The sequence below is a fragment of the Hevea brasiliensis genome, chromosome 5 (assembly GCF_030052815.1).
Source record: "Hevea brasiliensis isolate MT/VB/25A 57/8 chromosome 5, ASM3005281v1, whole genome shotgun sequence".
Classification (NCBI taxonomy): Eukaryota; Viridiplantae; Streptophyta; class Magnoliopsida; order Malpighiales; family Euphorbiaceae; genus Hevea; species Hevea brasiliensis.
Window position 1 is genome coordinate 108,111,436 of NC_079497.1, and position 68,353 is coordinate 108,179,788.

The window sequence follows — 68,353 nt, forward strand, 5'->3', positions numbered from 1 at the left end:
TGAAGTGATAGAACTAACACATTTAAATTATTTGGAATTTCTGTAAAAATTTTGGCAGAGTGCCATCTGTATTTTGGATAAAACAGTTCTTCAGAAAACCTGTAAAAAGCACTTCAATATGTTTTCTCAAATACAACTCCAATAACTTCATTTCAATTCACAATTCAATTCTTAATAAACAATCAATTCATTTTCAAACTAATCTCAACATAAAGAAATATTTCATTGATTACAAGACTCAAAATTTATAATACAAAACTATTCAAGTAAATGAAATCTCAAATTTATATTTACAATAATTTACATTTAATTACATACCAAAATGTTTTACAAGAGTTTTTATACAACTGCTCAAATAATTTACATACATATTATTACATGCTTACTTCAAAACCTATGTACATGGGTATACCTATGATATACCTGGAGCTGATCTGAAAGTGTCCTCAAAGAAACTTACTCACTGCTCTACGCTCTTCTTACCTGCGACAGCATGCAAAGCTATCGCTGAGAGGTGAACTCAGTGGTGCACAACTATAATTTAAAACATAATACAATATATATTGATAAGATTTACAGTAAATAATTTAGAAATCTGAATACTCATCAAATTCCACAACTCAAATTATTCATTGCCAATAATGTAAACCATTTGTATAAATGACTTTGATCACAAAATTCAATTTATCAAATCATGACTATCCATTTAAGTAATTCCAACAAAATCAATTATATATAAACCATAATTTAAATCACAATTCCTTACCATTCAAAAGCCATTCTGTATCTAAAAAATCATTATGTATCTCAAAAATCAATCTTTATCTCAAAACTCATTCTTTATCTCAAAAATCAATCTTTATCTCAAAACTCATTCTTTATCTCACTAACTATGCAAGACTAATCCGAAAGGGCCATATTCGATGTGATTCTAACTCCCTATGGTCGGGGAGGTCGAATCAGATTATAACTCCCTATGGTCGGGGAGGTCGAATCAGATTCTAACTCCCTATGGTCGGGGAGGTCGAATCAGATTCTAACTCCCTATGGTCGGGGAGGTCGAATCATCGTGCACAGTACCATCACAATAATGAATCTTCCGTAAGGGCCATAACGATAAAATAAACTTAGATCTAACCTCAAATCAGAGGAAAATCTAAGCCTGTGCACGTACCATGGTAATCAAAACACAACTCACTCCATTGTCTTCTCAACAAATGAGAGAAACGGGTAATAACCTAGTCAAGCATCTATAGTGAGATATAAAACAATATCACAATCCGTTTAGTGAGCATAAATCACAATATAATTCGATTCAAATTCAATTCCAATATCCAATAATTTTTATGCTCATCACAATTCAAATCATAAATTTGCATTTTTCCATGAAAATTACCATCACAATTCAAAACATGTTCTATCACAATTTTCCAAAACATAATTTATTCAATCCATAACAATGCTTAATAATTGTGGGAATACCATTTCACAAAGCTAAATTCATACATACTATAACAATTTTCAATAATCATTGAATTAAATCCAATGCTTGTTAAACATAATACATAAGAAAAATATGTCATTTAATCATATGAAATATTCAACAAAATCAATTAAAAACTAGTTGTGCACAAACCTCTGATAACTGTCTCTTGATCTGGACTCAGTGTTTCCTTCTCTTTTCCTGAGTCTTTGGTAACTGAGAAACACAATTTGAAGTGTTTCAGTACTAAATTAAATTGTCTCTAACGATAATGTTCGATAAACAATTCACTGAATACCTTTATTTGCTTAATCACCTAATATACCGACCCTCGATGCGTTCTAGGTAAATTAAGTTTTGGTATCATTAATATGTCACATTCGATAGGGTTTTAGGGTTGGTACGTTTTACCAGAGTCATTTCCTTGTTCAGTGCATTTTAATGCAACTTGCTGGATTCCGGGATATTAGTTTGACCTAGCCGGACGACCTAGTTCCCTCGGTTTTCGGGTTTCGGTCGAAACTACAAACTTGTAGATCTATGCCTTATGGACCGCGGTGCAAAATTTCAGGTCATTCCGAGTTAAGTAGACCAAGTTATGGTCATTATACTATTGCTGGTCAAATGGTATCAAATTAGGTCAATTTTAGGTCAATTTGGTCAACTCTGGTTCGTCCAGTTTTTGGACCCGAACTTGTGCAAGCTTTTTGACTTGCTTATGGTCATTTCTGGGCTTTGGTGTCCTCATAAGACTTGTAGGTATGGGTCTTAACTATTCATGGTTAAAATTTCAGGTCAATTGAACCTGTTTTGAGTGAGTTATGGCCTAAACACTCACTGCTGCCTAATTGGTCATTTTTCAGGTCCTAATTGCACCTAATCCGAATTGGTCATTTTCTTAGGTCACCTTGCAAGCAGAATTTTGGTATGTTTTCTCAATGAAAGTTGGCACATTTTGTGCCTAGTTTCACCTCCAATTGGTCTCATACCAATTGAGGTTACACATTTAAACTTATTGGCTAAAATGTACACTGCCCTTAGTTACTTTACTTAACACACATCAATTACACACATTTACCTTGTAATATGTTTACTTCCCTACCAAATCTGTTTTGGTACATTACCAAAAACACATTCCCCTTTACATTAACATCATTTTGGGCAGATTGCAATTATCCTCAACACACCAAATATAACTCACATTTACAAGTTCTAAGTACAATCACATACACACCTAACCATTACAAATCTTACATACACTTTACACAATCAATCTATATACATATCCATCAAACTTCTATGTCAATATTCTGCCAACACCTTCATGAACACACACATTTATTCAAGTGTCCCAAGGCTGCCGAAAATATTCTTCAACACCAAAGTGTCCTACAATTCATCAATTCCCATCCAAGTGCAAAAATCACCATATACATATGAATTATTTTACTAGGATATTAAATCACCATAACCAACATCATTTCTCATCAAATATATGCACAATTATTTCATCAAATACATGACTACATGGCTGCCCAAAAATGGATATCTCAATAACTCTTCAAACTTAAAAATTTCCTTCACAAAACCAACACCCATAACATGTACACAAAGTTTAACAAAGAAATCTTCAAAAATGTAAACTTACCTTATGGTTGGAACTTGCCAAACCTTGATTAAACTTCTTAAATTTGGTATCAAACTCTTCCTTGTGATGTGTAGACAATCTTTAATGAAGAAAGGTGTGGGAAAAGGAGGCTTGATCATGGGGTTGTGAAGGTTTGAAGGTGGGCGGCCATGGGAGCTTTTTTGGAGAATTTCTTCACTTTGGCAATGGTGAGACGTGAGGTTGAAGATGAAGCTTTTAAGTGCTGCCCACTTTGTCCACTTAATCCATTTTATAATTCTTAGTGGTCCACTCACATTAATTAAACCATTTTATAAGCTTAATTCTCATTTATCCCACATTAACCCATGATTTTAGCTATTTACTTTAGGTACCACTAAATTAATTTTTCATTTTATTTTCTAAGTGTAATATTATTTATTTTTAGTGGAAATTTAGGTCAAAAGACAATTCGGGATGTCAAATGACCATAATGCCCCTGTTCGGGTTGCATTCCCGATTTTTCGGTAACACCGGGTTTTGTCTGTTTTTCGATTTCTCACTTTTCTTTGTACTAATTATTTAATTTCTCCTTGATATTTCTAATGATATTTATACTTCAATAAATATTTATTGGAGTCCTAAAAATGTTTTCCAGGTTCCCCATGATCCGAGCTAGTCAACGGTCCACGCCGTGGCTTCCCGGTGCTGTCACCCATCGCTAGGGTTTTCGGCTCGCTTAACTTGGTTACATTTCTTTGCTATGATTTTTCCTTTTCTTTTCTTGTATTTCATTATTTTATGTCTCCTCACTCATATTAAAGTGTGGTTCTAGGCATCCTAGCTGTCCCTGACAAAGATCGTCACCGGAGCAGTAGAACACACTACCGAACTTAGGGGTGTTACAATTCTCCCCCCTTAAATAAATTTCGTCTCGAAATTTTACCTGGCATTAGTCTCTGAACAGCTGTGGGTGCTGTCTCCTCATATCCTCTTCACGTTCCTAAGTGGCTTCCTGGCCTGAATGATGGTTCCACAGCACTTTAACCAGGTGTATCTGTTTGTTCCTCAGCTGCTTCACCTCATAAGCCAGAATTTTTTTATGGGTTCTTCCTCATATGAGAGGTCTGGATTTACTTCAATCTCTTCAACTGGTAGTACATGAGATGGGTCAGATCTGTACCTCCTTAACATGGATACATGGAAGACACTGTGTATCTTTGCTAGCTCTGGAGGTAATGCCAACCGATATGCCAAAGGACCCACTCTTTCCAGAACCTCATATGGTCCAATGAAACGAGGACTCAGTTTCCCCTTTCTGCCAAATCTCATAATTCTCTTCCAAGGAGAAACTTTGAGGAATACCTTATCACCCACTGCATACTCAATATCTCTTCTTTTCAAACCAACATAGGACTTCTGACGGTCTGATGCAGCCTTGAGTCTATCTCTGATCAATCTAATCTTTTCCTCTGTCTGCTGAACGATTTTTGGCCCAATCATCTTTCTTTCACCTACTTCATCCCAACATAGGGGAGTTCTGCACTTTCTGCCATACAATGCTTCATATGGAGGCATTCCAATGCTTGATTGGTAGCTGTTGTTATAAGCAAACTCAATCAAAGGCAAGTGTGTATCCCAACTACCTTCAAATTCAATCACACAAGCCCGTAGCATATCCTCCAATGTCTGAATAACCCTCTCAAACTGGCCATCTGTTTGTGGGTGGAATGCTGTGCTGAAGTTCAATCTAGTTCCTAGGGCTCTCTGAAGACTACCCCAGAATCTAGAAGTGAATCTAGGATCTCTGTCAGACACAATTGATACTGGCACTCCATGCAATTTTACAATTTCATATATGTACAATCTGGCCAATCTTTTTAGGCTATAGTCCATCCGGACTGGCAAAAAGTGAGTAGACTTGGTTAGTCTGTCAATTATAACCTATAATGCATCATGACTATTCTGTGTCCTCAGAAATCTCATCACAAAATCCATAGTTATCTGTTCCCTTACAATGTTTCATAGGGTGCCACTTGTATGCTAGCTTGACACTTATTAATGTATACAAATTCTGTTAGTGGGATGTATCTGTCTCATCACCCCTCGAATTCAATGACACAAGTTCTCAGTATATTCTCGGGGGCTTATTACATTTTACAGGTTATTATTATCATTTCGTTTCATTATTTATAGAAACTCAATGAGTTTCAAAATTTACCTGAATCACTTGTTTCGACTGTCCATCCGTCTGAGGATGATAAGTAGTACTGATATCTCTAAGCTTATAGCAATTACTGTGGTACAGGTAATTCACATTAATGTAACCGAGTCACTGACTCTAGCTACCTTACAAGTGTAGTCGTTTGATAGGCTAGTTCTGAAGTCTTAAATTTCTAACTAAAATTTTCACATTTATTTCCAGTAATAGTACTCTATTTGGGTGCAACTGTATCAATTTATAGATTACTTACAATTATTATTTATTTATTTATTTTTTATACCACGAGGAAGCACGTAGCTCTACACAATAATCCCGTGTCGGTACTATAATCTGCAGCTTATAATACAAATATTGAGAACGTTATATAGTCACTACGTTATAACCTCATGGACTAGGTTTTCTAACATCTTATCTTTCTCGAATCCACTAATATCCTAAACCGATTCTGATTATAATATCTATTAATAATTACTAACAGTAACATCTTTGCCCTCATCTGGAGCAATTCTATTACTGCAACTTACTTTTAGGTCCTCTTGCCTTACATTAAGTAGGCTTGCCAATTAGCCTTATAATTTATGGTATGTTAGAAAATACTTTTAGCTAACAATTCTCCCAAAATTAATGTCAATCATACTTGTTATTATAGTTATTACCCTAAAGGACTAGTCACTAATACATCAAAATTCATTCCTATGTAAAGGAATAACAACAGAACATATAGTTCTGACACTAACACACAACTAAGTAGTGCTGGGATCAAATAATAACTAATTGTTTCTTTCAAAAATTAAGAACTTACCAGTAGCTACATCTGAAGTTTCTGTTCTTTCTCCTTGGCGCATAGTGGACGTTCTGACTGGTGCGCTACTATATTCGGGTTGATTCACTGTGTTATAGTGGTGAGGAGTACCAACTCTATTTCTATCTTGACTCTGACTGACGGTCTGTGAACTCCGGAGAGCAGATCGAGGTGGTCTAGTACAATCTTTAGCAAAGTGTCCAAGTTTTCCACAATTGTAACAGGCTCCAGAGGCCTTATAGCATATCCCACCATGATATCTTCCACAAGTTTCACATTGGCGGGAAGGGTAGGAACTTCTAGTTGTTCGACGACTGGACCTTGGTGGTCTCTGTCTTAATGATCCACCTCTATCGTATCCCTGAGCTCGGGATTCCTCAAATTCTTTTCTCTTTCTCAAATTACTGTTCGAGCTCTGACCCATAGGTTTCTCCCTCTTCTCTATTTCACACTGCCCTTGTGGGGGTTGGGTCTGTACTTGGGCTTGGGCTGACAGATTATCAGCCATTTGTTGGAAGAAAGTGGCCATTTGATGGGCCATTTGTGCAGTAATTTGTACCGGCAAAACTGGTACAGTCAGGCCTTTGACATTTTGTGGAGCTAGGGCCTCAACTTGTTCTTCTGCCATCACAGACTGTTCTATTGTCTCATTCTTCTCTTCCATTCTTTTCACAGAATTTTCTATTCCTGTACAACCAACATAAGGAGATTCCTCTCCATTAGTTCATATTTATGATGTAAGTGTACTATATGTATCAAACATTTGAGCAGTTATAGTTACCGACAAAAAGATTTCAAATTCACAGTTCGAAATTTACTTTAAAACCATTGCTCTGATACCACTAAACATGTCACACCCTACTCCCCTGTAAGATGTAACATGATCCCGTAGAATACCTAATGAACTACCGTACTTCTCCTACCGATAATCCATTAAATATACTACAAGGGATTTTAAAACTTTTCTTAATTCTTTTACAGTGGTGAGCACTATTTACAGGTGTTAAAAATCTTTTTGAACTGAAGTAATAGAACTAACACATTTAAATTATTTGGAATTTCTGTAAAAATTTTGGCAGAGTGCCATCTGTATTTTGGATAAAACAGTTCTTCAGAAAACCTGTAAAAAGCACTTCAATATGTTTTCTCAAATACAACTCCAATAACTTCATTTCAATTCACAATTCAATTCTCAATAAACAATCAATTCATTTTCAAACTAATCTCAACATAAAGAAACATTTCATTGATTATAAGACTCAAAATTTATAATACAAAACTATTCAAGTAAATGAAATCTCAAATTTATATTTACAATAATTTACATTTAATTACATACCAAAATGTTTTACAAGAGTTTTTATACAACTGCTCAAATAATTTACATACATATTATTACATGCTTACTTCAAAACCTATGTACATGGGTATACCTATGATATACCTGGAGCTGATCTGAAAGTGTCCTCAAAGAAACTTACTCACTGCTCTACGCTCTTCTTACCTGCGACAGCATGCAAAGCTATCGCTGAGAGGTGAACTCAGTGGTGCACAACTATAATTTAAAACATAATACAATATATATTGATAAGATTTACAGTAAATAATTTGGAAATCTGAATACTCATCAAATTCCACAACTCAAATTATTCATTGCCAATAATGTAAACCATTTGTATAAATGACTTTGATCACAAAATTCAATTTATCAAATCATGACTATCCATTTAAGTAATTCCAACAAAATCAATTATATATAAACCATAATTTAAATCACAATTCCTTACCATTCAAAAGCCATTTTGTATCTAAAAAATCATTATGTATCTCAAAAATCAATCTTTATCTCAAAACTCATTCTTTATCTCAAAAATCAATCTTTATCTCAAAACTCATTCTTTATCTCACTAACTATGCAAGACTAATCCGAAAGGGCCATATTCGATGTGATTCTAACTCCCTATGGTCGGGGAGGTCGAATCAGATTCTAACTCCCTATGGTCGGGGAGGTCGAATCATCGTGCACAGTACCATCACAATAATGAATCTTCCGCAAGGGCCATAACGATAAAATAAACTTAGATCTAACCTCAAATCAGAGGAAAATCTAAGCCTGTGCACGTACCATAGTAATCAAAACACAACTCACTCCATTGTCTTCTCAACAAATGAGAGAGATGGGTAATAACCTAGTCAAGCATCTATAGTGAGATATAAAACAATATCACAATCCGTTTAGTGAGCATAAATCACAATATAATTCGATTCAAATTCAATTCCAATATCCAATAATTTTTATGCTCATCACAATTCAAATCATAAATTTGCATTTTTCCATAAAAATTACCATCACAATTCAAAACATGTTCTATCACAATTTTCCAAAACATAATTTATTCAATCCATAACAATGCTTAATAATTGTGAGAATACCATTTCACAAAGCTAAATTCATACATACTATAACAATTTTCAATAATCATTGAATTAAATCCAATGCTTGTTAAACATAATACATAAGAAAAATATGTCATTTAATCATATGAAATATTCAAACAAAATCAATTAAAAACTAGTTGTGCACAAACCTCTGATAACTGTCTCTTGATCTGGACTCAGTGTTTCCTTCTCTTTTCCTGAGTCTTTGGTAACTGAGAAACACAATTTGAAGTGTTTCAGTACTAAATTAAATTGTCTCTAACGATAATGTTCGATAAACAATTCACTGAATACCTTTATTTGCTTAATCACCTAATATACCGACCCTCGATGCGTTCTAGGTAAATTAAGTTTTGGTATCATTAATATGTCACATTCGATAGGGTTTTAGGGTTGGTACGTTTTACCAGAGTCATTTCCTTGTTCAGTGCATTTTAATGCAACTTGCTGGATTCCGGGATACTAGTTTGACCTAGCCGGACGACCTAGTTCCCTCAGTTTTCGGGTTTCGGTCGAAACTACAAACTTGTAGAACTATGCCTTATGGACCGCGTTGCAAAATTTCAGGTCATTCCGAGTTAAGTAGACCAAGTTATGGTCATTATACTATTGCTGGTCAAATGGTATCAAATTAGGTCAATTTTAGGTCAATTTGGTCAACTCTGGTTCGGCCAGTTTTTGGACCCGAACTTGTGCAAGATTTTTGACTTGCTTATGGTCATTTCTGGGCTTTGGTGTCTTCATAAGACTTGTAGGTATGGGTCTTAACTATTCATGGTTAACATTTCAGGTCAATTGGACCTGTTTTGAGTGAGTTATGGCCTAAACACTCACTGCTGCCCAATTGGTCATTTTTCAGGTCCTAATTGCACCTAATCCGAATTGGTCATTTTCTTAGGTCACCTTGCAAGCAGAATTTTGGTATGTTTTCTCAATGAAAGTTGGCACATTTTGTGCCTAGTTTCACCTCCAATTGGTCTCATACCAATTGAGGTTACACATTTAAACTTATTGGCTAAAATGTACACTGCCCTTAGTTACTTTACTTAACACACATCAATTACACACATTTACCTTGTAATATGTTTACTTCCCTACCAAATCTGTTTTGGTACATTACCAAAAACACATTCCCCTTTACATTAACATCATTTTGGGCAGATTACAATTATCCTCAACACACCAAATATAACTCACATTTACAAGTTCTAAGTACAATCACATACACACCTAACCATTACAAATCTTACATACACTTTACACAATCAATCTATATACATATCCATCAAACTTCTATGTCAATATTCTGCCAACACCTTCATGAACACACACATTTATTCAAGTGTCCCAAGGCTGCCGAAAATATTCTTCAACACCAAAGTGTCCTACAATTCATCAATTCCCATCCAAGTGCAAAAATCACCATATACATATGAATTATTTTACTAGGATATTAAATCACCATAACCAACATCATTTCTCATCAAATATATGCACAATTATTTCATCAAATACATGACTACATGGCTGCCCAAAAATAGATATCTCAATAACTCTTCAAACTTAAAAATTTCCTTCACAAAACCAACACCCATAACATGTACACAAAGTTTAACAAAGAAATTTTCAAAAATGTAAACTTACCTTATGGTTGGAACTTGCCAAACCTTGATTAAACTTCTTAAATTTGGTATCAAACTCTTCCTTGTGATGTGTAGACAATCTTTAATGAAGAAAGGTGTGGGAAAAGGAGGCTTGATCATGGGGTTGTGAAGGTTTGAAGGTGGGCGGCCATGGGAGCTTTTTTTGGAGAATTTCTTCACTTTGGCAATGGTGAGACGTGAGGTTGAAGATGAAGCTTTTAAGTGCTGCCCACTTTGTCCACTTAATCCATTTTATAATTCTTAGTGGTCCACTCACATTAATTAAACCATTTTATAAGCTTAATTCTCATTTATCCCACATTAACCCATGATTTTAGCTATTTACTTTAGGTACCACTAAATTAATTTTTCATTTTATTTTCTAAGTGTAATATTATTTATTTTTAGTGGAAATTTAGGTCAAAAGACAATTCGGGATGTCAAATGACCATAATGCCCCTGTTCGGGTTGCATTCCCGATTTTTCGGTAACACCGGGTTTTGTCTGTTTTTCGATTTCTCACTTTTCTTTGTACTAATTATTTAATTTCTCCTTGATATTTCTAATGATATTTATACTTCAATAAATATTTATTGGAGTCCTAAAAATGTTTTCCAGGGTTCCCCGCAGTCCAGGGCTAGTCAACGGTCCACGCCGTGGCTTCCCGGTGCTGTCACCCATCGCTAGGGTTTTCAGCTCGCTTAACTTGGTTACATTTCTTTGCTATGATTTTTCCTTTTCTTTTCTTGTATTTCATTATTTTATGTCTCCTCACTCATATTAAAGTGTGGTTCTAGGCATCCTAGCTGTCCGGACAGCACTGGTCACCGATGCAGTAGAACGCATTACCGAACTTAGGGGTGTTACAACTTGAGCCAACATAATTAATAAAATGAGATTTACACGATATAAAATAAATAAAAGTTACATTGTAGGTTCCCATAAATGTTTGCTTCCTTATGTTGCTCTTCCTTAACCTTGATTTGAAGCAATTTGGCAATTTTGAATCTAGGACCTACAAACTCAACACAAACACTTCCAAAGTATATTAGTAGCACACTAATTGTTTATTATCATCAAAACATGGGTTAAGACACCTAGATCCAACAATCTCCCCCTTTTTGATAATGACAAACAATTAGTGGATGGGAAAAATTAAGCACAAGTGAAGTGTGTGTTTTTCAGAAATTCTCCCCCTTAATGTTCTCCCCCTTTCAAAAGCAATTTGTGCCTTAATAAATAGAATTTGGAGAGCACATAAGAGAGGCTTTGACTCAATGAGTGCAATGTCACGAGTCCTAGGTGAATGATGATGCAAAGTTATTGTTATATAAAAAACAATCTAGAATATGTATCAAAGAATTACCAAGAAGCATCACATAAGTATACCCAAAACATGTATCCCACTAAATCATAATTTATATATCATGTTTAAAGCTTAAAATTTGAAATTATTCATCCACTTATCTAATTCATCCACTAGTGATATATCTCCCCCTTTTGACATCATCAAAATGCACTCTAGAAGGAAAAATATACAAAAAGTATGGCATCATTCAAAGGCTTACCACCATGCATTTGAGCACAAAAAGTGATACCATTAAGGTGGTTATATGGTAGCTAAGCAAATGTGCATAATCAACTTGATTTGAAACTGAACACGAGTATCATTATGTCACATGTATAGTATATGCCTAATCTAGAGGCAACACAACAACTATTCTCAAGAATAGCCTACAAAGAGCCAAGAAGACTTCAATACAAATTCACTAATTTCATTTGCATAGGACTTGTAAAACCATCAAGGAGTCTATTCAAATCAACAATAGAATTTTGGCAAATAACCTTCATAAAACAATCAAGGAGAATAATCTAAATTAATAAGAAATGTTATTGTGATCATATGGCAGCTAAAAATAAGAAAACAGTCAAGTGAATAGTAACATGAACAATAAATCATAATCTCAAGCATCAAGGTTGTCAAGCATGCCTAATTCTCTCTTAATAAAATTAAACTTATTTTCACACAAAGGTTTTATAAAGATATCAGCTAATTGGTGATGTGTATCAACATTCTTGGTCAAATTGATTGCACTTGTGTTATCACATTTAATAGGAACGTGATCAAGAGATATTTTGAAGTCTCTCAATTGTTGTTTGATCCAAAGTATTTGGCTACAACAAAGACCCGCAGCTACATATTCGGCTTCAGCCATGGAAAGTACAACCGAATTTTGTTTCTTGCTACACCAAGAAACTAAAGAGTGTCCTAGGAGTTGACAAGTACCTGAGGTACTCTTCCTATCAAGGATGCTTCCAGTAAAGTCGGCATCCGAGTAGGAACATAAATCAAAGGATGCATTTCTAGGATACCATAACCTAAATGCAATGTACCATTCAAGTATTTGAGAATACGTTTAACAGCATGCAAATGAGACTCTTTAGGATATGATTAAAAACGTGCACATAAACATATGGAAAACATAATATCTGGTCTACTAGTTGTGAGATACAAAAGACTGCCAATCATACCTCTATAGAGCTTTTCATCAACCAGTTTTCCTTTTTCATCCTTTTCAAGTTTGGTATTTGTGCTCATTGGAGTTCTACTTGGCTTGTAATTCAGCATTCAAAACCTCTTGATCAATTCTTTGGTGTACTTGGCTTGGTTGATGAAGATGCCATCCTTAGCTTGTTTGATTTGAAGCCTAAGGAAGAACTTGAGTTCTCCCATCATGCTCATCTCAAACTCACTCTTCATTGTATTAGCAAACTCTTCACACAAACACTCATTGGTAGCACCAATATAATATCATCAACATATATTTGTACTACAAGGATGTCATTTACATGATTTTTAACAAAAAGAGTTGTATCAACTTTTCCTTTTGAAAAACCATTTTGCAAAAGAAAGTTACTAAGCCTTTCATACCAAGCTCTAGAAGCTTGTTTCAAACCATACAAGGCTTTAGTCAATTTAAAAACATGGTTTGGAAACTCATGATTTTCAAAACTAGGAGGTTGCTCAATATATACCTCCTCATCAATAAAACCATTTAGAAAAGCACTTTTGATATCCATTTGGAAAAGCTTAAAATTCATGTATGATGCATATGCAAGCAAGATTCTAATGGCTTCTAATCTAGCTACAGGGGCAAAGGTTTCATCATAGTCAATGCCCTCCTCTTGTTTATAGCCTTTGGCTACTAACCTAGCTTTATTCCTAGTTATGTTTCCATCCTCATCTAATTTGTTTCTAAACACCCATTTGGTTCCTATGGATGGATGGTCCTTTGGCTTAGGAAATAAGGTCCAAACCTTATTCCTTTCAAACTGATTGAGCTCCTCTTGCATTGCAAGTACCCAACTCTCATCATTAATGGCCTCATCTATGCTCCTAGGTTCTATTTGAAAAATGAATGCAAGGTTATTACATATATTTCTAAGAGAGGATCTAATTGTTACACCTTTTGATGTATCACCAATGATTAGGTCTTTAGGATGATCCTTCTTCAATGTCCAATTTTTGGGTAGATCTTGTTGAACTTCTTGACATGGAATTGGTTGACCTTGTTGCTCTTGAGGCTCAACTTGATCAACTCCCAAGTCCTTCAAGGGATCTTCCATGTGTTGATCTTGAATTCCACTAGATTGAAGATCTTCAAGACTCAACTCATCAAGATTACCTATGTGACTCCCCTTACCCGTCTACAGTATTGCCGAGCAAGATATGCCACACAGTGTACCGGAACGCTATATTTTATCTCAATTATTTTTATCCTTCCTTAATTTATTTATTTTTTGTTATGAAGTGCAATTTGTGAAATTTAACTCATTTAAGTCATTTATTGAAATTATAAATTCATTTGAGGTTCCAAAAATTTTATTGAAAATCCAGTAGAGTACCGGCTAAGAATGAATAAAACAGTTGTTTGGAACCTGTGAAAAATACTTCCAATACATTTTCAATCATTCTCAAACTTCATTATATCAACATAATCTCCATATTTCTCAACCATTTCTCAAAAATTCTTCTATTTATCATTCATTCATTTTACATAATAATCATGTACAAATCATAAATAAATATTAAATTTTCATTTATAAATACAAATTACAAATATTTGCATTAATACCAAAATATATTACATGAGTTTCAACTATACATGATAAAATAAAAGTTTAATTACAAAATACAAACAGTACAAAATACCAAAATGTGACCTAGTGTCTTACCAATGCACTGTAGTCTGTGAGGTGACACGGACACAATGTAGATCTGTATACAAGTCTCACCCAGTTTGTGGTCTACTGGGCTCTCTGGCCAAATTTTCAGTATCTACGCATTGCAAAAGCGACGCGCTAAGTATAAAGCTTAGTGGTGCCAATAATAAAAGAAAATAGAATATACAAATAAAAGTAAAAATTTCCTAATTATTGTGCTTATAAGAAATAAATAATTACTAACTTATTGTTTAATCGAAGGCTAATTACATCTTATAATATTAACTCTTTCTAGAATTTTATTAATCATTTTCTTGATGATTTTAAGCCTCTTTTTATTGTAATCATTCTTGTTCTTTATATTGATATTTAATTTCCTTACTTCCTTTAATAATCAATTCAATTACATTTATACTTTTCCATGCCCAAGTAACCTATACAAATTGACCGGACTAGATAAACGGGTAAACTAGCACTGGGTACTAGGTACCGGGTACATCACACCATCGGTCACAATGTGTCTCCCAGTGTGCAGACAGAATGACTAATAAGCCATAAAAGCAATAAAGCATAAAACCAAGTATAACATCATAATCAGTATAGTCATAGGCTATCATATCACAGAATGGCATGAAGCCATATGCAGTACTGCTATCAAAACAATATTGGTATGCCAACCTACCCAAACCAATCACACTAGGCCTACTAGGGCAATTAACACTTTTAATTATGCAATTTTTTTGAAATTAAAATTTAATTGTTACTATTCATTCCATTAGTCAACTAAAATGTTGACTTTTTAATAGATAATAAGTATATTAGTTCTAATATCACCAACATAACACATTTTGCATTCTAAAATTGTTGGCATTAGTTGCCAATTCCATTTCAAAGCTTAAGGTTGGTTATTTAAAATTTTTAGATTTCAAGTACTTGGTTTACTGTTCCATTAGTCAATTTTACAGTAAGAACTTGACAATATTATTTTCATGAAAGTTGTTCCTTTATGTGTCTTCTTTAATTCCCTTTTTGAATCACTCCATTTAGAGTTTTCTAGTTCAAGATATGCCACTTTGATCAAGGCTGGCCGGATTGGTATCTACCCAGAAATTCTGGGCAGAATACTGTAGGAGGGGGCGTGAGGCGAAATATCATCCATTAAAATTATATAAAATGCACCAGGTAATGCCCAGGAAAGATGGTGGAGTCACAATGGTCTCACTTAAGTACCACCTCCTTAGACAGCATTTCCTAGACATGCACTTCATACAATCCTAATAGAATCAAACCACTGGTAAGTACCGTCTTCCCATAACACTACCACGGTACTAAGGATTTATGCCACGAAGGCATAGATAGACAGGAGTCGCCACCCGGGTAATAACCGGAACATATTCAGTGTTTCTTTCTAGGGTCATGGATGGCAACTTACTCCTTGCAGGGTTTCCACAACCGTCATTACCATAGCCCAATGTCTAGGTTCGGGATAGTGGGTACGTAAGGGGAAGGTGTTAGGCACCCCTTACGCCTGGTCTAACCTCGTTAATTCGAGTGCCAGTCCTCTACTAATGTTTCTAGAAGTCTTGTTTATTATTCCTTTATTAAACTTTATCCTAAAGATGCAATTCTAATCCTACACACGCAAGTAATTCACAAAAGGATTATTGTTTACACACAATTTTCATGCACAAGTAATTCCTATCTATGGGGTTGCTAATTATTTAAATGATATTTACCATATGACTAAAATTAATTTATTATTGGAAATTTAATTTATAAACAAATTCAATTTCAAATAACCCTACGTTTCTATTTAACCTAATTAATTAATTTTCACCAAGTTACCCTAAGGATAATTGAACTAAGTTAATTATGTACATGTGTAATTTATTCTAATATCACATAAGTCCCAAACAATCACAACCTAATAAAGATTTCTAACATGCAAATTTATTTTATAATTACCAAGTATTAAATTAAATTTATTTTACATGCCAATGTTAGTTTAATTTACAAACAAGATTAATTTTAATTTACAAAGTATTTATTTAAATTAATTACATGCAAAAGTCAGTTAAATTAAAAATAAAGTTAATTTTAATTTACCAAATAAAAGTTCTATTATTACTATAATTTTATGCCAATGGTTATTTGAGAAGTTTAGAGCTACTTACCTGTTAGTAAATGCAGTTACCATTGGGGCAAGCTACCCTTAAAAAAGGGTCTTCTCTTCTAATATGGCAATGATATCCCTGGCTTACTCCCGTTTAGCTCCATATAAGCTCCACGCAAATGCCCTCTTTGGTACTTACCTTAGGGCTACTTACCAATTTTGTTTGTAATAAAAAAAAATAAAGAAACTAAAAAAAAAAAGAAATAAAGAAAATATTAATAACAATTTACATTGGATTCTAACTCTAGTCTCCTAAAGGGTTAAGATTCCTAATTAGTTACAACTACCTAATGGTTTAAGTCTTCTAACATGATCCAAACACTTTATAACACTTCTTGAATTAAAAGAACACAGAAAAATAGATCAAATATCAATTAAAACCCAAAAAAATACAAGAACATGTATAAATATATAATTTCTAAATTCTGGCAGATTAATGGTAGCAAGAAATTCGATTTTTTAAAAATAGTTATACATGCCTAAAAATCATAAAAAAATTATAGAAGATAGCCTACATATCATACAAGATCATAAAATTTATAAATCAAACAAAACTCTAGCCGAATGGTCTACATAAATCGTAACTTTTCTAAGTGACAGAATCGTACTACTTTTTTGTAAAATTCATAACTCATTAACCACAATAGATATGAATGCAAAACCAATTGGAAAAGATTCATAAGATTCTGAAGTTAATTTTAGACACCAGATTTACACAAAAATATTAAGGAACAAGGGAGATATGGACTCCACAAATCGGATATTCTGCAAATCAGATTTTACAGGAACCCTAACTTCAAATAGCCATAACTTACAAAATATTAAAGCTTTTTTAGTGATTCTTGAGCCTAAAATTAATGAAATTTCGTGTAGAATATGAATATAATTTTTACCAATTTTTTACAGATTCAAAAAATAAAGAAAAATAATAAAAATATGAGAGACATAAACTAAACATGTGCAGAGTTGTGTATCCCCTCAAATTAAACATAAATACATGATCAATATGAACATATAAAATAAATTGAAGACAAGGAGCATAGAATTAAAATATTGTGTGGCATAGATCTTAAAAAGAAAACAATAAAAACTGACCTTCCAGAAATCTTGTATGAAAATCTTCTTGAAGAAAAGAAAAAATATGGAAGAACTCAAAGAGTCTTGAATATCTCTAAATTTCCTATATCTCTAAATTTTCTCTTCCTCTTTCCTCCCATCCTCCCCCCTTTTTTCTTCTTTTTCCACCTCCTCCCTTTTTTTTTTCTTTGTCAGTGGGATATTTATAGGATTTTGGGAGAGAGGTGTGATAGGGTTTGGAGTCCTAGCGTGATAATGTTCAGATAACTTAAACAATTAGGATTGCAGAATTTGGGTGAGACTGAGATATAGATGAGGTGTTTCAACCAATAAGAAGAGAGGGAAAGGGGTGGCACCAATAGGGAGTGAGGAAGAGGTGTGGTAGGGTTTGAAGTCCTAGTGTGATAAGGTTCAGATAATTTAAATGACTAGGATTGATGAATTTGGATGAGACTGGAATATAGATGAGGTATTCCAATCAATAGAAAGAGAGAGAAAGGGGTGACACCAATAGGGAGTGAGGAAGAGAGTGGGGCCAAAGAGGAGAGAGATATTTTGTTATTTTAATTTTTAGAAAATAATTAAATGGGTCTCATTTAAAATTCTTAACTAGGCTTTCTTTGGCCCATGGAGCTCAATTAAACTTAATTAGATCCATTTAAGAACTACCCATATTAAATTTAAATAAAATAAAATTTTATTTAAATTTAATTAAATTAATTTCTCCAAAACTTTATTATTATTTTTATTTCTTTCAAGATCATATACTACGGAATTAATAATTCAGCTCTATGCCTTCAATTATATCTTACAGTCATACAATTTTTCATCATCGGGTTTCCCACGACCTCAATGCACATACTCATCACAAAATAAGGGTCTACAAATACCATTCTGCCAGATTTGGTAGTTCAACTTTGGCTAATAATTTCATTTGGTTAAGTCCAGAATTAGAGTTTGTGTTCAACATAAAAGTTGTTCTAAATTCTCTAAGCTTTTCATTGATATAAATTTCAGGTCAATTGGACATTTCTACTCAGAGTTATGACCAAATGAATGAATACTATTTATTTGGTCATTTTGCCCAGGCAGAATGTGTGTTACCCGGATTTGGTCAATTTTTAGGGCATCCTAAGTTTGTTTTCTGGACAGGGTTCCTTCATCAAAGTTGTGCCATTATGTGTCTAATTTCATATCCAATTGGATTTGCACCAATTGAACCTACAAAACTCAAGTTAAAGCTATCCAACCTTGCTAGACTCACACCTAGCCCTGCAGGTCACTCAAGGCAGCACCTCTAACCTCAATTCCCATGGTACAATTCACTTCAATTCCTACTCAAACACAATCAAATGGTTACTAATTGACCATTAGAATTTCCTTTCACTAATACATGAGCAAAATCATAATTTATTGCCCAAACCCTAGCCCTAAATTTTGCTAAGTTCCAATTTCTTACACCAAACTCATAAATTAATAATTGAAGTGATACATTCACATCAAGGGCAGCCTATACACTACTTTAAATCAAAGAAATTCATCACTACACTAAGATTACCATGGCTACCGAAAATATAGAGTGAGCATACCAATGAATTTCATTTCAATTCCTCATATATCTTAACTCAATTCAACTTCCTAAACATGAGTTTAAAGAAAAAAATAAAGAGATTGGACACTAACCACTTTGGAGCTCTAACTTGAGCTTGCAAATCTTTACTTTTTCCTCTTCAAATTTCTGCCTTAAGCTTGCTCTAGTGGTGATGACAAGTTTTTGTGAAGCCAACAAGTAATTTTATGGTGTGTTAGCAAGGAAAATTTAGAGAGAAGGAAGAACAAAAATGGTGGTGGTGGGACAGAGATGAAAATCGGCTGAAATGAAGAAGAAGCTGCTGGAATTGTTTTATTTTTATCCCATTTTTATGTTATTTTTTATCCCTTTAATTTATTTGTCAAGTGGTGATTGGGTGGAAGTGCTTTAATGACATAAGCATGAGGTCAAAATTGTAATTTTAATTCATTTTCTTTTCTTTTCTTTTCTACTCAATTTTAATTTAATTTGTAGCAATATTTATTCATATTTTATGTTATAATAATTATTTACTTAACTGGACAAGTCGGTCAAAAATCATCTCTGAAGACAAAATGACCAAAATGACCAAAATTTGACTTATCGAGCCAAAAATGTCTATACCGATCAAAAAAATTTTCTAAGCCTTTTCTTGGCATTATAATGCCATAGAAACCTCAATGACTCTTCTTTGGAGTTTCAAAAATTATTTCATGAATTTTCCCATGGTTTAGGGCTTCTAGTTGCGAGGACCGCAACTTTCTACTGGATTACCCATCGCTAGGGCACCGGCTCATTTAACTTGTTTGTATTTTATTTCTAAAATTTTTCTTAGATTTTTTTACTATTATTTGAGTTATTTATGACTCCTCACTCTAGTCTAAATATTTTTCCAAATGTTCTAGCTATCCGGATTGACACCAGTCATCGGAACCATAGAATGTATAGAATTGCTACAGTGAGGGTGTTACAACCTACAACATCATCATCATCACAAGAAATATCCTTTCTAGGACCAAAGGGGTTAGCTTCATCAAATACAATATGCATTGACTCCTCAACAACTAAGGTTCTCTTATTGAAGACTCTATATGCTTTACTAGATGGTAGAGTACCCCAAAAAGATACCTTCATCAGTTTTGGAGCTAAATTTATCTAAGTTATCTTTGGTATTCAAAATGAAGCATTTACAACCAAAAACTCTAAACTAACCTATTTTAGGTTTCTTGCCATTCCATAGTTCATAAGGGGTTTTCTTTAAAATAGGTATAATCAAAACTCTATTTGAAACATAACAAGCCGTATTAATGGCTTTCGCCCAAAAATAAGTAGGCAAATTATATTCGTTTAACATAGTCCTTCCCATGTCTAAAAGAGTTCTATTTTTTCTTTCAATAACACCATTTTATTAGGGAGTCTTAGGAGAAGAAAAATTATGAGTGATCCCTAGTGAGTTACAAAACTTATCAAATTTATCATTTTCAAATTCTCTACCATGATCACTCCTAATAGAAGATATTTGAAAACCCTTTTCATTTTGAACCCTTTTTGAGAATCTCTCAAAAATATCAAAACATTCATCCTTATGAGCAAGGAATGCAACCCAACTATACCTAGAGTAGTTATCAACAATCACCAAGGCATAATATGCACCACCTAAGCTAGCTACTCTAGTAGGACCAAACAAATCCACATGCAACAATTGAAGGGGTCTAGAAGTAGATACCTTATGAATAGATTTAAAAGAGGTCTTGACTTGCTTACCATTCGGCATGCATTACACACCTTATCCTTTTGAAACTTGATCTTTGGTAGCCCATTAACTAGCTCATCCTTGTTCAAGTTTGCAAGAAGGTCCATGCTAGCATGTGCAAGCCTTCTATGCCAAGTCCAAGAGTCATTACTAATAGAAACAAAACACTTGACATCTTTGTTAGACAAAGCATGCAAATCGATAACATAAATATTTTCAATTCTTTCACCAATAAATAACATTTTGTTATCACTCATCCTAGACACAAAGCAAGATTTAGACTCAAAAATAACTCTACAGCCCTTATCACATAATTAACTAACACTAAGCAAATTATGTTTTAAACCATCAACCAAAAGCATTGTGTCAAGAATAGGGAAGTTTTCCTTACCAACCTTACCTATTCCCATAATTTTACCTTTACCATTATCTCCAAAAGTCACTTGCCCACCTCCATCTTTCTTTTCAAGTGAAAGGAAGAGATTGGCATTTCCAGTCATGTGTCTTAAACATCCATTATCCAAGTACCACTTTCTTTTAAGCTTTGAGGATTTCAAGCACACCTACACATGATAATTCAATTTAATTTAGGTACCCAAATGTACTTGGGTCCTTGGGGGTTAGTAGTTCCATCATTAAAATCATATATTCTACCATATCCAAGATGGATTTTCCTAATGGCACACCTATAATTAGTGTGACCAATCTTACCACAATAGTGACAATGTTCATTGAACCTTCTATGTGTATGAGGGTGAGCAAATGGTCTCATATGACCAATCTTTTTATGTTCATTATGTGAATGTGAGCATGAGGCATGGTGAGTGTGACAATAGTTATGAGGCCTAGTAGCATGTCCCCTATAAAGGTTTGGCCTAGATGCAAGTCTTCTAGATGTATATGTCCTATTTACATTTTTTCTAGGAGCATGTTGATGAAATGAAGTCTTTCTAGTTTCATTACCATAAGATTTCTTTAGCTCTTGTCCTTTAGGATTGGACACTGGACTAGGCACTTGGGGACTAGGTTCATTAGAACTAGATGCTTTAACAAAGATGGTCTTGGAAGGAGGTGCTTGGGCAAATTTACTATAGCCAAGTCCATACTTAATGCCAGGAGACCTTTGAAAGTCCAAAATTGCATCAAGTTTATCCTTTTCTTTAGCAAATTTGGAAAGATAAGTTTTTAGCTCAATAATTTCATTTTTCAATTTCTCATTTTCTAATGAGAGCTCATCTAAGGATTTTTGCATATCATCCCCTAAAGGTTTATCATCATTATTTAAGGTCTCATTTTCCTTCCTCAAACTAACTAGTTCCTTTTTCAAGAGCTTGTTTTTCTTATGACTCAACTCAAGTTCATCATTCATAACTTTAAGTGCATTAACTAGTTCATCATAAGAAAATTCAATAACATCATCATTTATAGTTACCTTATTGGAGCTTTCCTCCATTGCCATAAAGCACATTTGGGCAACTTGATCACCAATCTCCTCATCTTCAGAGTCACTTGATTCATCCCATGTTAGTTTAAGTGCCTTCTTCTTGAACTTCTTAAAAGGCTTCTTCAATTTGGGACAATCCATTCTAATGTGACCCAGTTTGTTGCATTAAAAGCATATGGGAGGATCCCTCTTGCTACTTTCTCCCTTGTCCTTCTTGAAGTTCCTCTTTGGGATGAACTTCTTGTTTTGGAAGAGCATCTTCCTTATTCTCCTTGTCATTAGAGCCAATTCTTCCTCATCAAACTCATCATCTTCATCACTTGAGTTTTCGGAAGATACTTTGAAGGCAATGGTCTTTTTGGCTTTGTTAGGTTCCTCCACTTGCTCTCTTTTGGGGGTCATCTCATAATCAATGAGATTTCCTAAGAGCTCATCAAGTTGTACCTTGCTCAAGTCCTTGGAATCCTTGAGTGAAGTTATTTTAGGTAGCCACTCCTTCAGAAGACTTCTTAAAATCTTCTTTACTAGCTCCTCATTTGTGAATGTCTTCCTAAGAGATTTAATTCCTCCTATAATCTCCACAAATCTATCATACATTTTACTTATGGTTTCATCCGACTTCATCTTGAAAAATTCATATTGGTAGATAAGGGAACCCATCTTATTCTCCTTTACTTGATTAGTACCCTCATAAGTAACTACTAAAGCATCCCAAATTTCTTTTGCAGTAGACTTCATACACACTTTATTATATTCACTTCTACTTAATGCACAAAATAGAACATGAATAGCATTATCATTTAAAGCCACTCTTCTTTTCTCTTGCTCACTCCATTCACCCTTAGGCTTAGCTACATGCACACCATCAACAATTTTAGTTGGGCTGAATGGCCCATTTTCTACAACATCCCACAAGTCAACCCCTTCTGATTTAAGGAAATAATACATCATATTTTTCCAATACAAGAAGTCATTACCATCAAAGAAAGGAGGTCTTACCACATATTGACCTTCTTGTGCATTGAGGGTTGCCATTGATCTTTACTCCAAGATGATTAAATCTTGTAGAATGGAGACTTGCTCTGATACCACTTGTTGTCCCTTGTAGCAACCCAAGAGGGGGGGGGGGTTGAATTGGGTTCCAATTGCAAAATTAAAGATTAAAAGAAATTTCAACACAAATAAGAGAAGAGGAAGAATGATAACACAAGAAATTTATGGAGGTTCGGCTATCCCAAGCCAATGTCCTCTCCTCAAGGCTCTCTTTGAGAGTTAACTCCACTAAAATTCTTCTTTGCGTGAAGAATAAACCCCTTACAATCACCACAAGAGCAAACCCTTGCTCTTTTACAAATCCCTTTACACTCAAGAGCTATTTAACGCTCTATCACACTCAAAATTACAATAAGTGCTTACAACAACTTTGAAGGAACTCTCAGAACAATGAATTTACAACTCAAATATCAAGTTCTAAACATTAACTATGGTAGCTCAAGTTCTAGAGAGAGAATGAAGAAAATCTTTAGAACACAATAAATTTCCAAAAGATTGTTGTTGTCTAAACTTGTTTCCTGTCATAAATGGTGCCTATTTATAGTTTTTGCAAGAAAATAGCCGTTGGGGGTGCATTAAATGCAAAACTAGCCGTTCAACCACCCAAAGCTCTGTTTTATCGAGTTGCAAAATCCAGGTTCGGCTGCCGGAGTTATTTACTTCGGATGCCGAAGGTTGAAGCACCAAAAAACTGCTTTTGAAAAGTCACTTTCGGCTGCCGAAGTTCCCACTTTCAACTGCCGAAGTTCCCACTTTCAGCTGCCGGAGTGCTCTCTAGACAAAATGACATTTAATGCTCAAAAACCATAATTTAAAGAGTGAACTTCGACTGCTGAACTTCCCACTTTCGGCTGCCGAACTTTCCACTTTCGGCTGCTGAAGTGCTCTCTGGATAGAAAGTGTCAAAATGGCACTTAGGCTTTGAAAATGCATAACTTTTTGACCAAAACTCGGATTTTCGATCCGTTTGAACCTTTAGAAAGCTAATTTGATAAACTTTTCAATGAAAACACTTTCAAAAACAAATTTGCATTTCTAAAATATGAAAATTTCATTTTAGCCCCCCTTAGTTAAGAAAAAGTTATAAGTAAAGACACTAAGAAATTAAGAGTTTAAAAAAATCATAACTTTTTTATCCGAACTTGGATTTTTGATCCGTTTGAACTATTGGAAAGCTAATTCAATGTATTTTGCAACTAAAATACTTTTCAAAATTAATTTTGCATTTTTGAAAAATTTATTTAATTTTCCCTTGATAAAAAATTAGGTGAAAACTAAATTGAACAAGATAATCTTAGTACCACCTAGACTTGAGCCAACATAACTAATAAAATGAGATTTACAAGATATAAAATAAATAAAAGTTACATTATAGGTTTCCATAAATGTTTGCTTCGTTATGTTGCTATTCCTCAACCTTGATTTGAAGCAATTTAGCAAATTTGAATCTAGGACCTATAAACTCAACACAAACACTTTCAAAGTATATTAGTAGCACACTAATTATTTATTATCATCAAAACATGAGTTAAGACACCTAGGTCCAACACCCCTTGACTGTCCGGACTGACTCTGGTCTCCGGAACAGTAGACTGTATGAAACTACTTACTTTGAGGGGCGTTACAACGGGCCTCAGGGGCTTATTGCTGGCTCAGGTCCTAGTGCTGGTCCAGCCTATAAATTAGGTAGTGAAATGGAAAGGCTTGAAGTTGTTCAATGAAGCTAAAGTCTCAACTAGGTTCTTAGTTTGTTATTTCAGGGTTGAGTTGGGCTCCTCTAGCTTTAGCTTCTGATGATTATCGGGTTGGGTTAACCCGAATTAAAAATGTAATATTTTATTTTACTTTATTTTATTTTATATGTTGGGCCTCAGTTTTGGGCCCTGATTATGGATTTGGGAATAGTAAAGCTTACTACGGGCCTTAGGGGCTTATTGCCGGCTTAGGTCCTAGTACTGATCCAGCCCATAATTTAGGTCATGAAATGAAAAGGCTTGAAGTTGTTCAATGAAGCTAAAGTCTCAACTAGGTTCTTAGTTTGTTATTTCATAAGGCTTTGTACAAAGATTGAAGTTGATTGGCCAAAAAACTATTTTCCTATAATAGTTCAAATCCAAAATTTTAAATAAGTCTCATGCTTCATGTTTAAGATTTTTGAAGCCTTAAAATAAATTTTTAAAGGTTTTTTTCAAACCTTAAATTTTGAGAAACAGAAGCAAAATTAGATGTTTAATTTTGAAATTGGACAGCTAATTTTCTTTCTGCCAAAATTGATTCTTAAGTGCTTTTTGGACAAAAATAAAATTAGATAACTAATTTTGAAATTAGACGTCTAATTTTCTCATCTCACAAAAGGAAAAAATAACGATAACTTTTACATGTCAAATTAAATGAGTTTCTTGACGTTCGTGACTCTAACAACTAGTTTTTCAAACAACACTATAAATACATGATTTTTATATATTTTTTAGCATTGAAAAAACCATCATTTAAGTGAGAAATTCTGAAGTTGTTCTTGAGAGCTTTCAATCTTGAGTTAAAGTTGTTCTTGAGCAATTTTTTTGGCAAATCTACTCTCTCATTCTTTATTAGCAATTCAAATATGTAAATTTTAGTTGGGAGTTACTTTCAAACAAAATCAAAATCCTTTTAAAGGAGTTGTAAAGTTTTTCAAGCACCTTGATGAAACTTGAATTGAAGTTGAGAGTAGGAACTCGTGTTTGGTTGCAAGCACCAAGTTGAAGCTTGTGGATATAATTTGGCTTGATTCTTGCCCCTGAAAAGAGTCACTAAGTGGAGAGAAAAGCTCAAAGAAGGATCTTTTAGAAATGGATATAAGCATTGGAGGCAGAACTACTATGAATCCTTGTATTCAATCTTCTCAACCCTACTTTTTTAGATTTCAGCACTTTATTTTGATTTTATTGATATACTTGAGTTGTGTTAAGTTGCTTCTATATTATCTTGGGCATCTTAAATGATTATAAGCTTGAAATACCTTTGAAATTTTGTTGAATTTATTAGTTTCTTTGCTCATCCTTATTTCAAAGTGTTAAAATAGAATGTTTTTCACTCTGAAGTTATTAGTTACTCTTACTCTTTCTACCTGAGTCATTTGTGCTCACATAAACACATCTTAAGATCACACCACAAGTGCTAGACTTCACTTTTCCAAAGGCTTCAAGCAAGAGCTGGAAAATCGATTATAGTCCAATTCACCCCTTCCCTCTTGAACTCATTATTTGGGAAAACAACTAGTAATAAACCTCACCTGTAAAGAGTAACAACTGGCAAGCATAATTTCTCCAGAGCCTTAGCCTAGTCCGGAGGAAGTTCTGCAATGACCATGTTGCTAGATTTCTTTGAAACCTATATACTTTTGCTCTCTTGCTCTGTTTTTCTAGTTGCCGAATTTATTTGAAACCTATTCTATATCGCTCCGTTCTGTTTTTCTAGTTGATTCCGCGTAACCTATTCTTGGACAAATGCTTGTTGAAAGCTGAGATTTTAGCCATAAGAAAACTAGTTTTCGCACAAAGAGAACTATAATGGAAGTTGGCAGAGGTGTGAAGGAGAAAGGAACAAATGATGTCATACTCCAAATTTCAGGAAAGCGAAGATACAAAAGCTTACATTATTTCAGAAAATTCCCATTTGGCCTGAACCAATAGGTGCATTAAAACTTTCTTCTTCGCGATGAATGTTACGATCTCACGTTGATTTTGGACGAAGTGTTTGAACTAACTTTCGAGGATAAATTAGATTCAGCTCGTTTTCTTAAAATATTATCAGAGCTTCCCCGACTAATATTCTAAATGAAAGAATCAAAGTTGCATATTCAAGATAGCCTAAGCTACTTGAGAAGACGAAAAATAGTAAAATTGTTTTATTTTTTAAATTTTAGTTTAAGTAGACCCATAATTATAATTAAAATAAATATTTTTAATGAATTTTATTTTCTAGATCAGTATTTTAAAATGGAGTTAGTGTAAATTACTCCCTTTGCTAATCGCATGTAATCATGATATACCACTTTGTTGCAAACTTTTTCTTAAAATATTATCAGAGCTTTTCCAACTTATATTCTCAACGAAAGAATCAAAGTTGCTTATTCAAGATAGCCTAAGTACTTGGGAAGATGAAGAACAGTAAAAATTTTTTATTTTTTAAATTTTAGTTTAAGTAGGACCCATAATTATAATTAAAATAAATATTTTAAATGAATTTTATTTTCTAGATCAGTATTTTAAAATGAAGTTAGTGTAAATTACTCCCTTTGCTAATCGCATGTAATCATGATATACCACTTTGTTACAAACTTTAATTTAGAAACTATTTGAAAAATGTGCGTAACCTCAAGATATCTTTTGTAATTTCTCCTAAAATATAAATAGAATTAATGGTGTTAAAAGGAGGATATTATTAGGTAGTTCTAACTTTAGTAATTGAAAACTTATATGACAGATAAAATACGTAAAGAGAAACTTTTATAACGCTTGAAACTTAAATTTAAAGATCTTTTAATAATAAATTAAAATTAAGAGACTGACATGAAATATTCTCTATATACTCTGTTCGAATTCATCAGAAAGAAAATAATCGAAAGAAAATATTTTTCATTTTTCACCATTTATTGTCTCTTTTTGTTTGGACAGGTGAAAAATATCCAAAGGAAATGTATCAATTATTATAATACACTTTTCATTCTTCCTTTCTTGTTTTCTTCCATTGTGTAGAGAAAATATCTAAGGAAAATAATGAATATTTTTCTCCCACCCTTATTTTTCTTTCTTATCCAAACAAAATAAATGGATATCTCACTTTATTACTTTTTCTTTATTTTTTTGTTTTTTTTTTCCTCTTTTTAACCCATTAAACTCATTTTGGACAGTTTAAAAAAACATTAATTATTAAAATAATATAAACTAAAATTTTTTTACAATATAAGTAAAAAATTAAAAATTATTTATAAAAATAGTGTTTGTTAAAGAAAATATTAATTGAAAATGTAGTTTCAAAGTGTCCTTTGAGCGCTAGAATGTGTTAGGAGCAGAGAGCAGAAGTTGCACTGGAAAAATGCTAACTTGATTAGCTTTTCCAAGACACGTCACGTCGTATTAAACCAACTGATGAAGCTCAAGAAACCCATCTTTGCGTGCGTTTTGTTGGGCGAGTGACAAGCTTAATTTAACATAGTATATTTTTATTAATTTTTTGTAACCCAGGAAGTGTCAACGTTGTTAGTATAACTTTACAAGCTAAATTGATTTTTAACATATAGTAATTTTTTTTATACTTTTAGTATTTGAGGGAAAAATTATTGATGGTTTTATTTATGATTAATTATTTAAATAATGTAAAATAAAAAAAATTATTATAAAAAAATGTGAAATTAAAATAATTTATCAAAATAATGAATAATTGTTGATAATTACACATGCCAATTTGGTTGGCATTTTCAAGAGCAAAAGTATAAGTTTGTTGTGCCCACAAGTACACCTAGAAAATAGGAAAAAGTACACTTAAGTACCATGTAATTTACACATTATAGTAAAAGGGTTTGAAATTTTTTGTTTTTTATGCACATAAGGATATGTGGTTTAACACTGTTAGCACTTAAGAGATAAAATAGTTAACGGTATTAGATATTTGCTGATATTGCATATACTAACATGGCAAACATGGCGCTAGCATGGCATAACATCAATGCCACGTCAGCAATAAATCAATGCCATATCAGTAATTTTATTATTATTATTATTATTTTAGGACCTAAATGCAAAAAATTAAAAGTATATATCTTTTAAGTGTCAAAAGCTGAAAGCACATATCCCTTAAGAGATGAATAGAGGGAGACAGAAATGGAGAGAGAGCCAAATAGAAAAAGAGAGAGAGGGTAAAAGAGATGAATAGAGAGAAAGAGACGTAAATAGGAAGAGAGATAGTGAAAGACATAAACAGAGAGAAACAGAGTGAGAGGGAGAGACAAGAGGGAAGGGATTAAAATAATTACAATATTTAAAGACTTATTTATCAAATATAAGAGCTTATTTGTAAATCAAAAGTAAAATACACTTAAGTATTAAATAATTTTAAACTTTTAGCATTCAAAGTTTGAGCTTTCCTTTTTTCAATACTTGAGGGACATATGCTTTGAACTTTTGACACTTAAGAGACATGTACTTTTAACCTTTTGCACTCAAAATAAAAATAATAAGAATTTTGACGTGGCGATGACTTGTCACTGATGTGGCATTGATGCCATGGCACGTCAATGCCATGTTTGTCACATTATTACCATGTTAGTATATACTTGCTACATCAGTAAATATCTAAGATTACTTGTCACTTTATCCCTCAAGTGCTAGCAACATTAAATCACACACCCTTACATGTAAAAAAGAAAATCTCAAACACCTTTTAATAAATGTAAACTACAATGTACTTAAATGTCCTTTTTCCTATAAAATATTACTTGAAATGGTGTTTTGAAGTGCCTTTGAGAATTTTGAAAAAATAAAGAAAAAAGAGAATCAGCCAACTCCTCTACTCCTACTCCTACTCCTCCGATGCTTCCCCGTATTTCCCTTTGTATATATTATCTCCTTATAAATTGTTTCAATTTCACATATTTTTTTAAATAGTTTTTTATTTTGCATTATTTAAATAATGAATCCTTTATTTATGCACAATGTATATTTTTTATTGAAATATATCCTTTATTTATGCACAATGTATATTTTTTATTGAAATATATTTTAAAATTTTATTTAAGTAAAATTTATTTTAGATATATAAATATTGATATAATTTGAATGATAAAAAATAGAAATAAAAAATTATGATAATATTAATAATATAAATGAAAATAATATATTTTTGTAATTAATTTAAATTGAATTTTTTTTATAATTATTGGAAACTGAAAAAAAAGTTAGATGTATAATTTTTTTAAGTTCTTGTTGTGTTATATTTGTTAATTACATGGGTGTGTCTATATATTGTAATAAATATATATGGAATATGTATTTTTTAATAATTTTCTTAAAAATAAAATTAAAAGATGAAAAAAATATATGTTATTAATATAATTTGAAATTTATTTTAATTATTAAAAACAAATAATTAAAAAAATTTTAATTTATATCAAAAAATTTAGTTATAAATTACAAAATCCGCCATGTACAAGGAAGCCCTATGATATGGGTCAAAAGCATACCTAGGTCATTAGTGTATTTTTTTAGTATATGTATTTATATATGATGATAATGATAAATATGTATTTTTTTTATTTATTTCTATGTATTTTACAGTTTATTTTTTCTTTATTTTTCCATAAATTAATAGTTTATAATATTTTAAATATTATGAATTAAAATATTTACACTATTTCAATTTATAATTAAATCATAAATTTTTTAATTTCTAATTTTATTATTCAATAATTATGATAAAGTTAAATTCATAACATTAAAATTATAACAAAATTTATAATCTCATTTTTTTTTCACATCTCGTTGAAAATTATAACTGAATAAATAAGAGCAATAATTTTTTCACATGTTTCTCATTTTTTTTATAATTTTAATTCGACTCTCTTGCAAATAAAGTATAATTCTTTAATTTTACTTAAAATGACATTTTTAAGAGTAAATTTAATCCTTAAATCTTCATTTCTAATTATTGCTTTTATAAGAAAATATTATTTTGTTAAATTGTTTCAATTTCATATTATTTTTTTAAATAATTTCTTTTTACATTATTTAAATAATTAATCCCCTGAAAAGACTCCTGTGATTAGAACGTTTCTTTTCCGTATGAAATTAACATCTCCTCGAAACGCCTTAGGTCACTGGTTCCCTAGTTGGTCGCTTTTGCTAAACCCTTCTCAGCTCTCAGAGTCACAGGTTATAGGCTCACGGGCAGCTACTCCATCAGCGGATCCTCTTTGAAGTTGAAGGAGGAAGGCTACTATGTTACGCTGCAGAAACTTTTTGTCTAAAGCCACAAGGAAGAAGAATCTAAAGGCCAAAACCAAAGCAAGAAACAAAACTAGTTCCAGAAGAAAACGAGAATCCATTCCCAAACACCAACATCTCCACGAAGACCAAGAAATGGAAGATAGCGAAGAAGAGGCAGAAGGGTTTAGCCTCAAAGCCTCAGCTCCATCTCACAATTATGAGGTCCAACCATTGGGCAATCTCTACCTCAATCCTGGTTCTATCAACTCCAGAAACACAGGTTTAGGTAATCTCCAAACCCTATCTGATGAACTAATTCTTGACATTCTGGGGCTTCTTGATGGGACCCACTTGGGAGTTTTGGCTGCTGTGAGTAAATCTTTCTGTGTTTTTGCTAACCATGAGCCGCTGTGGAGAAATCTTGTATTGGATAATCTAAATGGTGGGTTTTTGTTTAATGGGTCATGGAAATCTACTTATGTTGGTCCTTTTTATCCTTCATTTGATATCGCTTGCATGGGCGCATCGAATGTAAAAGTTAGAGACTTTTACTCCGATTATCTTTTCCAAAGTTGGTTATGTGCTAATCTTGATATGAAACCTGAATGGCTTGAGAGAGATAATATTGTTAGAAAGAAAGGTATTTCTGTTGAGGAATTTGTGTTGAATTTTGAGGAACCAAATAAACCAGTGCTGTTGGAAGGGTGTATGGATAATTGGGCTGCATTGCAAAAATGGGATAGGAATTATTTACTCAAGGTATGTGGCGATGTCAAATTTGCAGTTGGGCCAGTAGAGATGAGGCTTGAGGAGTATTTTAGGTATGCAGATCAAGTGAGAGAAGAGAGGCCCTTGTATCTTTTTGACCCAAAGTTTGCTGAAAAGATTCCCATTTTGGGTTCAGATTTTGAAGTTCCAATCTACTTCAGAGAGGATTTGTTTAGTGTTTTAGGCAATGAGAGACCTGATTATAGGTGGATCATAATTGGGCCCGCAGGATCTGGTTCATCATTCCACATTGATCCCAATTCAACATCAGCTTGGAATGCAGTGATAAAAGGGTCTAAGAAATGGATTTTGTTCCCACCTGACGTGATACCGCCAGGGGTGCATCCAAGCCCAGATGGTGCAGAGGTGGCATGTCCTGTTTCAATAATTGAGTGGTTCATGAACTTTTATGATGCAACAAAAAATTGGAAGAAAAGACCCATTGAGTGCCTCTGTAAGGCTGGGGAGGTGATTTTTGTGCCCAATGGATGGTGGCATTTGGTGATCAACTTGGAAGAATCTGTTGCCATTACACAGAATTATGTCAGCAGGTGTGTATTCTCATTTGTTATGTAATGTTGATAGCTCTTTCAAGTGCACTTTAGGAATTTCATCAGAGCAGTGCAAGCACATTTCCCTAATCACTAGTTGAGAATATTGTTCTTATGTCTTGTGAAGATCCCAGTATCCCATTTAAGATTGTTCTCTCCTAAACTTTCTTAAGTTAATAACTAGGGCGACAATTCATGAAATTAAATCCAATCATTATCTCTAACTGTCTGCTCAAGTCATTCAGTGTTCAAGTGTGCTAAGGACATTGTATGAAGTGACGAGTATCAATGCATAGGATAAGCTTTTTTTTTTTTTAGTTTAAGAAATCAAGGTTGTGTTAGCCTGTTATGAATCATGTATTAAGAAAACAAGGTTGTTTTAGCTTATTGCCATTTAGAATTGCAGCAACTGCTAACATTCTGTGAGCAGTATTTTTCAGATTGGTCTCTTTTTCTCAAGATAGAAACTTCCATCACTCTGCATACATTTAGATGTAACATAAGAGGTAAAGAATAAACTCGTCAAAAGATTGGAAAGCAGTAATCCACAATCCGAGTAGGTAATTAAAGAAGTAGAGTGCACTAACAGTGAGATGTATGTATTATTGAAGTAGGGAGCATTATAACCAATGCAATCTGCACCCAAAGGCTGTTAGGAGTTATTGTCTTTTTGTCTGTTCATGAAAGTGTCAAAATGATACAAGAACTTCTAAAAGATATGGATGATGTGCCTAATTGCATTTGGGTGTCAATTTTAAGTCGTATTACTTTACGTTTGGATCCAACATACTGCTTTTTTAGTGTTTTAATAGAAATGTAGAATGCGAAAGATCCATCTGATGTATACCCGTGGGGCTTGGTTAGATTGCTCAGGTATTGTATGCATATATCTTGCTTGCTAACTGAAATCTTAAGGGTTGGGACCCAGAATCAATCCAGCTGTCCAGGTATATAGGCACATCTTTATATATTTAATGCATGGAAAGTTTTTTTCTAGCCATCATAGACTCTTAGTTCTTGCTTTGTGTTGAACTTCTCTTTGACTAAGATTGTCTAGGCCTTGTGTCAATTTTTCATCACTTCTTTTAAATAGGAATTGGAATAAAAATGGCAGGACAGCTTTAAGTTGGTGTACCATGCATTATTTGAGGGAACTATATATCATTTGTATTCCATTTCCATCTTCAAGGAAGTTGTTTAGTACTTAAGGTATATTGTTTAGTTCTTAAAAAGGTCCTGTCTGGTCAGAATATTACAGTCAATGTATAACACAATTTTGAAAGTATCTAGAGGTCTTAGCTATCCTTGGTTAACATCTGCAGCAAATTAGTAATAGATAATGACATTGTCTATACGGCTTAATGCCAAAATATGACATGCCCTCATGTTATTTTGATCAAAGCTATAATGAGGACTGCAAGGTAGATTGTTCTTGTGGACTTACAGTAATTTCAAACTACAATTATATTTTTGTTATGTGTTGCTTGTGCATATGATTTTATCCTGTTTTAGGGCAGAAGAATAAGAAGATCCAAGTATAATTTGCATTCTGTGCTGCAGGAGAAATTTGTTGAATGTTTTGGAGTTTCTTAAGAGGCCAAATGCAAGTGAGCTGGTATCTGGAACACAAGACCGTGTGAATTTGCATGATAAGTTTAGGAATGCTATGGAAGCAGCTTTTCCTGGAACCACCAATCAACTGGTGCAGAAAGCAGAGGAGAAAAAAGCACAGCAGAAAAAACTTTCCTTCTGGGACTCGGTAACAGATTCCCATGCTGGTGCTTTCAAGTTCTCTTTCTAAGAAACACCCATGAAGACCTTACCCTGTAATAGGACAGATTTTCTTTTTCTATTTATTTTTGGAGTATTAGTAGTTTTTTGGTCCACCCTCGAATCTTACATGAACAGAACAGCTCAAAACAATTTTGACATTGATTGATTCATAGATTTTTTATTCTTGTTCTTCGATCAGTTAGAATGTTACATTTCTTTCATGGTCTATGATTACTGCAACTTGTAGTCTCTACTCAATTAAGCCTTAATTCCTAACAGTTCACTGGCTAAACACGCTAAATCTTATCCCAATTACCTACACAAAGAAATTGAAGGCAGGGCATATACTTGCCGGAAACTCTATATTTCGGGTTTGAGTATTTCCGAAGTTCATAATAGCAAGCAAGTTCTTTAGGATTCACTAGGGAATTTGCATTTTGCGCCAAAATCCAGGACCGGATTCAAACTGTTCTGGCTTCTTATAGGCAGGCATGGGCACCCCGGCTTCTGTTCATGCTAATATAGATTCTCTAGCAGCCCAGGTCCACGCTTTCAGTAGTCTTCTATACAAGCAGAACGTACGAATTAGAGGGTTGGCAGGAAATTTAAAGTAACATGAAACTTTTGTGGTGTCAGAAACATGAATATTTTACTTTCTGAAGATGAGCAGCACTAGCAGTAGCAGCTTAGTTTCGAGAACGCTAAAGCTAAAGAATCCAAAACTTTTGCTGCTAGAATCTTGCTCTACCCTCTTACAGCTGAAAATCATCCATGCCCATATGATAAGAACCCACAGCATCTTTGATGTATTTGCAGTTAGTCGGTTAATTGCTTTTAGCATAGACAATAACTTGCTAGATTATGCATTACAGGTCTTTTACCAAATCCAAAACCCCAACCTCTTTATTTACAATGCATTTATCAGGGGTTATTCAGGAAGCAAAAGCCCAGATCAGTCCTTCCATTTCTATGTCCAATCGCAAAGGGTAGGTATATTTCCTGATAATCTTACTTACCCATTTTTAGTCAAGTCATGTACTCAGTTGGGGTCCTTGGATATGGGAATTCAAGCCCATGGCCAAGTAATTAGGCATGGATTTGAAAATGATGTTTATGTGCAAAACTCACTTGTTAACATGTATGCTACACTTGGGGATATAAAGGCTGCAAGCTATATCTTTCGAACAATGTCTCGGTTAGATGTTGTTTCTTGGACTTCAATTATAGCAGGTTATAATAAATCAGGAGATGTTGAGTCAGCACGCAAACTGTTCGACAGAATGCCAGAGAAGAACTTGGTTACATGGAGTATAATGATCAGTGGTTATGCCAAGAACAATTTATTTGACAAGGCAATAGAATTGTATCAAGTTCTTCAGTCTGAAGGGGTTCAAGCAAATGAGACGGTAATGGTTAGTGTAATATCTTCATGTGCTCACTTAGGTGCCCTTGAATTGGGAGAAAGAGCTCATGATTATGTGGTGAGAAATAAGATGACTGTCAATTTGATACTTGGTACTGCCCTAATAGATATGTATGCTAGATGTGGAAGTATTGATAAAGCTGTTCAGGTATTTGAGAAACTTCCGGAGGGGGATGCCTTAAGCTGGACTGCCCTTATTGCTGGATTTGCAATGCATGGTCATGCAGAGAAAGCAGTTCAGTATTTCTCAGAAATGATAAAGAGTGGACTAACCCCAAGAGACATCACCTTTACTGCAGTTTTATCGGCTTGCAGTCATAGAGGATTGGTTGAAAGAGGGATGGAGATATTTGAAAGCATGAAAAGAGACTATGGGATTGAGCCTAGATTGGAACACTATGGGTGCATGGTTGATCTGTTAGGCCGAGCAGGGAAGTTAGCAGAAGCTGAGAAGTTTGCCCTTGAAATGCCGGTGAAGCCTAATGCACCAATTTGGGGAGCATTGCTTGGAGCTTGCGGGACATACAAAAATGCAGAAATTGGGGAAAGAGTGGGAAAGATTTTGATCGAGTTACAACCAGAACATAGTGGCTACTACGTGCTGCTTTCAAACATTTATGCTCGCACAAACAAGTGGGAGAATGTCGAAAGCATGAGACAGATGATGAAGGAAAGAAAAATAAAGAAACCACCTGGATACAGTCTGATTGAGATGGATGGGGAGGTTCATAATTTTACCATAGGAGACAAAACACACCCAGAAATAGAGAAGATAGAAAGAATGTGGGAAGAGATTCTTAAGAAGATAAGACCTGTAGGATACACTGGAAACACTACTGATGCAATGTTTGACATAGATGAAGAAGAAAAAGAAAATGCCCTGCACAGGCACAGTGAGAAACTCGCTATAGCATACGGGATTATGAGAACTAAAGCTCGTACCACCATTCGGATAGTGAAGAACTTGCGAGTATGTGAAGATTGCCACACAGCTACAAAGCTGATTTCTAAGGTTTATGAACGAGAGTTGATTGTAAGAGACAGGAACAGGTTCCATCATTTTAAAGGAGGTGCCTGTTCTTGCATGGATTACTGGTGAAAAATGCAGTTAGCAATGAAAGGCAGACGCTCCTGGAGTTTGAATTCAAGTGAAGAAACTATTTTAATCTTTTCCCCTTGCACAATATTACAAGCAAAAGGTAAAAAGAATACTTGCTTCAACAGCAAAAGGCTAAGTCTCCTTTTATTGAAAGCAGGGGTGTACAATCAGTCCATTCAATTCAGAATTAAATCAATTAAATTTGATTTTTCAATTAAAACTGCTCTATGTTCACCCCTAAAGTATCTATTTGCCTTAAAAAATAATTGAAGACGAGAAAGTTGAGTTAATTTGACGATGGCAATTATTGTAGCTCCAGTTTAACACTTCTAATGATCTATTTTCTGAATGCTTTGTTCCTGACCTTTCTCAACACGAATGCTTATAAAAGAATGAAAAATTTCCTAGCCAAAATTCCATGCTAAAAACGGTGAACAAATGTTAAATATTTTCTCCGATAAATAGAGCAAACAAGCACTTTGACATATTTCCAGAATAGAAAAAGTCAGCTTTCTTAAATTCTTTCCTGAGCTACAAAGCATCAGTCAGCAACTGTTAATCATACGGGATCAGAATAAATGGGTAAAGGATCAATTTAATTAGCAACATTCAGCGAAATATTTCAATGTCGTATCTCCGCCAGAAGCCATGAAAGTAAACTGTCTCGAAGGAGAGGAAAGCTGTGCAAAAACCATTGAAATATCTCAATGTTGCATATCCGCTATAGACCATGAAAGCAAAATGTCAGAGATCATCAAGCTGTGTAAGAACCATCACAACATCTCAATGTCGCAATTTCCGTCAAATATCACAATGGCAATATGTCATACAGGAGAGAGAGAAGCTGTATAAGAACCATCATTGTACTTCAAGCCTTTTAAGAAGCCTGATCCCAAGCTAGGAGAAACTGCAGCCTCTGGAATGCCAACAGAGTGACTGCTATCTTGCAAGCCTTTGCTTGCCATTGCATTAGAATCAGATTTCTCACACAAAGTCTCAAGAGCAACATTCAAACCAACTGAGGTACGCTCTGTTATGAAGCTGTGAATTGCCCAAATCAAAGCAAAACACCAGTTAAGCACAGACCAGAAAGATATATTATCCAATAATGCTGAAACACTTGCCAGAATCCTAGATTACAGAAGCTTATAGAAGAATTTATCATACCTTGCTTCAAAGCTCTTCCCTTCAAATCCTATTAGTGAACATACACGACAAATAATCCACGATGGAATGTATGCATCCGTGATTTCAATGCTAGAGCATAGACCAGAGGATGAACCATGTAAGGATTCACCATCTTTAACTTTATATTCTTTTGGGGAAGAAGCAATCTGATCGATTCTTTTCATCTCCACACATCTTATCTGTGAAACAACATCAGTGCTTTAAGATGTGTGGTCATTTTTTACATCAAGAGGCAAGAAATAAAACAATTTTTTACAGGATTAACATTTCTACATGAGAGAATTTGCTCTACAGTATACTCAAGGGGAAGCAAGAAACATATGATAGTAAAGGATTCAAATAAACATAATTCAAATATTTCTAGGTGCCAGCGCAGACAAACACAATTGAATATATGATAGTAAAGGAATCAAGAATAGACCAAACATGAAAGACAACAAATTTTGACTTAACTACCAAATAATGCGAACTTGGCAATAGAAGGCAGAATTAGACACAACAGAATTGGTGAGTTGAATCAGAAAAAATGAGGACCTATTGAATAATAAAAATTAGAGTAGACATCAGTAATACCCACCTCTGGAGCAGAAAGAGCAGCATTCTGAAATGGAACAGGTGAATACAATACAGGAACATCCACACCAGACAAAAAGGTCAAGGAATATCTAAATACAACCAAAAGGGAAACATGGTCATTCAAATATATGAAATAAGTGTGCAATCAGAAATATACAGCTACAGTCAAACAAAATAATCTTTTAGTTCAAACTTTAAATGTGTTCCTACCTGTAATTTAATAAAAAATCATACAATGCGTGCACATTTTTATTTCCACAAAAGGCCAGCAGAGATTGTGGGCTATTGTCAACATCAGACAAGGAGGTCAGACGTCGAGTCTGCATTATATGGAAAACAGCAAGAAATTGTAAAATTGAAAGAATAAAATGAAAACCAAATGGTAAAGGTTCTTGACAAGGATAGTTTATATAGAAATTTGAAGCTCAGTAATATGATGTCGTAAGTGGAGGGTTAGTACATGATCATGATTACACCAAATGTTGGAATTAACTTAATTTTGAGTGTATTTTCTTGGCAGCAAAATATTTATCCTATCCTACATGGTTACCTCCGGGAATAACATGTTTTCGACCAGAACCATTAATCAATTAATTAACTCAAAAAAATTGTTGATTAGGTCATTTTCAGAATAGAAATTTCAAAGACTATGGTTCACCCAACTATACTTAAGGTCAACCAAATCACAAGAAAAGCAAATATGAAAAATAACAACAAACCTGGCCCAAATTTTGCTTCTCAATTTCTGAAAGCTCAACTAGATCTTCAGTGCTTGCTAGCTCTACCTTAGAATGGCAAAGTGGCATAGAGAAGCAAACATCCTAAGTCAACCAATAGAAAGCATCAGATATTATTGAATTTCCATAAAGTGGCAGAAAATGCAAGCAATGCAACATGTAGAGGACCAAAAATACATCATTTATAAGAAAAATACATCTGCAAGACAATTTCTTGATTTTAAGACCTAAGCTTTTGAGAACTATTAAATACATAACCAAAAAGGAAATCATTCAAGCTCAAGTCTTTGAAACTTCAGTTCTGGTCATTCATCCTTCCTAAGGAGTATCTTACACAAAACCTTGAAGACATTGAATGGACTAGCTCTAACACATGTTAAACACCAACTTACAGCCAGATGACCCAAAGGGCCTCAAAGGAACAATTAATATCTAGTCGCATGGAGGAAGCCAACCCTGAAAAATAAGGCTCTAGTTTAAACTGTGTCACTAAACCTAAACACATAGCAAAACCATCCTCAAAGAATCAGATCATCTTCCCCTAAGCAATCAGCTCCTCAGGAATCAAATGCTTAGGTCTGTTTGAAAAAGGCAACCAACTTGAAACCTCTTCTATTTCTTCATTTCAAAGTCAAACAATTTCTATCTTTATTCTTGAAGCATTGACAAAGAAGCAACAACAGATCTTGTATTTCTAAGTAATGGGAAGATTTCCAGCTGCAGTACCATTTTCAAAGTTTCCATTGTATACAGTAGCATTAACTGAACAAAATTTTATGAATGCATGCATAATAATCATTTACGTTAAAGTAATCAATTTCACATTAAAACAAAAAAGAACAGAAACTTCAAAGCAAAATTATATGGATTAAAAATCTATACTGAATGTTCATATGTGAGAACAAGAAGAAATTGGATATATGAATAGCTAATTCTTACATGCTCTCTCAACAATGACCTCAGACCTCTTGTTGACTGGGACATGTAAGCATTGCATAAGTTTTTGGTTCTTCCTGAGCCACTACCACTGATGAACATCACCACAAAATGTGACGTACACACTACAAATTTCATGAAAACACCACGTTAGTACATGGTTCATAAAATAAAGGATGTTGATTTTCTGAAGAGACAGGAGGAAGTACGAGATCCCACAAGCCCTTGCACAATCCATATGTTGTCACATAACAAATAAACAAGCATATAGCAGACAAAGAAAGGAGGTGAGAGATGCACAGTTAAGGTAAGAAGACATGATATCCATTAATTCTAAAAAATAAACACATGCCTCAATGCTATAAATGGTTAGATTAGCTAATGTAGCTATCTTACTTTGCACATGTTTGTTAACTCATAAGTAGAACCATAATTTAGTGCGGGACTAAAATTTATAAATAATTGAAGAAGAATAAACAAAGGAGATTACCATAAAAGATATTGCAAATGTCCTTTCGAAGCATGTAATAAAGACTCCGAAATGAATCCTCCCATCCCATTTGCCGTTTTCTTAAAAAGTCTATTTCCACTGCATGAAAAGCAGATACTTACAACCAAAAAAAAAAGAAGAGAGAGAGAGAGAGCAGGGAATAGATAATTATTTTTTAATTCCACGAACCTCCATCTGCTGCTTGTGAACTCAACACCGATATGACGGAAGGTGGCAATGTAGACTGAGGATAAATCCATGAATGTAATGCTTTGGAACTAAGAATTTGGGAAGTCAATTCTTGCCCTAAGCTACTACCATCTTTGGAACAACCAAACTGCGAAGTTAATTGTGGCATTCCATTGTAGACGCTACACATAATTGACCTATGAATCCTACAAATTGCAAAACAAGATATTAAACTAAAAACAATAACAACAAGCAAAATGAAAGTCACTAAGAAAGTAATGCACTTGTGAATATGGATCACATACAGGTAATTAAAAGGTCATCAAGAAATTACAAAAAAAAAAGGCACTAAAAAAGGCAATTTAAACACTTGTGAATAAGGAATTTATATCATACATTCAGGTAATTAAAAAGGTCATCAAGAAATGAGAAAAAAAAGCACTTTTTTTTATCATTTCTGCACATGGAACATACCCAGCAAAGCATTTACAAGTACAAAATAAATGTAGACATCACACATGGAAAATGCATACAGTTGACACTATTATTTGTTTACACTACAAATTCTAGACATCACATGTAGAAAATGTATACAGTTGACACTATTATTTGTTTCCACCACAAATTCTCTTGCACTTCATAGTTAATCCTCTTTCCAGTGATGTTCTGTAATAAGTAATATATGACTATCCAGAACAATATTATGCCTAAAATTGCAGAAGTTATAAAAGTGACAAAAGAAGATGTGCTATGCAATGCAACAGACATCCTCAAGTATTGTATGCATGCTCAGTTTCAAGAAGAGCACATCAATTCAGTTAGACAGTTCCAATGTGAAAACCTCCACTGCACCACTCAAAATCATTAATGTAATCAACATTAAAAGTAAAGCTTGGCTAGGGGGAAGTACAAGGCTTGAAGTATATTGAATAGCATGAATAATGTCACCTATGATTTAATAAAAATGCATCTCCAAATAGAGGGAGAAAAAGTAATTTGTCTACATAAGCTATTAGAATAAGTTAATAATTCATGGAATTCTGTGTCACACATAAAGTAAACTACTCATTTTTGTTTTACAAAATTATTCTCCCCATATTATCCTTCAAGACTTATTGGAGAGAAAAGATGACAATATTACCATTATTGAACAACAACAACTAAGCCTTAATCCCAAACAAGCTAGGGTAGGCTACATGGATCCTTTTTCACCATTAAACTCTGTTAGACACCAAATCCACATCAATATCCAAAGCTTGTAAATCAATTACCATTCTTGAAGCCAAAAAAAAATTTACTTAAACTATCCTATATCATATCATATATGTTAGGCTTACAGGCGCCAGTTACAAATACATTTAGCAGCATAAAAAGGTAATGACTAGAAAATTACTACACAAAGGTGAGTTTCTAACAATCACATAAAAAAGATCAACTAAACATGGAAATTAACTAAATTTTAAAGTTAATCTCATCTCAAAATGCAGGCACCAGAACAAATTAATAAGGGAAATAATAGCTTCATATATAATGACACTCACCAATTCACGGAGCAAGAGGACACCAACCGCATTTTTGTTTTCAAAGTAAAATCAAGAGGAGCCTTTTGGCCTGGAATAAAGCATTCAGAGACGAAATTGCTTGAATGAATTGAAGTATGATTGCCAAACTTTTCGCAAGAGTCAGCATTTAAAACAGAACTGGTGGGAGGTTCATGGGCAACTAGTCCTTTTAATGCTTTATCCTAAGAAAATAGGTGATTGCTTATTCAGTACATGCATAAAACTAAAGTAATTACAAAGAACAACTAATAACAAATTATACCATATCAACAAGAGCCATTCCAGATGATTTTTCACCATTTGATGAAAGCTCAGTAACACTTCGGAATATATTTTGGCTGCACCTTTCTATTGTTTGACGAGCTTGCACCTTACCTTCTTTGGAAACTATAGAGCATGCAGAAGAATTTTCGGGACTGCAAGGAAATAGTAGAACAGTATAGTGAAAAAAAGAAGAGTACTAGTTCCAAATTACAATGTGCTAGAACTCATACCATGAGAGTTGTCTCTTGGCTTTCAAATTTGAAAGCATAGAGATATTCTTCATGCCGTTTGTTTGCTCAGTTGATATGTTTTCCTGTTTGAAGTTGGAAGTATTAAAAATAAATCGATTGAATAATGACCTCACTGCATTCACATTCAGAAAATCAGAATCCTTAAATGGGAAATATAACAACCTTTGCATTTTCCTTTACAGAAAGCATCCTGAGCCTGGATTTTTTGACAGGATATACTTCATCCATACGGGTGTCAATGTATCTTGGATTCCTTGATAGATCTGGTTTCTTAAGCCCATTATCACTAGTGTTACTGGGCCATTACAAAGAATGTGTCAGACCACTGTGCACTAAAAAAGAAAGTAAGAAGGGTAAAATGGATTAGTAATTCATGTAACTCACTTCATTAAACCAGACAATGGAGCTGGTGACTCATCTACAATCTCTACAACATTTGTCCTCTTCAATTGTTCTCCCTGCATGCCAACGAGTAGAATGAAACCATGGGGCTTTTCATTATTAAAAGTCATCTTGGATCTGAAAAGATTCTAGAAATAAAATTTTGAACTGAATAAATTTAATGACTGTTCCTTGTGAGCATTAAGCTGATTCATAGGACTTTTCAGTTCCTATGACATTATTATAAATGCTCCAATGATTTATGAATTTGTAATCGTGTCTAGTCTAACAAGGAGAAAAAATTTCTATGGTTGTACCATCACTGATGGATAAAGCACAATCTACTTTAAACTTTTTTTTTCACTAGTATGTGTATTTTTGCAATAACTTTTGTATAGATCTCCAAGGTATTGCAACTCAAAAATGTTCAAACACTTCCAAATTAAGCTTAAGTCAGCATGCAAAACATATTCAGAGGAATTTCTTAAAAAATGAGAAATTGAAGCAAGAGCATACAGCTGAGTAGAATTTACTTTCCAAGCACAAGCACAACAGTTTCTATCTATTTGATCTTTTCCTATACAGTACCAACAACAAGTGAAGCTAACTGGTAAGGCATATAATTCATACTCAAGAATGAAGGACAATGGTGCAGTCTTCATAATAGGTCTTGAGCATGAAGCGAGCACCAATTTACAATGTACCATCAATAGCACCCTCAATAAAAGTAACTCGTGGTGATAAAGCCAATATTGATAAAGATCACCATTTAAAAAAATGCCAAAGCTAAGCATCCAACTCTATTTTTGTTGATATGATAGAGCACAGAGGAGTCCCAGGCTATCTATATAGCAACTGCAGTTCCAATTATAGAACAAAAAATGAAATGGAAGAGATCATGAGTGCAAAACTTACTCTCAGTTCTGATGGGGTCTTCCTTTTGACCATTGGAGCAACCTTTAAAGCAGGCCCACCAATTTGAAGAGAATTGGAACCAGGTGTAGCAACTTTTGCCATATAGTTCTCCCAGATGCTATACCAGTCTGTCTCCTTCACAAATCAACTCACCACCTACAATTGCTCCAAGCATTGACAGTAAGCCACAACGATATTAATAAATAGTAATTTCCTTTAGAACCACAACTCAAAGAAAAACTTCTTACAGTAACTGCCATGTTATACTCCAAAAATGGGCAACAATTAAAATCATCTAGCCATTGGGTTTTTAAAATTAATGTAAAGAGCACTCGCCTTCAAGGTATGAGATAGAGAGAAACCACCAACAGCATTTCTGTGTCATAAAACTGAATTTATTGTCCAATTCTCAAGCAATGCGCTGTACTTAAATCAAGAGTGAAAAACAAAAGAAAAGATATTTAAAAAAAGGAAATAAACTTTCTATTCTCTGAGAACCATTAGCTACACACATTATGCATCCACTAGATTGAGTAATCAAAACTCTCATTCCCACTAAGAACTATAGAAAATGATCGGTAATAAACGCATCCACTTACATACGAGATAATTGATTAATTTTTATCATCGAACACGATACGAATAGCATAAAGCACATAGAAAGACTGGCATATTGGGTAAAAACTAACAGAGAACATACAGTAATCAAATTGAATCACAATCAAACATTAGAGAAACATCTGTTACCTCAGTGAAAAAAATTTCCTGAAAACAGAATCGAAATGCACCGAGGAAAACCCCTAGAAGATGGTGCCAAATCTAGGGTTTTCCCACGATTTGCCCTGGATTAAGAGCTCAGAGCAAATCACTTCACAGCAAAGGAGCAAACTAGCAAGCGAGAGAGAGAGAGAGAGCGGAGAAGTTGCGGTAAAGTAAGTGACTTCAAGTTTCGTTTGAAGCATTTCGCACTTTGATTTCCCTCCTGTCACTGACGGCGTTGGCGTTTGGCGTTAACGGTCAGTGCCTAGAAGTACGCGGCCGTTAAGTAGTAGCTTCTGAACTCTTCGAATAAGTGGTCGCAATTAAATTGTGACACGTAGGAAAAAAGTCAAGAGGTTGCAGAAGAAGAAAATACAGCAAAACTAAACCCCTCAGATTTTCTTTCCAAGATGTTAAAAAAACAAGCCCTAATATTATGATGAGTATAGCTATCAAAACGTTGAAGTAAATAGCATAAATTTTTCTTTTTTTTAAAGATGCCCAATACAGGTAAGAAAATTTTTTAAAAAATATTAATGATGAGTATTAGAGTGTTATCTTAATTAAAGATATGGATGAAAAAAAGTGTATTTATAAACATGTAAATGGATAATTTTATCTCTGTTAAGGCATAAATATATTCGCGTCTTTCTAACATTTGTGTATAAAAAACAGTTAGTTGAATGATTATTTGCTACGATTTTTTTTATCTGATTTATATAACATTATAAAAGGACAATACCTTAAAACTGAATATAAATCAGCATATTATTATGTTTATCAAATAAAGGGCTTCCCTCCGTAAATATTTTATAAAATTATTAAATTTTTAAAATATAAATTATTAATACAAATAATTTTTTATTTAAATATTAATTAAAATATATAAAAATTAAATAATTTTAGATATTTTTAAATGATAATAATAATGAGTTTAAATAATTAAACATAAATTTAAATCTAATTGAAATTTAGGAGGTGAATTTTACAAGTACCCAATTTTTTGGGGTAAATTTCATTGGTGGTCACTAAACTTATATAGTATTTACAGTAAGGTCTTAAAAGTCATTGAATTTCAATTTTTACCACAAAAAAATAACTTTGGCTAATTTCTGTTAATAGCTCCGATAATATGATAACGTGGCTAACCAACATGGCATTTGATTAAAAAAAAAAAGAAAAAAACTACTCTCTCCTATGTTATCTATCCTACATGAAGAAGTCAAATCTCTCTCTTTTTTTTTATATTTAAACAAATATTTACCATTCTGTCTCCGTCGATTTAAAACATTTGAACTTCTCTCTACTTTTCTCACTTTCCTTCTCTATTCAAAGTAAAAGAAAGCTTGTATAATTTTCTGCTGACAAAGGGAAACGATGGAGCAAAGTGAATACGACGTGATCATTCGGAGATGTATTTGCAACATGCAAGCTAATCTGCGCTCTTCTTGGACTAGTGATAACCTTGGTAGGCATTTTCATGGCTGTAAAAATTATAGGGTAAGTTATGAAAATATGCATAGTGTCTGATCTTTTGAGTTTTCAAGCGAAATTGCGGCTTAGTGTGCTAATAGGTATTTGTAGACCTCAAAATATTGTGAGCATTTCTAGTGGTATAATGATCCTTTCCACCTAGAGCAACTCACGTGATTTCAGGATTACTGAAGAGGATTGACAGACAAGATCGTAAAACGGAAGCTGTAAGAGGCAAAGAGAGAAAGTAGATGTACATTGCATTATTTTTTGGTTAATATCTGTTGTTGGATAAAGTTTTCTGGGGTTGAATAGGGCTTATAATGGGTAAAATGGAAATGATAACTTGTTTTAAATTTTCATTATTTTTGAGATGGCTAGGTTATTAGTAAAGTAAAAACTACAAATACAGCTAGTAGTAGCTTGCAATAAGGAAAGTTCTTTTGTATGGGTTGTTTATGTAAAATGGAAACTACAAGTTTTAATGAATATCTACCTACTTTTAATGGAAAACCAATTGTTGTTTGTATTTATTAGTTTTATTGTTGTTTAGTTGATGAATTGTAAGTAATGGATTGAGAATTGATATATAATCAAACAAATAAATATCATTTATACAACATGTAAAAGTATAGTTCAATAATGAAGAATTCCAAATCAAAATATTTCCATTGACTATCATAACATATAAGCTATTTATATAATGCTTATGAGTTGAAACAAAATATGCTTCATCCTGTTTTACATGCGAAGCATCATTCAATAATAAGCAATTGACCTTAAACCAAAAAAGAAGCAAAAGGATCCCAGCCTACTATCCAAAATAACCATCCCATCTATAAGCTATCAACATAACCTTAGCAATACAATCCAAGTCATTTATACAAAGTAAATAGATTGTCAAAATATCAAAATATACAACTTTTGTCATCAGAAATATTTATTTCCAAGGCTTCTTTGCTCGCTGGTTTGGTTTGTTCTTGTTCTTCTGTACTGCAACAGTTGATCTAGTGTTGGGTTTGCTCTTTGCAATAACATGCCTCTTGGTTTGAATCCTTGATGCATTTGTGCACTGCCTACTGAAACTTGTGACATTGCTTTGTTATGACTGTAAACAATATAGTGAGTGTAAGTATACTCATTTAAGCTTTGCAAGGCAATTGATAAAACAAAATTTTGAAACATTACCAATATATTTGAGGTAAAAACTTATGACTCATGTAAAGTTTCTTCAATAAGTCTTATTGGTCTAGGAGGTATTTGAGTTGAACCCTGTTTCAAGTAAACAAAAGCAATTAATACTAAAAAAATTATTTGCATTATATAGGATACATTAGTAAAATTTTACTCTTACATTCATCATCCATTGGACTGTGTATAGAGGGTTTAAATGGGATGATGAGGTAATTCCAATTGCAGATGAAAGTTGACTACTTCCACAGCCCTAAAAAATGCAAACAAAAAAAATATATTTCAATTATATATATATATATATATATATATATATATATAATGAAATTGCTTTACTTGTAAACATGGAAGAACATGAAATAAATGTTACACTCACTTTAGTTGAGGTAGGTCCAGTAGTTTTTCCCTTTTTTCTTTGCTACTTTTTTTAATTAAATGGAGCTGCACTAAAATGAGAATTAGTAGGAGATGCATCAGTGGGATTTGTGTCATGGAACCTCTTATTGTGACCTATGACTCCACATATCTTGCAACTCATGGATACTCTTCCTTTCTTACTTAGCTTCCCTTCAGCTGCTGCCCTTTCTAATTCTTTAGGCTCTTTCCTCCTAACTTTTTGCTTTCTACCTCTCTTTTGCTGAATTGGGCTATTGGGAATGATGATGTTGTTTAAAGAGGTTTTTGGCCATAATTCACGACCATTGATAGGATTAATGACATGTCCATATACCTTAAATAAGTCCTTATTGAATAGCATTCATTGACATAAGTCTCAAGGGATTGATTGTTACTAAAAAACACAACACATGCATGGGCACATGGAATGCCATTCAAATCCCACCTCCTACACGTGCATGTTCTTCTAACCACATTAACAACAAATTGATACCCTGCCCCAAATACTTGAACCTCAGGACCCCCTGAATACTATGGGATAAATATAACAAAAAGCTCTTTCATCTCATTCAATTTTTTTTTTGTATTTTAGAACAAATTGCACTAGGAACTTTCTCCATCATCTCCCTTTTCTTAAAAAGACTACTCATCAACTTTGTACTTATCATCTCCAGCTTGGTTATGATTACTTTATCCCTAGTATCCAATATATATCTACTGAAACATTCACACAAGTTATTGGTAATGTAACACCCCTCACTCCACTACAGTGTAGCTGAGCAAGGCGTGCTACATTCGGTGTCGGAGCACCCTACCTTAACTTACTTTATTCCTTTAATCATTTTCAAGTTATTATCTTTTAATATCAATTATTTTTTGACAAAGAAGCTAACTGAGTTTCCCCTATTTTATTAACGTTTGACGTGTTTCACAATTCACCTGTTTGAAAATTTCAATAATATTTTAAAATAAAAATCTTATCATTTCATACATCATCTATATATTTCAATTCCGTATTCAAATCTATGCAATTTTATTCATATCCAATTGGCTACATTCCCATTCATGCTCAAATCATATATGAAAAATTTCAATCTTCATTAATTTACATGATATACAGTTTAATCACATATGAATTAACCAATTTATTAATTTACATCACATACCTATTAATTACATTTTCATAATTTATATTACAAAACTATAACTAAGCATTTTATACATTATACAAATTATGACCTATATGGGCCCTATCTACATACATTGCTGAGGAGGTGACAACCTTGAATATTTCAGACACTTCTGCAGATCAGAACTCCAAAATCTCTGTTTAATATTTGCTGGGCTTTATCTTCAGTACCTGCGCGAGGAAACAAATCCATCGCGCCAAGTATTGCTGCTTAGTGGTGCAATAATATAATGAGAAAATAATATACAAACTACAAATGGAAACAAACATGGTTCAAATAATTTAGATCTAATTATACTTTAATAAGGTTTCTAAAATTTAATATCCCTTTTTTTTTCCCTAATTTAGTCATCTTTAGAGGTGCTTAGTTCATAAGGTTACAGTAAGAATATACAATATACTAATATTCTAATAGCATTATTCTTAACTTAATATTATTATGAAATGTACATTTGTAACATTTATTTAAATTATATTTCTATTATTAATCTTTTTGTATCATTTAATTCAATATCTTCCAGGTTATCTTAAATTATTTCATAATAATTAAAGTTCCCAGTGCATTCAATAATAGATAACTTCTTTTTTTTAATCATCAGTCCAATTCATTTCAACTTTTTCTAGCATTTTATTAATCGTTTTTTTTAATGATTTTGAGCCTCATTTTATTGTAATCATTCTTGTTCTTTATCTTGATATTTAATTTTCTTATTTCCTTTAATAATCAATTCAATTACATTTATACTTTTCAATGCCCAAGTAACCTATACAAAATGACCGGACTGGATAAACGGGTAAACTAGCACTAGGTATTAGGAACCTCGGGCCGTCACACCATCGGTCACAATGTGTCTTCCGGTGTGCAGACAGAATGGCTAATAAGCCATAAAAGTAATAAGGCATAAAGCCAAGTATAACATCATAATCAGTATAGCCATAGGCTATCATATCACAGAATGGCATGAAGCCATACACAGTACTGCTATCAGAACCCTATTGGCATGCCAACCTATCCAAACCAATCACACTAGGCCTACTAGGGCATTTAACACTTTTAATTTATGTAATTATTTGAAATTGAACTTTTATGGCTACTATTCATTTCATAAGTCAACTAAAATATTGACTTTTTCATAGAAAATAGGTATATTGGTTCTAATATCACCAACATATCATATTTTGCATTCTAAAGTTGTTAGCATTGGTTGCTAATTCTATTTCAAAACTTAGGGTTGGTTATTTAAAATTTTTAGATTTCAAGTACTTGGTTTTTTGTTCCATTGGTCAATTTTACAGTAAGAACTTAGCAAGATTGTCTTCATGAAAGTTGTTCCTTTATGTGTCTTATTTGATTTCCTTTTTGAATCACTCCATTTGGAGTTTTCTAACTCAAGATATGCCACTTTGAGCAAGGTTGGCCGGATTGGTATCTACCGAATTGCAGGCGTAATACCATTCGCGGATTTGGTAGTTTAACTTTGGCCAATAATTTCATTTGGTTAAGTCCAGAATTAGAGTTTGTGTTCGACATAAAAGTTGTTCTAAATTGTCTAAGCTTTTCATTAACATAAATTTCAGGTCAATTGGACCTTTCTACACTGAGTTATGACCAAATGAATAGACACTGTTTATTTGGTCATTTTGCCCAGGCAGAATGTGTGTTATCCAGATTTGGTCAATTTTTAGGGTATCCTAAGTTTATTTTCTGGATAGGTTTCCTTCATCAGAGTTATGCCATTATGTGTCTAATTTCATGTCTATTTGGCCTTGCACCAATTGAACCTACACAACTCAATTTATAACTACTCAAACATGATGGACTCACATCTAGACCTGCAGGGCACTCAAGATAGCACATCTAACCTCAATTCCCATGGCACCATTCACTCAATTTCCTACTCAAACATGACCAAATAGTCACTAATTGACCATTACAACTTCTTTTCATCAATACATAGACAAAATCCCAGTTTTGGTGCCCAAACCCTAACTCCAACAACTACAATTCTTCATATAAATACAATCCATGAATTAAAACACCAAAATCATGTTCAATGGCAGCCATACATAACTATTATACAATCAAATTGATGAAATCCTAAGGTACCCTAAGGCTGCCAGAATTTCATGGGGCAAGTTCATACATCTTTAATTCATTTTCATCAAATTTTCAACTTAACTCAACTTAGATTCATGCTTAGAAAATAGTGAAAGCAAGAAAATTAGCACTAACCTTTTTGAAACCAAACTTGAGCTTGTTATTCTTCAAGATTTCTCCTAGAATCATAATAATCATAATCAATCATAACTTCACTTTTCCAAATTAAATATCCAATAAAAATTCAACAATATTTCCTCTTAAATTAGACTAAACTCCTATCATAAATTTCAAATCCACAAACCATTAATACCCAATTTGGCAGCTTGTACATTCAAATTTATATATATAATGATCTAACTGTCAGATAAATCCCAAATTTTAACCATATATTTATGACATCCCTATACAATATCAGTAAAAATTTTAGCATCAAATCATCTCTATATCATGAGATATCAAAATATTCATTTAACCCTTCAAAATCTGAATTTTTGTAGAGATCAATCTTACTCAGACAGCTCATGCAAAACAATTTATATCTCATAAATCACAAGTCTAAAATTCACCAAATTTTAACACAACAGCCTCAACATCCCAAATATCATTTGTACCAAATTTCATAATTTTATAAGCACCATAACTATTTATTTTTCTCAAATATCAGTAGCCAAAATTCAGAATTCAACTTGCAGACAGCCTGTGTTCAACAATATATTTCTCAAAATCCAACAATTGAACAATCACCAAATTTTAACCATAACTTGTACACATACATACCTCAAATATATCCAAAAATAAATGGTACAAGTTAAGCCAAACTCACCTAGACGGAAAAGAAACATGCTGCCCCTGCTGAACCCCTGTTTCTGCTACTGTTCACCTCCTTCTCCATTCCTCTCTTCTTTTCCCCTTGTTGGTGTTCTTTCTTGCTAGAGAAACTCAGAAAAAAAAAAAATCAGCACCAACTCCCTCTTCCCTTCTATTCTTCTTCTTCTTCCTTTCTTTCTTTCTTTTCCTTTCTTTTTCCTCCTCTCCTCTTTCCCGATTCTGTTGTCCTCTTCTTCTCTTTTATATATTTATTTGTTTATAGAAACTGCTGGAGAAACTAGCTCATGTGGATGTGCAGCTGCTATCCACTTTTATCCCTTAAGCAATTTTGTTAAGCTGTGATTGGTGGAGAGCTCCCTAATGTCATCATGTGATGTCATAATTCCACTTTTATTTCATTTTCTTTTTTTTTCTTTACTACTTATTTTTAATTTAATTTTTAGCAATATCTATTTATATTTTGTATTATATAATTTATTTACTTAAATAGACAAGTTGGTTAAAAATCGTCTCTGAAGGCGAAATGATCAAAATGCTCTCCGTTTGGCTTAAAGAGCCAAAATCGTATGTACCGATCTAAAAATTTTCCTAAGCATTTTCTTGGCATTCTAATGCCATCGAAACCTCAATGACTCTTCTCTGGAGTCCCAAAAATTATTTTATGAATTTTCTCCCAGGTTTAGGGCTCCTAGCTGGAAAGACCGCAACTTCCCACTGAGTTACCCATCGCTAGGGCACCGGCTCATTTAATTTGGTTGTATTTTATTTCTAAAAATTTTCCTAAATTTTTCTTATTATTATTTGAGTTATTTAAGACTCATCACTCTAGTTTAAATATTTTTCCAGATATTTTAGCTGTTCAGACCAACACCGATTACCGGAACAGTATAATATACGGAATTGTTACAGTGAGGGTGTTACAGGTAAGCATATCACACATAGGGACAGTAGTAAAGCAGGCCGTAGACCAGTGCTCACAAGGTCTTTCTCTCAACCACTCCTTTGCATTAGGGTTTTTCTCCTCAATTTTATCTAACCAATAATCCAATTTCTGCTTGTAGGTCAATCTAGCTGCATTCAATAACATATCCTTTAATTATTTACCCTTAAAACTACCTCTAAAATTGGTGTACATATGCCTAACACACAATCTATGTTCTAAGTTTGGAAATATTTCACTAATTACTACTACCAGCCCCTATTCAAAGAATGAAATGAAATATATATAAATGTAAGTACCATTAAAAAATAGAAAAAGTACAATTAAAGGATTGAATCATACACATATGCCTATATATTAATTAAAAAAATCAATACCTTTTGTCTATCAGACATGAAGGCCCATTGTTGACTGTTGTATATCTGCAAGTCTTCTTTTAATTGCTCTAGAAACCACTGCAAATTGTCTTTATTCTTAATGAGTACCACTGCATATGCTATAGGGAAAATGCAGTCATTAGGATCAATCCCAACTGCTGTTAGTAATTGGCCACCATAATTCCATTTTAACTAGCATCCATCAACACAAATAAGAGTTCTGCAACCATCCTTAAAATCCTCCTTAAGAGCAGCCAAACAAATATAAATGCCTTCAAATTTGCCCTTTTCTTCTTTAAATTTAACTGTGCTTCCAATGCTAGTTCTCAAAAGCTCCAATTTATAATCATGTAACGTACTGTATTGCTTAACCTCATCACCATTAATTGTCTTTAAAGCAAACTCCCTTGCTCTCCATGCTTTAACAGGGTTAATTGTGAAGCTAAAATTTGCCTTTACCCTAGCAATTATACCATTTAAACTCCAATTAGGATCATAACTGAATGTTTCAAGGTAATGAGAAGCTAAACATTTTGCAATTACATGGAAATTGGAGAACTCTTTTCCACAACAATGTTCAAAATGACCAGTTTTAATTTGCATTGTAACATCACTAGGATCCCTTAGATTCAGCCTACTAGCCCATATCTTCCAACCACATTTCTTAAAACAACAAGTTTGAACTCTTTTTTTTTTTTTTTATCATTGGTAGGAAAATGAATTTGATATCTATGCTTAATGCCATATGCCTTACAAGCTTCTTTAAACTCATGACTGTTGGCAAACTTCACCCCAATTTTAAAAGTTGGATCTCTCATATCATTTGCAAAATTAAACTCAAGATACCTCACATTTCCCTCTCCATCTGAATATGGGACACATAATAACTCATCAGAATCAGCATATTCAGAATCTGCTTCATTATGTTCAAACCTCATTGAAGCATCCATACCACCTGACCTCACATTTTCTTGGCTGCCTATAGGCCTCCTTTTCATCCTTCAACTATCTCCTTGTACTTCATTAATGTCTTTTTATAAGTTATGCAAAAATTATTGAACATCCTCATCTCTATCCTCCATATAATACTCCATATCCACTAAATCTCCTTGGGTCCTTTCTTCTCTATCAACTGTGTCATTTTCTTCTTCCTCCCTAACATCAAAATGCTTATCACTAACATGTTCCTCCCTACCATATTCAGTAATAACATCATCATTAACTTGATCTTTAGCCACAACTTGAGCATGAAAATTTTCAGTTTCATTCTGTTCTTCACCTTGACTAATACCATGGCCAACTACATATTCACCTTTTGCCTCATTCAGTCTGTCAGACTCAACTTCATTACCCCTTACATCTGCACCATTATTTCCTATATCAACCTCACGTGGAGATGCATCATTGACTCCATAATAACCTAACTCAATTAAATTTCTTTTTGCAATCCCACTTCCCTCCCCATGCTCAAACTGTTGGTCAATTAAATAATGAGCTGATGAATTATTCTTTGGAATTGCATTACCTAAATCCTCATCTATCTCCTCAAGTACAACCCCTTTCCTCATTGGTAGCTTTTCCTCAGTCTCTCTCCTAAATTCTCTTCTTAATCCATCCACAGTTAGCTAAATGCTCTACATAGACATTTACTTCCCCCTCCAATTTTGCATTTTGGCACATTGTTAGAACATCATTGTCACAATCTAATGGCCTCAACCCATCTCTATAATCAAGCCCCGGAACTCTCCAAAAATACCTTACCAACCTTTCTACTTTGATCCCCTGGCATAGTTTATCTATTCTAACCAAACTCATCTCATTTAGTTGATAATAATGCACTGACCAACTTATCCCATCGTAATACCCTCATTCACCCCTAGTTCCCTTCACATGTGTAACACCCCAAATTTTTAAATTTTATTATTTTATGAGTATTTTTGGTATTTTAATTTTATTTAAATTTTAGGATTTTTTTTGGAGATTTTTCGAATTTTAAAAATCGGGTTCGATTTTCCGAAAATATAAACTTTGATGATTTTTAAAAATTAATTTAAAGATCACGTGGCAAAACTAAAAATATATTTGAAATCTACGAATTTTTTCTGAGTTTTCTGAAATTTTTTCGGAATTTTTGGACCTCGTTTTCGGTCCCGAGGTAGAGTAAAAATTCAAAAATTTTGTATCTTGAATCGAACCGACCGAATCGAACCGGACCGGATCGGACCGATCGAATCGGACCGGCCTTTTCTTTTTCTTCTTCCCTTCCCCGCGCGCGTCTGACCTCCTCCCCTTCTCTCTCTCTTTTCTCTCTCCTCCCTCCTCCCCTTGCCTCGCCGCCACCTGCCCATCTTGCGCGCCTCTCGCCCCTCCCCACGGCGTGCGCGACTGAACGACGGCTCGAAGCGGCCGTGTGCGCGCTCGACCGTTCACCTTCCCGGCCAAAATCCGGTCGATCCGGCCACCAATCGAACCGGGTCTTGTGTCTAAACTCATCTACTCGTCGAGAGCTTTCCATAGATACCAAGAACACCGAAATCCATCGAGCGGTTTGTCCAATTTTTGCCCGGGAAATTTTAGCCCATTTTGACTTTCAGGCTAGATTTCTCGCAAACCATGAATCCCACTAGAAAACCGAGAGTACCAGAGTGCTCCACTCGTCGAGACCTTCGCGGCGACATAAATTTTGAATTTTTCCGACACCGTTTTTCAGTGGGTCCCACGGAACTTCGCAGTGTCTTTTTGAGCATTAAATGAGCTTAGAAAATTCTGAAAAATTTATGTACTAACCCTCGTGTCGTGGGCTTCGTGTAGGTATCTTCAATTCGTGGAAATTCGACAGTTGCCCAGGTCTATGAATTTCCGGCCAGACAGACCCGTTACTGGAAAAGTCTCCGAATTGGACCGAGGCTTTGGCTACCCCCCCATTGTCAAATGTCCCCGGTGCGTTCCCGAAGTCGGAATCGGCAAAGGTAAACCCGAACCTTGTTTTTTCATAATTTTCTAGTGCTTAAATAGGATTAAAAATCCATAAAATATTAGTGGTAGCTCAGAAAATTATGATTCTTTTTGCAATAGCCTAGTAATATTGCTAAGGACCGCGGGGCAAAGTTTTAGAATTTTTAGAGCTTGTTTGGGTATTTTTTGCAAAAATGATCAATTATAAGGACTAAATTGAAATTTTACATATTGTGATGGATGACTGATTTGATGGGCCCAGGAGGGGCTGTGTGATGTGATTGAGTTGTGGATATATGGATTGTGAATATAGAAGTGTGTTTTGAGCCATTTTGCAGGTTGGGTAGGTCCTAGGTATAGGGAAGACTCTGCCGGATTTTCGGCACAACTTAGGACGTATTTGGTCTTTTTATGATTTGTATTGAGTCGTTTGTATTAAATAATTGTAATATGATTGTCAGGTGAGCCGGGACAGCCTTCTTCCTCCGCCCAGCCGCCACAGTAACTGTTGTCAAGTCTGTGAGTAAAATATTAATTTTAATTGTAATTTCACTATTATTATATGTTCAAGCATGCCCATGCATCACTTATATGCATATATCTATGTAGATAAACTTTAGGCACGATTTATGTTGCATTCATAACTGTGAAAGTGCCATGTATGTTGCTGTGGTAATTTGGAGCAGTGTGCGTGCGTTAGCGTGCGTGTGATGTGGTGTGGACTATGGATAGGACGGGTAGTCACGGCTTGAGATCTTCGCTGGGACCCGATCCTTCGGGGGGTAGTCACGGCTTGAGTTCTTCGCTGGGACCCCCTGTAACACCCCTGATTTTTTATATATTATTATTGGGCTTCGTGTAGGTATCCTCAATTCGCGGAAATTCGACAGTTGTCCGGATCTGTGAATTTACGGCGAACAGACCGGCTACGGAAAAGTCTCGAATTGGATCGAGGTTTTGGCTACCCCACCATTGTCGGGCATCGGCGCGTTCCCGAAGTCGGAATCGGCAAAGGTAAACCCGAACCTTTCTTTTTCGTAATTTTCTAGTGCTTAAATAGGATTGAAAATCCATAAAATATTCGTGGTAGCTTAGAAAATTACGATTCTTTTTGCAATAGCTTAGTAATATTTCTAAGGACGTCGTGTCAGAGTTTTATAATTTTTAGAGCTTATTTGAGCGCTTTTTGCAAAAATGATCAATAATAAGGACTAAATTGAAATTTTGCGTATTGTGATGGGTGATTGATTGGATGGGCCCAGGAGGGGCGATGTGATATGATTGAACTGTTGATATATGGATTGTGAATATAGAAGTGCGTTTTTTAGCCCTTTTGCAGGTTGGGTAGGTCCTAGGTACAGGGGAGACTCTGCCGGATTTTCGCACGACTTAGGACGTACTTGATCTTTTTCTTTGTTTGTATTGAGTCAAATTTATTAAATAGATATAATGTAATTGTCGGTGAGCCGATGACCTTCTTCCTCCGCCCGCCACAGTAATTTGTCGTCAAGTTTGTGAGTAAAATATTAATTTTAATTGTAATTTCGATATTATTATATGTTCAGCATGCCCATGCATCACTTATATGCATATATTTATGTAGTTAAACTCTAGGCACGAATTATGTTGCATTTATAACTGTTAATGTGCCATGAATGTTGTTGTGGTAATTTGGAGCAGTGTGCGTGCGTTGGCGTGCGTGTGATGTGGTGTGGACTATGGATAGGGCCAGGCGATCCACGGCTTGAGTAATTGGGGACCCGATCCTTGAGGGGTAGTCACGGCTTGAGTAATTGGGACCCTCGATTTGGTTATTAAGTGGAAGTCCGAGCTTGAGTAATTCGGCACGGGTTGGATTTAAGAGAGCTGTATAGGGGATCAGCTCCCATATGTTATGATTGATACTACAGCGTGTGTGAGTGCTCCAAATTTCCTTTTTGATGTTATGATGTGAAAATGATGTGGATGTTGCATTTCACTCTACAGGGTGCATTAGTTTTAGATAGTTATAGAGATTATGGTTAAAATTGATATTTTACTCTCTGAGTCGACGCTCACTCTGTTCAAAAATTTTTACTGAGCGAGGAGGATATTTTATTCTGGGTTAACCTGCTTTTATACTTCGCAGGTTGTTTATCGATATTTGTGTAATTTTATTTACTCCTAGAATTTCCGCATGTGTTAGCAGTAATTATTTGAATTTAGTCTGTAATATTATTATCATGTTGGACCTGTAAACTTAATATTTTAAGTCTGTTTTGATGGATTGGATGAGGGAGCTGAGCTCCCATTTATTATTATGTTGATGAGTATGTGGAGGGTGAGCTGAGCTCCCCAATGGATTGTTTATTGTGTTTACAGGTCGGGTGAGTCAAAAACTCCCCGTTGGTAAGTCCATTTTATGGCCGGACTCTGTCCGTTTGTTTTCTTGAAATTGGGCCCAAATGGGCCTCAGCATTGGGTAAATGAACAGTTAGGCTTACTACGGGCCTCGGGGGCTTTAGGCTGGCCCAGGTCCTAGTGTCGGTCCGGCCCATAGGTTGGGTCGTGACAAATGTGGTATCAGAGCTTAGGCTCCAGATTCATAGATAAAAATTATCTAAGAGATGTGAAGAGTCTACTCGGACTCACATGCGGAGTATAGGATTACATTTCGTCTTTTCTGTAATTCTTTGTTTCTAGATTCTTCGTTATAAGTCTGGTAATATAATATTTCCTCAGTTTGTGTATTGTTGTTGGTGGAGTAATCTGTAATGTGAAATAGTGTTTTTAGAAATGTTAGATGTATCATGAGGATACTTACTCCTAGAAATGTTATATTTTTGTCAGTATTGGTTTAAATGGTTTGCCCATTTCTGTAAGACACGAGTACATAAAAGTGAGTCTTAAAAAAATCTGATTTGCCTAGATAAGGATGAGGATACCACTACTGGCAGTCATCAGTAGATGACCCAGTCAGAATAAGTTTGTGATAATAGAAGATTCAGGAGAGATAAGAAATTAGGAGACCTAGTCTGTCAGGACGTATCGTAGTAACTATACAATATTCTCGATGTCTGCTCTGTCAGCTGCAGATTCTGATCAAACATGAGATTATTGTGTAGAGTGCGTGCATCCCGTGGTGCTCCATAATGAGGGTGTTTGAGATGGCTTCATTTTGGTACAGTTATGCGAGCGAGTTCTATATTTGCAGAGGAGTTGGGAACTCTGGCTAAGAGTTTAGAGTTAGAATATTGAAAGGTCACGGTTGGGTGATAACTAGAGTCGGTGACTCGATTACTGACATGAGCTAGAGTTTCATCAAGAGTTGCCATCGGACTGAGGTTTGGACTAGTTGCAAAGTAAAGGTGACACTTATAGAGTGAGAATTGTATACATTGTGTGTATCAGTATGGAATAAAGTACAACTCTACTACCTAGAGAAGGACGAAACTATGAATTGATGATTTATAGAGCTATGATATGATAAAAGAGTCATTAACTTGACATGGTTACGGCAAGGTGGTAGATGTAGTACCTTTGTTGCGACAAGTTAGGATATAGTCCTATCTTTTGAGAATGGATCGAAGGTTATTCTGCGATAATGATGACTTATGGAATAGTGTCCCGGATGGGATGTAGAGTGTGGTAGAGAGTAGTTGGCTCGGGTATCTGGAGAGGATACAAGTTCCATTATAGGAATCATATATAATCGGATCACGATGGATGTAAATCCTTTGAATTGGATGACGGGTTTGGGTGCGAAATCTTAAGTTTTGGAATTGAGTAAACATGGAAAATAATAATAATAATAATAAAAATAATAATAAATAAAATTCTACTGAGAATCGGTTCTCGAGGTATTAAAGGGTATTATGTAAGTTAAAGGATAAGAATAGAGATCATACAATAAAAGTATGATGTAATTTCTTTGAGTTCCTTTCTAATTTCAAATTATTCAAAACAATAGTATAATCTAATTATAATAGTGTTAAGAGTAATAAATTAGCGAAGATAAATCACGAAGGCCAATGGATAAAGAAAGTGCAGAATGAAAGTTTGGGCAATTGATTGCGGATGCAATATAATCTAAATGCTAGTGGAAGTACTAGCTAGAGTGGTCAAAGGACCAAATCAAGTAGCACAGACATATGATAACGCGATAGAGACTCTGAAGATATAGTTAACAAATGCGGCTATTATGTTAGGAAGAAGAATGGAACCAGGATAGAATAGTCAAGTTCTATTTTGGGTAAGACAAAGGAAATAAATGAAAGGACAACCTAAAGAGCGCATAATAAAAGAAACAAAGTTAAGATATAGGATAGGCTAAGTGTTATTCTTGGCAAGGAGAATGACAAGGATGGAAAACCCAAAATGGGATCACATTAGTGAGAAAAGTGATGGAGGTATGGAATACAATAATAATGAGTAAATGTTAGAAGGTGTGCGATGGTATTGCGGACTACCTAAATAGGTAGAGAAAGAGAAGTTAGTAAGCGATAAGTTGAATAAAAGTCAGTCTAAGGGATCAAATTAATGACCCTAGATAAGGGTGGAATTAGTGTTGGAAGAATTTATTAGTGAGAGAAATCTTTCAGGAATCAACAAAAGTTAAGGGCACAATAAAAACGATGATAGATATGAATCATAGGTCGAGTATAAGTAAAGTTAATAAATTATAAAATATTATGTCAAGAAGGAAAATTATGCAGTAAAGGGTTTATGCAGATGATAACTTATAGGTAGAGCATAATTGTGCTAGGAGATGATGAAATTTAGAGATAAAGACCAAGAAACTTAGGTGAAATGTTATAATATGACAATCGGGTGTAGTTGAATATAAGAGGATATTTTCTTTCTTTTCAAGTTTAGCTTGTGCTTTTGGTTCTAGAAGGTTATATAAGGAACAAAAAACTGAGTCAAGGAGACCTAGTTATTGAGAGTTTAGTAGGCACAAATTCATACATAATTTCCTGATATGAGAATGACAGTAAGTGCATACCTAGTATTAAGTATGAAAGAATGACAGAGTAATGACAGGAGTTAAATTGAGTTAGCTACTAAGGCTTGCAACTGTTTTAAACTATGAGTTGGAGGAAGTACTATTTATGGTTGAGATTCAATAGATGAAATTGTTCTTGATGGGTAATTTGAGGTTGAAGTTTAGAAAGCTATGGGCGGTATATATGATTATATTAAGGAGAATGAACACGTGAAGTATCTTGTTTGGAATTAAGGCATGACACATATTTCCCTACAGTAGTGTTAGTTCGGATGGAACTTATAGTTTATGGGGCTCATATTCATCCGGGATAAGCAATTTCCTACTAAGGGTGATAGGGAATGATAATGTTCGATAGTTAAGTTGGAAAAAGGGGATACAAGAAAAAAAAAATTTCTATGGGTAATTATAAGTGTTACATAAGGTGAAGAATGTCTTTGGTAGGAGTAAATCATAGGGTTAGAATTCTTGAAGTAATGAAACTAGTATTCAAGATAAGACTAAGAAATAAAAAGAAAGTTAAAGTTGATGATGGGATAGACATCTTTGAAGGAAAAGGTGTAAGGATGAGATAGGACTAAAATTAAGGAATAAGTACAAAGAGTTGAAATGATACCAACAATACCAAAAATAGGAAAAGGAAGTGGATAAGATGCAAAGGACGGGAAGAGAGCTCGATAGAGTCGGTTATAATGATGAGGATAAGGAGTGTCTAACCACCCTCGTGTTAACACTACCTATGAGCGGTGAAGGATACACGTGTCTTGTGATGCCTCTAGAGTTGGCCTAGGGTGTGTTTTGATGCGGAATGGAAAAGTAGTGGCTTATGCTTCAAGGCGGTGAAGAGGCATGAGCGAACTATCCACCCATGATTTGGAAATGGCGGTGTAGTCTTTGCACTTAAAATCTGGAGACACTACTGTATGGTGAAGTGTGCGAGATATACACCGACCACAAGAGTTTAAAGTACATCTTCCAACAGAGGATTTAAACTTGAGACAGAGGAGATGGATGGAGCTTACGAAAGACTATGATTGCATCATCGGTACCACCACAGGAAGGCCAATGTAGTAGCAGATGCTTTAGCGAGAAAATTTTACAGCGGTTTGGCGCACATTTCAGCAGAGAAGAGATCGTTGATTCAGAGGTACATGAGTTGATAGATCAAGGTTTAATCCTAGATCTTTCGGATGAGGATACGTTGGCTCACTTTTCGGTGAGGCTAGACTTGAGACAGAGTTAGAGTTTCCCGGCCAGAGACCAACAATTGATGAAGATTATAGAAAGAGTACTGAAGGTGAAGGTGGTGAGTTCGGATTTGCCAATGATGGTGCCCTAGTGCAAGGTTCTAGGATATGTGTGCCCGATGTGGACAACCTCAGGAATGAAATCATGCGAGAGGCACACTACACACTGTACAATGTCCACCCAGGTTCCACCAAAATGTACCATGACGTGAAAGATAGCTACTGGTGGAATGACATGAAGAGAGACATAGCAGATTTTGTGTCCAAGTGCTTGACTTGTCAGAAGGTGAAGTTTGAACACCAGAGACCGTCAGGGAAGCTGCAAGAGCTCCCTATCCCAGAATGGAAGTGGGAAATGATCACTATGGATTTTGTGACTGGGTTGCCTCGTACCACGTGAGGATATGATTCGATATGGGTAATTGTAGACCGCTTGACCAAATCAGCTCACTTCTTACCTGTAAAAACTACATACTCTGTGGCACAGTATGCCCAGCTCTACATTCGAGAAATAGTCAGATTGCATGGAGTTCCGGCTTCCATAATATCTGACAGATGGCCCGATTCACTTCTCGGTTTTGGAGAAAGTTACAGGAGGCACTTGGCACCTGATTGAACTTTAGTACGGCTTTCCACCCTCAGACAGACGGACAGTCCGAAATGACAATATAAACACTGGAAGACATGCTTCGCATGAGTGTTTTGGATTTTGGAGGTCATTGGGATGATAAGCTAGCTTTGGTGGAGTTTGCCTACTACAAAAGTTATAACTCCATCATAGAAATGGCAGCCTATGAGGCACTATTTGTAAGAAAGTGTATGTCTCCTCTGTGTTGGAAATTATTGGGTGAAGCGTAGGTGCATGATTTAAACCTAGTGCAGTACACTTTATAGATAGTTCCTTTAATCGAGAGCAGCTTGACTTTCGATGGCGAGAAAAGTTATGCGGACCCAGACGGAGGATGTGGAGTTTGCGATGGCGACTATGTATTCTGAAGGTTTCTCCAATGAAGGAGTCATGAGATTTGGAAAGAAGGGCAAGTTGGCACCTCGGTATATTGGACCTTTTGAGGTTCTTGATAGAGTTGGAGCGATTGCCTACGGTTGGAGCTACCACCCAACCTCTCTCACGTTCATCCGTGTTTCACATCTCCATGCTCAGAAATACATTCCGATCCTTCTCATGTCTTTATGATAGGATGTGATAGAGCTAAAGAGAACTTGACATTTGAGGAGCGACTGTAGCCATAGTGGACTACCAAGTGAGACAGTTGAGATCAAAGCAGATCCCTATGGTTAAGGTTTTGTGGAGAGTCGATCGGTGGAAGAGTGCACACAGGAGTTAGAACAGGACATGTGTAGCAAGTACCCTTATCATTCAATGTATAATCATGTGCTTTATTACGCCTTGTGTAAAATTCGAGGACGAATTTTTACGTAAGGGGAAGAATGTAACACCCACGATTTTTATATATTATTATTGGGCTTCGTGTAGGTATCCTCAATTCGAGAAATTGACGGTTGTCCGGATGCGTGAATTTACGGCGAACAGACAGCTACGGAAAAGTCTCCGAATTGGATCGAGGTTTTGGCTACCCCACCATTGTCGGGCATCCGTAGCGTTCGAAGTCGGAATCGGCAAAGGTAAACCCGAACCTTTCTTTTTCGTAATTTTCTAGTGCTTAAATAGGATTGAAAATCCATAAAATATTCGTGGTAGCTTAGAAAATTACGATTCTTTTTGCAATAGCTTAGTAATATTTCTAAGGACCGCGGGGTAGAGTTTTATAATTTTTAGAGCTTATTTGAGCAATTTTTGCAAAAATGATCAATAATAAGGACTAAATTGAAATTTTGCGTATTGTGATGGGTGATTGATTTGATGGGCCCAGGAGGGGCTGTGTGATATGATTGAACTGTTGATATATGGATTGTGAATATAGAAGTGCGTTTTTTAGCCCTTTTGCAGGTTGGGTAGGTCCTAGGTACAGGGGAGACTCTGCCGGATTTTCGGGACGTACTTGATCTTTTTCTTTGTTTGTATTGAGTCAAATTTATTAAATAGATGTAATGTAATTGTCAGGTGAGCCGTGACAGCCTTCTTCCTCCGCCCAGCCGCCACAGTAATTTGTCGTCAAGTTTGTGAGTAAAATATTAATTTTAATTGTAATTCGATATTATTATATGTTCAAGATGCCAATGAATCACTTATATGAATATATTAATGTAGTTAAACTCTAGGCACGAATTATGTTGCATTTATAATCATAATGTGCCATGAATGTTGTTGTGGTAATTTGGAGGCGGTGCGTGCGTTGGCGTGCGTGTGATGTGGTGTGGACTATGGATAGGACGGGGCAGTCACGGCTTGAGTAATTCGCTGGGACCCGATCCTTCGAGGGGTAGTCACGGCTTGAGTAATTCGCTGGGACCCTCGATTTGGTTATTAAGTGGAAGTCCGAGCTTGAGTAATTCGGCCGCACCGTGTTGGATTTAAGAGAGTCAGATAGGGATCACTCCCATATGTTATGATTGATACTACAGCGTGTGTGAGTGCTCCAAATTTCCTTTTTGATGTTATGATGTGAAAATGATGTGGATGTTGCATTTCACTCTACAGGGTGCATTAGTTTTAGATAGTTATAGAGATTATGGTTAAAATTGATATTTTACTCTCTGAGTCGAACGCTCACTCCTGTTCAAAAATTTTTACAGGCCGCAGGAGGATATTTTATTCTGGGTTAACCTGCTTTTATACTTCGCAGGTTGTTTATCGATATTTGTGTAATTTTATTTACTCCTAGAATTTCCGCATGTGTTAGCAGTAATTATTTGAATTTGGTCTGTAATATTATTATCATGTTGGACCAGAAACTTAATATTTTAAGTCTGTTTTGATGGATTGGATGAGGAGCTGAGCTCCCATTTATTATTATGTTGATGAGTATGTGGAGGGTGAGCTGAGCTCCCCAATGGATTGTTTATTGTGTTTACAGGTCGGGTGAGTCAAAAACTCCCCGTTGGTAAGTCCATTTTATGGCCGGACTCTGTCCATTTGTTTTCTTGAAATTGGGCCCAAATGGGCCTCAGCATTGGGTAAATGAACAGTTAGGCTTACTACGGGCCTCGGGGGCTTTAGGCTGGCCCAGGTCCTAGTGCCGGTCCGGCACATAGGTTGGGTCGTGACACCCCCGATTTGGTTTATTAAGCGAAAGTCCGGCTTGAGTTCTTCGCTGGCACCAGGTTGGATTTAAGAGAGCTGTATAGGGGATCAGCTCCCATATATTATGATTGATATTACAGGGTGTGTGAGTGCTCCAAATTACCTTTATGATGTTATGATGTGAAAATGTTGTTGATGTTGCATTTCACTCTACAGGGTGCATTAGTTTTAGATAGTTATAGAGATTATGGTTAAAATTGATATTTTACTCTCTGAGTCGAACGCTCACTCCTATTCAATATTTTTTTTCAGGCCACAGGAGGATATTTTTGAGATTAACCTGCTTTCTTCCTCGCAAGTCGATTATTAACGTTTGTATAAACTTGTTAAATCTTAGAATTTCTGCATGTGCTGGAAATGTTTGTTTGATATGGGTCTGTAAACTAAATTATTATTTTGGACCTGTAAACTTAATATGCTATGCATGTTTGATGGATTGGATGGGGGAGCTGAGCTCCCATTTATTTTTATGCTGATGAGTATGTGGAGGGTGAGCTGAGCCCCCCAATTGAGTATTTATTGTGTTTACAGGTCGGGTGACTCAAAAACTCCCCGTTGGTAGGTCCATTTTATGGCTGGACTCTATCCGGTTGATTTCTTGAAATTGGGCCCAAATGGGCCTTAGAGTTGGGTTAATGAATAGTTAGGCTTACTACGGGCCTCGGGGGCTTTAGGCTGGCCCAGGTCCTAGTGCCGGTCCGGCCCATAGGTTGGGTCGTGATAAATGTGGTATCAGAGCTTAGGCTCCAGATTCTTAGGGAATGTTCATCTAAAGTGTTGGGAAGAGTCTACTAGGAGTCACATGCGGAAAAATAGGGTCCACATTCGTCTTGCATTGTCATCTTTGCTTCTAGTTTCTGCTTCATATATTGTTTGTAAATATGAGTCTATAGAGCTGTGTAATGAGTAATTTTGAATTTTGTGGGCTAATACTGCTGAATTTCAGGAAAATGCGTAGAAGCAGGAGAGCTGCCACTGCACTGTAACAGATGTGCACGGCAGGTGTCAGCACAAGATGAGGCGCCTGCCCCGAGGAGGTGGGGTAGGAGGCCTAGAGTTGCTCAAGTAGAAGAGCAGCTGCCAACAGTTCAGAATCAGTCTTTCATGGCACAGGGTCCCATGGACCCCATGGCAGCTACTCTAGCTGGGTTGCAGAGAACCATCAATATGATGGCGCAATATATGGTCCACCCTCCACAGCAGCAGCAGTCCACCGCACCAAGAGGAGAACCTTACAAACAGATCATAAATTTCAAGAAGTTGGTGCCTGGTGCTTATGATGTATCAGACGATGCATATCGATTTTTGGATTCCTGCAGACAGGCAGGAACAAAATTGCAGTTAACTGATAGAAGACTAATAGAGTGTATGCAGCATGTCATAGGGCCTATGCCTAGACAATGGATGAATGACTACATATTACCTCGGATGGAGGGTTTGTCGTGGACTCAGTTTGTGGAATTGTTCATCAATCGGTTTGTGCCAGAAAGCTTCAGGGATCAAAAGCAGTGAGCCTTTAAGGCCTTAAGACAGAATGGCAGGTCTGTAGATGAGTATGCTACAGAATTTCTAGAGTTGAGCAGGTATGCCCCTACAGCAGTATCTACAGAAACTATGAAGGTGAAGAGATTCCTAAAGGGGCTGGACAGGAGGTATGCAAACCTGGACATGATGTCTGATCAGTCTTTTGATGTAGTAGTTGATCGAGCCAGACAGATAGAGATTAGTTATGCTGTGGATGACAGCGAAAGAGCAAAGAAAAATAGAGCAGAGGGTTCTTCAGGTGTTCCCCACATGGGTACTACGGATAGTGGTGGCCAAACTAATTACAGAGGAAGAAGCAGGAATAAGAAAAGTGGTTTTAGACACAAATCCCGAGGGTTCGCACTGAGTACGAATCCAGATGGTCACGCTCAGTGCAGCAGCCTGGTCCTGGTTCAGGATCCTCCTTGGCACCTTGTGCACAGTGTGGAAGAGGACATTCAGGACATTGTATGATGGGTTCAGAGTATGCTTGTGTGGCCAACCAGTCACTTTGCTAGGGAATGCCCCATGTTCAAGTGAGCCACGATGGGGTCACAGTGGTTCATTGCAAATGTTCCTCGTCGATTGTATCCGGTGCTTCCAGCATGGCA

The 68,353-nt window shown here is 34.9% G+C and overlaps 3 protein-coding genes across 6 annotated transcripts; 2 read left to right on the top strand and 1 right to left on the bottom strand.

Moving 5' to 3' along the window:
* The first annotated feature begins 31,277 nt into the window (after window positions 1-31,277).
* LOC110643028 (arginine-specific demethylase JMJ22) lies at window positions 31,278-34,725 on the top strand. Its single transcript, XM_021795250.2, has 2 exons — window positions 31,278-32,771; window positions 34,332-34,725. The coding sequence occupies exons 1-2, from the start codon at window positions 31,465-31,467 to the stop codon at window positions 34,570-34,572; spliced, it is 1,548 nt and encodes a 515-aa protein (XP_021650942.2). The 5' UTR covers window positions 31,278-31,464; the 3' UTR covers window positions 34,573-34,725.
* A 130-nt stretch (window positions 34,726-34,855) lies between these two features.
* On the top strand, window positions 34,856-37,135 carry LOC110643018 (pentatricopeptide repeat-containing protein At5g06540). Its single transcript, XM_021795240.2, has one exon. The coding sequence runs from the start codon at window positions 35,207-35,209 to the stop codon at window positions 37,064-37,066; it is 1,860 nt and encodes a 619-aa protein (XP_021650932.2). The 5' UTR covers window positions 34,856-35,206; the 3' UTR covers window positions 37,067-37,135.
* Window positions 37,136-37,496: 361 nt separating this feature from the next.
* Window positions 37,497-45,488, bottom strand: LOC110642992 (uncharacterized). 4 transcript variants are annotated; one of them, XM_021795233.2, is made up of 16 exons: window positions 45,303-45,488; window positions 44,892-44,931; window positions 44,556-44,711; window positions 43,644-43,717; window positions 43,422-43,554; window positions 43,239-43,321; window positions 43,007-43,160; window positions 42,724-42,926; window positions 41,183-41,388; window positions 40,994-41,092; window positions 40,507-40,628; window positions 39,550-39,651; window positions 39,041-39,150; window positions 38,832-38,919; window positions 38,234-38,433; window positions 37,497-38,107 (listed from the first exon to the last, which is right to left on the bottom strand). In XM_021795233.2, the coding sequence occupies exons 3-16, from the start codon at window positions 44,655-44,657 to the stop codon at window positions 37,891-37,893; spliced, it is 1,893 nt and encodes a 630-aa protein (XP_021650925.2). In that variant the 5' UTR covers window positions 44,658-44,711; window positions 44,892-44,931; window positions 45,303-45,488; the 3' UTR covers window positions 37,497-37,890. The 4 variants fall into 4 exon arrangements, with proteins under 4 accessions (XP_021650925.2, XP_021650907.2, XP_021650912.2 ...); XM_021795215.2 differs by having other exon boundaries at window positions 44,892-44,976; XM_021795220.2 differs by having other exon boundaries at window positions 44,892-44,981.
* Between the last annotated feature and the right edge of the window lie 22,865 nt (window positions 45,489-68,353).

Coding starts and splice junctions, on each gene's coding strand:
- LOC110643028 (XM_021795250.2), top strand. CDS start 31,465: ATGTTACGCTGCAGAAACTTTTTGTCTAAAGCCACAAGGAAGAAGAAT. Junction 32,772..34,331: donor ACACAGAATTATGTCAGCAG/GTGTGTATTCTC, acceptor TCTGTGCTGCAG/GAGAAATTTGTTGAATGTTT.
- LOC110643018 (XM_021795240.2), top strand. CDS start 35,207: ATGAGCAGCACTAGCAGTAGCAGCTTAGTTTCGAGAACGCTAAAGCTA.
- LOC110642992 (XM_021795225.2), bottom strand. CDS start 44,657: ATGGCAAAAGTTGCTACACCTGGTTCCAATTCTCTTCAAATTGGTGGG. Junction 43,718..44,555: donor AGACCCCATCAGAACTGAGA/GTAAGTTTTGCA, acceptor GTTGGCATGCAG/GGAGAACAATTGAAGAGGAC. Junction 39,652..40,506: donor GGTCATTGTTGAGAGAGCAT/GTAAGAATTAGC, acceptor TGGTTGACTTAG/GATGTTTGCTTCTCTATGCC.